General features: G+C 50.3%; 1 long non-coding RNA gene and 1 other non-coding gene across 2 annotated transcripts; both read right to left on the reverse strand.

The window, feature by feature from the left end:
* Positions 1-19,648: 19,648 nt before the first annotated feature.
* Positions 19,649-19,720, reverse strand: Trnaa-agc. Its single transcript has one exon. It is a non-coding gene; the product is annotated as a tRNA-Ala (tRNA).
* Positions 19,721-23,489: 3,769 nt separating this feature from the next.
* On the reverse strand, positions 23,490-26,766 carry LOC116886141. The gene is made up of 2 exons (XR_004386091.1): positions 26,470-26,766; positions 23,490-24,096 (listed from the first exon to the last, which is right to left on the reverse strand). It is a non-coding gene; the product is annotated as an uncharacterized LOC116886141 (long non-coding RNA).
* Between the last annotated feature and the right edge of the window lie 45,323 nt (positions 26,767-72,089).

Consider the following 72,089-nt stretch of genomic DNA (forward strand, 5'->3'; position numbering starts at 1 on the left):
ATTGCCTGGAAGTTTTTTTTTTCTTTTTCCTTTTTCCTTTTAAAAGTCAATCTTCAATCTGGGCTCATTTCATGAGGATTGGTGACTTTTTCAAGAAAAAAAACAAAGCCCTCTTATTCCAGTTCGTTGGAAAGAAGTTTCGGGACTGAGTCCAGATGAAGGCAATTTTATACCATCCGTACATCTTGTACGGGGCTGGAAAAAGAGCCTAAGCCAAGCAGTTATGAAAACAGTCTCATAAGATAAAGCTTAGAGCAGGCCTTCGTGGCAGCCATGATGGATGACAGCGTCCGCTTGTCTAAACAGCAGTTGGAGGGTCATGCAGAAGGCAGACTTAATAGGTAGCTATTATCTTGAGCCACAAAGAACTTGGAATTCCACGGTGGCTCTCTGACCTCATCACCAACGCTTAGATCTGGTGGTGGTTTCAGATTCCAAAATGTGTTCTTTCCATAGCTCTTCTGTGACTTGTCCAAAGGGAATACTTCTAGAACCTTCCATGCACAGGCAGCTTGGCTGTGGTGTGGGAGAGTCGTGGAAAGGGTACAGGGGTTCACGTTGCATCTAGGGGCACAGCTGTGCACACAGCAAGTACAGAGGCTCTTGGGAAGTGGTTGTTTTTTGCCTTTTTAAATTTTAATTAGTGTGTGTGTGTGTACGTGTGTGTTAATGATTCCATGGGTACAGATATGCATGCTCTTGAATGCTAAAGAAGGCTAGAGGAGGAAGATGGGTGTCCTCTATCTCTCCTACATCCTTAAGATGGTTTGTTGATGAACCCGGAACTAGGCTGCAGCCAGCAACCCTCCTGCCCCTGTCTCTGGTAGTCAGCCATACTTGGGTTTTTACACGGGTTCTGGGGACCCTAACCAAGGTCCTAATGCTTGCAGAGCAAGCCCAAGTGTGCACCGAATCTGTGACTGGGGATGGTCACCCTCTCCCCTTGTTCTCACGTGGCCTTTTCTGTTTGCGCCCACACGTAGCATCTCGCCCTCTGCTTCTAAGGACACTGGTTTTCCCTGAGCCCAGATCATTCTTATTGGTGCTGCAGAGCCTGGAACATTCCAGCACACCTGTGAGGCCAGCCTGGTCTCCTGTGCAGCCAGAGTCCAGGGACGTGTTTGTCTCTTCTCTGGTCCAGGCTGGACTCCGACCACCCCAGATCCATCCTGCAGTTGGTCGGAGAATTGTCACTTATGGCTGTTTAGAGGTAGGCTCTGTGCTCTGTGTAGAACGGGCGCTTGGCAGAGGCAAGAGCTGATGATGTGCCCCTGTGGCAGAGCCCAGAGTAAGGCCCCGGCTTCCGTCCAAAGCTCTGGGATGGGGGGGGGGACACAGAAGGCAAAGGCTTGACCCACATTTGGGGACATGCAATCTACATGTGAGAGGAAGATATGTGTTAGGGACTGAATAGAGCCCCTGTCCCCATAGTCATGGTTGAAGCCTGCTTCAGTGTGTCTAAGAAGGCGATGGTAGGACAATGGTGTTGTATGGATGGGTTCTCTTTCCCTCCTCCCCCCTCTGTCTTCCTCCCTCCCTCTCTTTCTCTCTGTGTCTCTCTGTGTCTCTGTCTCTATGTCTCTGTCTCTCTCTGTCTCTCTGTCTCTCTCTCTCTCTGTCTCTCTCTCTGTGTCTCTCTCTCTCTCTCGCTCTGTCTCTGTCTCTGTCTCTCTCTCTCTCTCTCTGATTCTCTTCCTGGCCTTTCAAGACAGGATTTCTTTGTGTAGTCCCAGCTGTCCTGGAACTCATTCTGCAGACCAAGTTGGCCTCAAACTCATAGAGATCCACTTGCCTCTGTCTCCCCAGTGCTAGGATTAAAGCGGTACGCCACCACCTCCTGGGTTATGGATGGGGTCTTAACCCAGCAGCACCAGTGTCTTTAGAAGCAGAGGAAGAGACACTAGGTGTGGACTCATACAGAGAAAAGTCCATGTGAGAACGAGGGAAAGGTGGCCCTCCACCTGCCAGACCTTCTTCCCTGGACACCAAGCCCTGTGAGTGCTTTGATCTTAAATCTCCAGCCCCTAAAACATGGTGATAATAAAGACAGCCTGCCAGGTGTGGTGGTGCACAGCTCAGCTCAGCAGGCTGAGGCAGGAGGATTGCCTCCAGTTTGAGGTTGCCATAGTCTAAATGGTGAGTTCCAGTCTGGGCTAATAACCTGGGATGGCTAGTATTCACTGTCTGCTTGACAGAATCTAGGCTCACCAAGGAGCCAGGTATTCTGGGCACACCAGAAGGAAGTTAGATTCATTGTGTTAATTGAGACCTGCCCACTGTGGGTGGCACCATTCCCTGACAGGCTCTTGGACTGTCTAAATGAAGAAAAGATGCTGGGCAGGAACACACATGCCTCCTTCTCTGATCCCTGAGATGCAGTGTGACCGGCTCCTTCAGAATCCTGCCTCCTCCTCGACGTCCCTGCCAAGGATAAAGAACTGCGAGCCCTTCCCCCTTGTCACAGCAACAGGGAAAGACACTAAGACAGCCCCTGACTCAGCCTGTGGTGATGCATGACTATAATCCAGCACTTGGGAGCTGGAGGCACAGGACCCTCAGAAGCTTGAGGTCTCTTCTTCATTCCATAGCAGGTTTGAGTCCCTGAGAGGGGCCAGGAGATAGGGAGACGTGGGTTAGTACTGTCGTCTTGTCTGTTTGCTCATGGTGGTCCTTGGGTCTGAGCGCGGATGGCGAGGAACATGTTGGGGCTGCTCTGAGGCAAGCAGCAGGCAACTTCGAGTGTGTGTTTGGCTTGAGGGAAGAAGGACCAGGTGGGTCATTATCCTGGAAGTGCCCCTGATTAGCACCTTGTCACCCCAACACCCACCTACCTGCAGGAGATGAGGTCAAGCCTCCTTTTAACTCTCTGAGGAGACCGTAAGGATAATAGCGTATTTGCTTTAGGGATGGTAAAACTTGGGCTTGTGGAGGTCGCCCACCTCCTTCAGGATCTCCAAGCTGCCCCGGAATCAAGATGGCTGTTTCCCCAAGTGCTGTGTTACATACGTCAGGGGGAGTCTGGGGGGAAATTTACTATAATAAACTGAATGAGACCATATACTTCACAGAGCTTCCTTCCGTAAACAGAGAGTGTCTGGGGTGCAGGCCTGCATCCAGGTGAGCATGTACAATTCTCCGCTCGTGTCCACAGCCATGTGCCCCATGATGGAGATCCTGGCTTTGACTATCTGGACACATATCTGTAGCTCAGGTTCAGAGTGACCGCCATTTTTCTAGATCACTTGCATGTCATTTCTCTTTGTTTTTATAATTTCAGCTTCTTTTCTTCCTTCTCCCTCTCCTTCCCTTTTCTGTTCATTGGAGACAGGTTTTCTTTATATAGCTCGGGCTAGACCAAAACTTAGAGTCCTCCCGACTCAGCCTTCACAATGCCACGTGAGAGCCCCCATGCTCAACTCTGGACCATCCCAGAGTCTGAGAAGGGGACTGGGGAGCTGACTCAGCCGTTCAGAGCTATTTGCTGCTCTCCCAGAGGGCTCAAGTTTAGTTCCCAGCACCCACACTGGGCAGCTCATGCCTGTGTAACTGCTGGCAGCTGTCTTTCTGTAGAAAGTTCAGGATGGATGAGCCTGGTGGGAATGGCAGGGTTTCGATAAAGAGGCGTGGGTGCCCAGCATTATGGCTGTCCTCTAAGGCAGACACAGGGCAGGGACTCCCCTCCTGCCCCCACACTGAGAATGCTGGGACCCTGGCCTTTGCTCCATGGCCTGCCTCACCCTGGGCCGAGACCTACCTGACTGGCTCTCCTCTCCGCCCCGCTCTCAGCGCTCTAGATTCTGTTGGCTCCGAGCACGGGTGTTCCCAGCGGCTCTTGTGCACCCAGATAGGCTGTCATTTTTCGGTACTGCTGAGTGGGTGAACCTAATTCTAGGGTGCTGCGGGAGGGGCTGCGTGCAGGAAATCACCCACACAGCCTCTGCAGTCATAGCCAAGGTCTCTTTGCCGTAGTGAGCTCCCAGAGTACCCTGCGAGGTCTTCCGGTCTGTCAGGATGAGGGAGGAGCCAATAACACCATGATCTAGGGAGACAGAAAATCCCAGGAGCAAGGCTTAGTTGGCAGGCCAAGGGCACAGCAAGGGAAGCTATGAAGGACGATCTGAGGACAAGGAGGCACACTGATGAAGGAATTGCCCCTTCGGGTAGCCCATACTTCCAGAAGAACGTCCTACACACACGTGTGTTCACACACACGCACAGCGGCGAGAGTTCCGGGAGAGATCAAGAAGACATCCTATCATGGTTAGCCATGACAAGAAGACATTAAATCGATCCAATCTGAAGGTAATAGCTAAGCTTGGGACCCAAAGTCTTAAAAGGAAAATATCAATTTATCGAGTTCATCAGCAGATGCTTATTTGTATTAGTAAGAAGGTTTACACTATGCTCTAATGATGTGAGCATTAGATAATCCTGACCTAACAATCGGATGCCGGGACACCATTAGGAAGAGTCAGGTCTGCAGAGAAGCGCGCTCATACATACTTCCTCCCTCATGCGCTCAGTCACAACGCGATGCCCCCCTCTATGTGAGTGCGCTGGGGAAGGGGCTCAGTGGTTAAACACGTCAGTCTGAGGGTAAGTACCAGAGTTCGGATCCCCAGAACCCATGTAAAAGTCCTATGGCTGAGACTCCAGCCTCAGAAGGAAGAGACAGGATTCCACAGAAGAGGCTGGCTAGTGAGACAAACACAACAGCAAGTCCTGGCTTTGATTGAGAGACCTGTCTCGATGAGGAAGAGCAGTAGGGGATCAACATCAACATTTGGCCTACGCACAGCACACACACATATACACACCACCCACACACACATACACACATGCCTACACACACATACACACATGCCTACACACACACACATACACACATGCATACACACAAACACACACACAACACATACACACACACAAACACCCATGCACAGACATACATGCAAACATACACACATTGCACACACATGTATGCACATACATACTCTACATACACACAAATATACACAAACAACATATATACACACATATATGCAAACATACACATGTATACAAATATGCACATCTACATGCATACACACATACAAACACACACACAAACACCCATGCACATACATACATGCAAACATACATACTCTACATACATGCAAATATACATAAACACACATATATACACACAAATATACATGTAAACATATATACAAATACACACTGCACACATACATACTCACAGAGACACATAAATACAAACACACAAACACACATGCACATGCATACATGCAAACACACTGCACACACATATACACATACAAACATACATACTACACATACACACAAACATACACACATACACAAATACACATACACACAAACACACAAAAACACACATATACACATAAAAACATGTAAAAATACAAGCACATACACACTGTGCGCGCGCGCGCGCGCACACACACACACACACACACACACACACACACACACACACGGAGAAATGAAGAAAAGCTGTACTGTGCTGTGTAGCAAATGATGTCCCAGAAGAAATCTGCACATGTTTAATACAGACGCAGTGGGGTTTGTTTGTTTTTAGAGTTCCTAGCCGTGGCTGTTTGAATCGCGGATGGAATCCTTGGACTTGGAAGGATGGCTGCAGTCGCCAATGTGGAAACCATTTATCAGGCTGATCTGTTAAACTGAAGGTATGCCCAGGGGAGCTGCGTGAGGAGGAGGCAGGGGTGGCTCTGTTGTTTTGAAATAAGCCTTTAATCCCATTTGACCAAAACAAAGCAAAACACAAAAATCAAAACCAACCAAACAAACAAAAAAACCCATAAAAACCACTTACATTTTACCTTGATAAAAGTAGCAGTGAAGATTTTCCTGTTTCCCGTTCAGCTCCAAGCTCTTGCTCAGACTTTACGAAGTCAGGCTTAACCCAGACTGTGCCCCATGAAGATGTCCTGTCCCCTCATCTCTCTGTGGAAAACCAGTCTTCACACAAGTACATAACTCACATCATGACTGACGATGAACTGTTGGGGGGATGGATGCACACTCATACATGTGGAGGTTAGAGGTCAACGTTCAGGAGTTTGTTCTTGCCTTTCACCTTCTTTGGAGGTGGGGTCTCCTCTGTCTCCATTGCCTTCCCGCATCACCCCAGGCTAGCTGGCCTTCAAGCTTCCAGGTGAGTCTCCTGTCTCTGTCTCTCATCTCACCATAAGAGCACTGGGATTACAGACGTGCAGCCCTGCATCAGGGGATCACAGACGTGCAGCCCTGCATCAGGGGATCACAGACGTGCAGCCCTGCATCAGGGGATCACAGACGTGCAGCCTTGCATCAGGGGATCACAGATGTGCAGCCCTGCACCAGGCATTTTACATGGGCAGCAAGGATCAGAACTCAAAGGGTAAGGCTTATGTGCCCAGCACTTCTGCCCATTAAACTATGTCCCTGGTCCTTGTTGTCTTGTTTCTTTCCTCCTTTTAGATTTATTTGTTTTACCTGTCTGAGTATTTTGGCCGACCAGCATGTATGTGCACCCAGGGAGGTCAGAACACCACCTCAGGTTGCTTGATACACATTGTATATAAGGATCGTGGAGGGTTCCCTCCCTCCTCACACTGGTAGTAGAAATGGTGGCTTAGCCAGAGCCGAAGCAAACTTGATTCTTACTGGCTGGTCCCTTTCCAGACTGATACTTTATACTATGGACAAACTTATTTTTAGTTTTATTTATTTGCTTTTTATTTATGTGTATGTGCGAGAGCCTGGACGTGGCCAGCTCTCTCTTCTTCCTGGAACTCCAATTACAGGCAGCTGTGAGCCACCATGCAGGTCTGGGACTGAACCTAGGTCCTCTACAAAAACACAAGTGCGCCACATCCTGAGCCATCTCTCAGCGCCCGCGAACAATCTTCAAATCACATCTCCGTTAGCTGTCCAGTCCCATGTTCTTCAGAAAGGATTTCAAGGTACACATAGTAAACTGATCCGAACAGCGGCTTCATGCATAACAACGGGGCCATTCTTCGGCGAGCAGATGAGCAAACTGTGCTCCGTCCCAACACCGGGATGCCGGCCAGCAAGAGAAAGAAGTGGACTACGGGGGCCGCAGAAATGGCTGCACTGCTCTAATACCGTCTTACAAGCAGGAAGGACGGAGTCTGAGCCTTTTTTTAAAGCTGGGTGTGGTGATCTGCATGCTTGTGACCTTAGGACCGAGGACACAGAGACAGGCAAATCCCCGAGGCTCACCGGCCAGCCAGACTAATCTACTCGATAAGTTCCAGGCTGCTGAAACACCCTGGTTTCAAACAGAGATGTTTGGGACCTGAGGAATGGTACTCAAGTTTGACCCACTGTTGCCCATACTCTGGGCAGTTCTCCGCCCGTCCCTACCTGCTCTTGGGGGGGTGGGGGTGAGTTGGCACAGAATCAACCACACAGGACTCTGGGAGCAGGTGAGAAACGCTGCACAAGCCCCTTTAATACCTTCCACCTGCCCCCATTGGCCCCAAGAAAGCATCTCTTCTAAACAGCGGTTCCTGATTGGATGGCATTGTGTGCACCAGCAATCCTTGGTCTCTCAGGCAGTCCTCAATTAGGTCCTCTTGCAGGAGATGCTTTTGTGGCTGCGCTGCCCCCAGAGTTTACACAGAGGCAGCCCCATAGTTCCTGCTACAATCTACATATACATACTTGCATTTGCATACACATAAACACCCTAGTCTCTGCATACACATACATGCATTTGCATACACATGAATACATACATACAGGAAAGATGAGAGATAGATAGTGTCTTAGTCAGGGTTTCTATTCCTGCACAAACATCATGACCAAGAAGCAAGTCGGGGAGGAAAGGGTTTATTCAGCTTACACTTCCACATTGCTGTTCATCACCAAAGGAAGTCAGGGCTGGAACTCAAACAGGTCAGAAAGCAGGAGCTGATGCAGAGGCCATGGGGGGATGTTTCTTACTGCCTTGCTTCCCCTGGCTTGCTCAGCTTGCTCTCTTATAGAACCCAGGACCACCAGCCCAGGGACGGCACCACCCACCATGGGCTGGGTCCTCCCTCCTTGATCACTGATTGAGAAAATGCCTTACAGCTGGGTCTCAGGGAGGCATTTCCTCAAGGGAGGCTCCTTTCTCTGTGATAACTCCAGCTTGTGTCGAGTTGACACACAAACCCAGCCAGTATACATAGATAGATAGATAGATAGATAGATAGATAGATAGATAGATAGATAGATAGATAGACAGACAGACAGACAGACAGACAGATAGATAGACAGAGGTATCCAAGATTGCTATGGGGTGTGGCACTATTAGGGGGTGTGGCCTTGTTGGAGGAAGTGTGTCACTGGGGGCAAGCTTTGAGGTTCCAGAAGCCGTAGTCAGGTCAGGCTCACTCGTTCCTCCTGCTGCCCTCAGATGCAGTTGTAGAACTCTCAGCTCTTTCTCCAGCACCATGTCTGCCTGTCTGCCGCCACCGCGATAATGGACTGAACCTCTGAACTGTAAGCCAACCCTAAATAAATGTCTTCCTTGTAAGTGCTGCTGTGGTAATGGGGTTCCGTCACGGCAATAGGAACCCTAAGACACCGCGATCCAAGGATTGGGAGGAAGGGAGGCATAAACAAGTGAACGGGGAAGGTGTGATTCTGTATGACGCTGCAGCGGTGCCTACGCATCGGTCACCACGGCAAACCTGTAGAAAGGACACCAGGAAGGAATTTTCCTGTGAACAGTGGGGTTTAGCTAATTCTGACACTGATCCTGCCTCACCCGCTGTGACAAGCTATAAGTTCAGTGAGAGGCCTTGTCTCAGAAAAATAGGGTGGGAAGGGATAGAAGACATTCAACAACAGCATCTGGCTTTCACTGTGTGCACTCACACAGGCATGCGCACACACATACACACACACACTCATCTCATGCATACACGTATACATGTACACACACACACTCAGGCATACACATACACATGTACACACACTCAGGATGCACACACATGCAGATACATGCCTGCACAAACCCACGTGCACATGCACACACAGAGGCATGTGCACACACACATGTACACACACATGTATGCACACGCCCACCTGCATACTCACACACAGACATGCACACACAGGTATGCATGCATACTCACGCACACATGCACGCACACTCACACTCATGCATGCACACATACATGCATGCACACACCCACTTGCCCATGTGCACACACATGAATGCACTCACCCACTTGTACATGAATACACACAGGCATGCAAACGCAGGCATGCATGCACACACACATGCACACAAACATGTACACACACAGAGTTGGTTGGGGCTGAACCAGATGTACAGTTTTCTTTGCTCCTATAACCCTTAATGATTGAAAAGGAGGCTCCTTTCAATCTCAGCACATGAGGGTTTGGTTTGGTTTTTTGATAGATGACAGGTGTTGGGTAGGACCCTTTCTCTACACTCCAGACATTGTCAAAGGCAGCCAAGAGCCTGTTAGGATTTCGGGAACTGAGGAGAAAGCTACATGTGAGTGCCGAGCTGTCTGGCACACAGCTAGTTAACGCCACCACTGATCTCCTACAGAGAAGTAAGTAATGAGCCCTCCCCTGCCACGCACATAAATGATTGCTCTGGGCTGGGTCAAATTCTAGGGCATCCTTCACGGTGTGTCAGGGGAGGAGGCCATGTGACTCTCCTCCAACAGATAATCCGATTGCTTCATCCTCAAGCAACCTCCCCAGCTCCCGAGAAGACACCTGTTATTGGGGTTTCAGGGGGCGGTGTGTAGCCAGGTGGACAGCCCTGTTTTCCACCATGCTGTCTGATCCAGGAGCAGAGAAACCTGGGCAGGCATGAGGTCAGCACTTGAAAGGACCAGGAAACTCAGGCCCTCTGCTTCTCAACACCCTCTGCTCTCCAATTCCAAACTCCAAGAGCCTTTTCACGTTCAGCCCTAAACAGTTCCCCTTGGCCTGCCTGCTGAGTCTTGGGAGTGGACAGAGAAGGCCAGAGGGACTGGCCATAGCTTTGTTAGCAAATTCCTGGCATTCAGACCCTGCTCTCTGCCCTTGGTGGCCTGCACTGACATTCCAAGGCAGTGGGTTGGGGGTGTATTTATTTTGACTGGTTAAGGGCACTCACTGGGGGGGATTTTGGCCTGGTGCCATTTTGAACTATTTCTGACGTTGAGCGGCAGATAGGACACTGGGTTCTCCCGGGGCCAAGGAACCATGCTGTTTGAGGGTTAATTCTCCATCGAGGACCTTGCTGTCCTATGTCACGTCATCAGCAGCAGCACCAACAGCGCTATTTCGAGGGGCTGCGGCCTCATGCGTGCTGGCCAAGTGCTGGGTCACCCAGGCACCTGCCCACCTCACCATGCTGCTGCCTTCTACGGAGGTTGACAAAGTGCAGTGCTGAGGCCCTGTCCTCATCAGTAGCCCCAGAGTCAATGAGTCTGGGCTTTCTTCATCCCTCGAGAACAAAGAACTTGTTTATGGGCATCTCCAGTGCTGAGGTCTGACCTGCCAGGGATGATGGATGAGTCTTTGCCCGGCCCAGCCACAGCAGCTCCCGCAGCACTCACGGGATGCACGGGATGCACGGGGCAGCAGCAGGGACACACGGTAGGGTGTTATCACTGGAATTCTATCTCAGGCAGGCAGGCTGGGGGAGGCACCCCCCCCAGATACCAGCAGGCACCATCTTGTGAAGACCAAATCCACAATCCATGTTAGTCTGCTGTCTTTAATGAGAAATAGAAAACCCATTTAAATCTAAAGCCACAGTGGCTGTGAACACCCTTTTGTTCTCAGAGGGCTAACAGATTTCAAAAGCGCTCTCCTCTCTGGTCACAAACCGGGACAACAAATCAGAACAGGCTACTTACTTGGGGAGGGAGAGGCATAGCTGGGGGAGGGAGGAGAAGCAAGGGGGAGGCAGAGAAGGCAGGGACAAACCAGCCTGTAGCTTTGTGCGATCACTTAAAACACGGATTAAAAGAGAGAAATATTCTCTACAGATGAGGGGTGTGTGTGTGTGTGTGTGTGTGTGTGTGTGATCTTGGGAAAGAATGTATTTCCTAGGTGGGTTGTATGGACAGGATACATTATATAACTATACATGTGTCAAAAGCAGAAGTATTTTCGAAATAATAATGAAAAAACAATGGTTTTTAAAGGGCAAACAATGTTAAGGAAAGGCTGGACTCACACAGCCTGGGCCCTCCACATTTGATCCTTCACCACAGGCATTGGGGAGGTTTGTAGACCCAGGCATCGATGACCGGACCTAGGGGGTCCCCAGCCTGTCCTTAAATAGCCCACATTTCCTTCCATAATGGAATTCAGGCGGATCTTCCTGAAGACCAGGGTTTGATTTCACTAGGTGGCTCACAACCACCTGTAACTCTAGTTCCGGGAGATCTGACTCCCTCTTCTGGCCTCCCTAGGCACCGGACATACACGGTGCACAGCCTACATTCAGGCAAAATGCCTTTATACATAAAATAGAAGAAGTCTTGAGGACCGTGTGTCGCCTGTGAGATTACTCAAGTCGCACTTCTTTCACGACCCCTCCTTTGCCTTCAGCCAGACCTTCTCTGGTTCCTGGAAGTCCTTGAGGAACCCAGGAGGCTCAGGGCCTGTTCTTCCAGCCTGGGAGGAACAATCAGTTTCAGTCGTCTCTTTGGGAATGCAGTTTGTCAGGGAGGGGTGGGGTGGGGGCGGAGGCTGGAGCACTGGGCTGGCTACAAGTTTTGGAAGAGTCCGCCCCCCTGGGCAGGCAGCTCTTCTCACCAGCCACTCCTGCCTGTGTCCCTGCAGCCTCTTCATGGTTTCTCCTCATGGCTGGTGCCTTACCCCAATCCTTGATGCCCAGGCCTTCTAGCTTCTTGCAAACTGACCTTGTTTTCGTACAATGAACTGCATTAATATTGCAAGAGAACTTTGGGATTCAAAATTGGTAAAGAGCTTAAAGACCCAAGATCAGTCTTCAGAACCTACGTAAAAACACGGGCACCGTGGGACACACTCGTCAATCCTTCATTGGGAAGCAGAGACAAGAGGGCTCCTCACATGCACTGGCCTGGTGTCAGTCTAGACTACCTAACAAATTTCAGGCCAGTAAGAGAACCTATCAAAAAAACCAAAAAAACAAAAATCAAACCAAAACAAACAACAACAACAAAACTCTCTAGATGGCTCCTAAGAAATGAGCAGCCAGGGGGCTGGGGATTTAGCTCAGCGGTAGAGCGCTTACCTAGGAAGCGCAAGGCTCTGGGTTCGGTCCCCAGCTCCGAAAAAAAAGAACCAAAAAAAAAAAAGAAATGAGCAGCCAGATGTCACGTCTGCTGGCTTCTACAGGGAAGCACATACTTGCTTGTGTCGCCACCCCCATTTCACCCAGAAAACCCTAGAACTCATGATGTTGACCAGTCTAGCCTGGAACTTACAGAAATCTGCCTGCTTCTGCCTCCCAAGTTCTGGGATTAAAGATGTGTGCCACCACCATGCCTAGTTTTTGACAAGGTGTGCTGGCTAGTTCAATGTCAACTTCACACAAGCTAGAGTCATTTGAAGAAAGGGAACCTCAATTGAGAAAATGTTCCTGTCAGGTTCACCTGCCGTGCGTTTTCTTGATTGATGACTAGTGTGGGAGGGCCCTGCTCACGGTGGGCGATGTCATCCCCTATGCCGGTGGGCCTGGGCTGTATGAGAAAGCAGGCTGAGCAAGCCATGGTGAGCAAGCCAATAAGCAGCTTCCTCCATGGTCTCTACTTCAGTTCCTGACTCCAGGTTCCTGCCTTGAGGTCCTGCCCTGACTTTCCTCAGGGATGGAGTTGGACCTAAGAGTTGTAGGCTGAAATAAAGCCTCTCCTCCCCAAGCTGTTTTAGTCATGGCATTTTTTTTTCACAGCAATAAAGATCCTGACAAAGACACAGGAAAGTATACACGGGTGGCCATCATGTTCAGTGTGCTTGGTGTGGTACAGAGAAATAGAGACTTGGTTCTTGTCCCTGGTTCCTGGCACCTACATAGCTCCTAAAATTCTTGAAATCTCCAGACTTGTTAACAGTAGCTGTTAAATTTCTATTTACTTACTTACTGTGTGTGTTTACAATGTATGTTTCCAGGCATGTATATGTGTGCGTACACAAGTGTATGCATGCATGTACTGTGTGTAGAGGCCAGAGATTAAGTTCAAATACCTTTCTCCAGTGTTTGTCACTTTATTTTTGAAGACAGGACTTTTCACTGAACGTACAGTTCACTGATTCAGCTAGACCCTCTGGCCACCGAGCACCAGGGATTTTCCTGGCTCTACTCCAGCCCTGGGGTTACAGACACCCTCAGAGCCCAGCTGTCATGTTCACTGGGGATCTGACCTTGGGTCCTCATGTTTGCCCCTCAGGCCATTAGCCAGGTCCATAAGAGTGTCTTTGCAGACCAATGAGATGTGAGCCCCTAGGAGCTTCAGAGAGCTTGGCATAACTGAAGACTGAAATTTCCACAATGCTCACCCCACCTCTGCAAAGGGGAAAAGGTTGGCAACTAAGCCAGTCGCCAGTGGCCAACAACCTAATCAATCACACTTACGTAATGACACTACCCTGCAAGCGTCCAGGGTGTTGAGCACATGATGTTCTGGGAGAGCAGGGCACCCAGAGAAGGCACCAATGTGCCCTGGCCTTGCTGGACTGTGCTCTGGGCATCTCGCAATGTCCTCGAGACTTGATAATAAATGCGTGACAGGGAGCGAAGCTCTCTTGCTCTCTCCTCAGCTCTAGAAGCCTTTCTAATAAATTATGAGCCCAAGGTGGGGGTGTAGGGAACCCCAGACTTATAGCCACAATATGAAGAATGGGTAGTATGGAAAGAGAGGTTAAGAGCATTTGTTCTTGCCAAGGACCCAGGTTCAGTTCCCAGCGCCCACATAGCAGTTCCCAACCATCTGGAACTCCAGTTCCAGGGGATCTGACATCACCTCTGGCCCCTGCCAGCACTGCTTTCCCATGGCACATGACTGCAGACAATACATAAAATAACAAGTAGGGGTGGCCAGGGGCTTGGTGCTGGCATCTGAGGTGGTAGGAATCTTTGGGGACCCTGTGGAGTCTTCAGCAACCCTGAATAGTTAGTGACAGAGCTGAACTAAACCTTTGGACCCACAATCAGTGCTTGGAGAGCAGCAGAAATGACTGATGTGGGAAGCCAAAGTAATACATCCACACATCTGTGAGAATTGTGTCCATGTGACTTCATCTAGCGAGACCCTCTGAGCATGCCCTGACCAGAGCCCTGGGCTTCAAATTCTTGCCCAGATCCTCTATGTGAGACCCAGATACAGCGGCCAACATCTCCAAGTTCTCACTGTTGTTGGGGGAGGATTAATGCTTGAAGAGTTTACCACAAATCGTGTGGGGGTGGGAAGATGGACAGCAGACTCAGGTCTCTGCTAGTTCTCCAAGAACTACAGTTTAGATCTCATGTCCCCCCCAAAGGCCTACCTGTGAAAGGCTCAGTCCCCAGACTACATTGCCATTGGGATATGGAGCCTGAAAATGGTGGGGCCCAGTGTGAGGAAGTTGGGTCAATGGATGAGAGTCCTTTGAATATTGGGACACACACACACACACACACACACACACACACACACTCTCTCTCTCTCTCTCTCTCTCTCTCTCTCTCTCTCTCTCTCTCTCTATCTTCCTACTTTTGATTCCTGGCCAGTGCGAAGTGACCTGTGTCACCATGGAGTCCCTCCAAGATGCTTTTCTAAGAAATGTCCCAACCATGAGTCAAAACTCACACCACGAGTCAGGCTAAACCTTTGCCTCTGTCCCCTTGACAATATCCTGTTAATAGCAGTGGTCAACCAACACATAAAGGCCAAGTGGACTGGAGGGAGGTGTGACCTTTCCTGGACGTGAGGGTGTTCTGATGATGCTTCCTACTGATCTTGGCCCTGTGCCTCTGTGGTACACACTTCTGTCACATCCTCCCTGGCCCTATATCTCCTAGATCTGGAAAATGGGGGCCTCCCAGAGAAGCTTCCACAAATTATTTCTACGGGGCAACTTTACAAAGATCCACATACCTTGTGTGGTTGGCAGAAAACCAGGAAGAGGGTCCAATGTCACAAGAGGCTCATTTAAGTGACTCTGAGGACCAAGGACCACCAGAAACCCCAAATTTTTTTCTTTTCTCTTCTTTTCTTTATTTTGAAACCTGAAAGAGCTAAAGGATCCTCCGATGTCCTCGTGAGAGCCACAGGAGTAGGATTTGGTGGGCAGGATCTCCAGGTAACCAAAATCCAGATTGCGGGAAAGAACTGGAAGTTAAGCCAGTCATCCAGGTGACTCTTGTCCCCTCATACTTTCTGCTTAGCGAAGGGATGTGTCCAACTGAAAGGCAACGTGGGGCTCTGCAAAAATCAGAGCTCTGGGTGGCACTTCCGAAAATCTGTATTCTGAAGAGCTGGCTCAGCTGCCATTGAAGAGCAGGGGCGGACCTGAAATCAGCAGGCCCGCCAGGTGGCTCAAAATGTACACCACTGCCGCCATAGCTGCCGCTGCCGCTGCCACCGCCACTGCAGCCACCGCAACCGCAGCCTGTTATTGTCACCATCGTTTGACTGTTGAGCTGGTAACAGCAAAACACCGCGAATCGCATAGTTTATAAACCACGGCAATATGTGTCTCACAGTCCTGCAGACTGGCGAGTCCACAGTCAAGGTAAACGGCCGTTCTTCATGTGACCAGTGAGCATCGCTTTCTGCCTCACGGATGGCGCCTTCCTCGCCTTCATCTAGTACTGTGGGTCTCAACCTGTGCGTTTTGACCACTTTAGGGGCCAAATGAACCTTTCGCATGATCGCCTAAGACCACTGGAAAGCACAGATGTTTGCATCATGATTCCTAACAGTAGCAAAATTACAGTTATAAAGTAGTAACGAAAATAACTTTACGGTTGGGGGTGGCCACAACATGAGGAAGTGTATCAAAGGGTCGCAGCGTTAGGAAGGTTGAGAGCCCATGATATAATGGGAGGCAAAGGTGTCCTCAGGACTCCTTAGGAAAGGGCACAAGTCCCAGTCACAAAGGCTCCAACCCCACGACCTCATTCCATCCCGGTCCTACTGTCTCAGGAGTTAGAATTTCGACACGGGCCACATCGGTGGGGACATTAACACTCGCGTGTTGCAGTGGTAGAGCAGATGTATAAAGTGTATGGTCCTAGCTGTTTGTGCTGGTGCACACTTGAAATTCAAGCAAATGACAATTCTACAGTTCCAACCACTTACCAGCATTGGGCCCGCTCACACTGGGGTACTACACATCACAACCTTCCATCCTCCCAGTTCAAACAGGGCTCCCAGGAAACTGACTCCCCCTCCTCCCACCCCACCTCCACACCCAAAGCTGGGGGCGAAATCTCTCCTCCTGTAAACTCTGTCTCTTCTCTCAGGTCTCTGATTCCCTGGACAAGGCCACCTCATAACGTCTGGTGCTCTCTCCTTCGTGACCTGTCTGTCCTCCAGCAGCCCTCTCAGAACCTCTGACACTCAGACTCTCTCCTGTTTCTCCATTGTCTACTCCCACCTCTCCGGTGGGTGGGCTCCGACTTTCTACCTCCCGACTCCTGAGACCTCCCATGGCACATCTGGTCCTTTCTAGGTCAGCCACCTGACGCCTCCCCAGCCCCTGCTCTCAGTCCCAGCCTCTGCTCTTCTGAGATCCGGGCACACAGCTTCCTTTTGCCTGGTGATGGGGCTCCCCACTGGACTGTCCTTCAGGACCTAGGAACAGCTCTACAGTGGACACACTCCAGGGTCTCCCTCACCCACTCACACGCCCACCTTCCTCCTGCCTTCTCCTGAGCCATCACTGTCAATCTAGACTCTTACTACATGTGGCAAGCTTTTCCTGGCTCTCAGACTCAGACCATCCATCCATCCATTCTGATGATCCTGCCACGCGGAGAGCTGCACTGCCCCCTGATCCTCCCTGCTACGGTACCCAAATCCCAGATCTCAACGCTCCCCCACCCTGGGTAGCTCTTTGTGCCTCTGCCAGCATGCAAGATTTTCTCTAATACCCAGGCCTTCACGGCCCCTGCCCAGTCCTCGGAGGTCCAAGTCCAAGTCTGTACCGTACCCCAGTTTGCAAGACCATGTGGTGCTACCTCTCTGTGCCTGTGTGGTACCTTTCAGCCATTACCTGGGACTTGGCGAATCACAGCCATTTAAATCACGGTCAAATTGACTTGCATTGAAGAAACAAAATGAAGCATCGAAGGAACCTACCAAACACTTTAGAGGGAGACATAATTTGCATCCGTAAAACTCACATGTTAAAAACAAAACGGTAAAACATGTAGTTCGTATGTGCGTGAGTCTGTGCATGCCACGTTCTGCATGTGGAGGTCAGAGGAAAACTTTGTGGGTCGGTTTCTCCTTCTACCATGCAGGTCCCAGAGTTGAATTTAGATTTGCAGGTTTGGTGGCCGCCCACTTCCTGACCCAACAAACCATCTTCCCAGCTCATAATCCACACTTTAAAGAATGTGGGCAAGCATGTGTGTGTGTGTGTCTGTGTGTTTCTGTGTGTGTCTCTGTGTGTTATGTGTGTGTGTGTGAGTCTGTGTCTGTGTGAGTGTGTATATGTCTGTCTGTGTGTATCTGTGTATTTCTGTGTGTGTCTCTGTGTATGTCTGTGTTTCTCTCTCTCTCTCTCTCTCTCTCTCTCTTTCTCTGTGTGTGTGTGTGTGTGTGAGAGAGAGAGAGAGAGAGAGAGTGAGAGAGAGAAGAGGAGAGAGAGAGAGAGAGAGAGAGAGAGAGTCTGTCTGAGTCTGTATGTGCCTGTCTCTCTGTGTGTGTCAGTGTCTCTCTGTGTGCATGTGTGTGTGAGTCTGTGTGTGTGTGTGAGTCTGTATGTGCCTGTCTCTGTGTGTGTAAGTGTGTGTGAGTCTATATGTGTATCTGTGTCTCTGTGTGTTTCTGTGTGTGTCTGTGTGTGTGAGTCTGCATTGTGTGTCTCTGTGTGTGTGTGAGTCTGCATTGTGTGTCTCTCTGTGTGTGTGAGTCTGCATGTGTCTGTCTCTCTGTGTGTATGTGTGTGTGTGAGTCTGTATGTGTGTCTGTGTCCCTATGTGTGTTATGTATGTCTTTGTGTATGTCTGTGTGTCTCTGTGTGTGAGTCTGTATCTCTGTGTGTGTATGAATCTGTATGTGTCTGTCTCTCTGTGTGTATGTGTATCTCTGCTGTCTGTGTGTGTGTGTCTGTGTATTTCTGTGTGTGTGTCTGTTTATCTCTGTTGTATCTCTGTGTGTGTGTGTGTGTGTGTGTGTGTGTGTGTGTGTATCCGTGTGTAAGCCAGAGGTCAGTGTTGATAATTTTACTTACTTCCCTCCACCTTAGTTTTTGAGACTGAGAGCTCTCCGTGACCCTAGAGCCCAGCAGCAGGCCACCCTGGCTGGCCACTGTGCTCCAGGGATGTGTCTCTGCATCCAGTGCAAACAAGGATTACAGACGCGCCCCCCCCATGCCTAGTTTTATGTGGGTGCTGGCAACTTGTGTGCAGAAACTTTACCACTGAGCTGTGTCCTCAGTCCTGAAGTCACACTTCCAAACCACGCAGTCCTGTGACAGCCATTGTGTCACAGAGCTGTGAGGTCATTATTACTGGTGATTACAGAGCATTCTCATCAGCCCCAGAAGACCGCAGTGAGCATTCGAAAGCACTCCTCACTCCCTTGAATCCCTCCAGCCCAGGACAGGGCTCGCCGGGACTCGCTTGCTTGGAGGTGTCCATCAGGGCCCAGTCTTGCAAAGTCTAGTCTCAGGCGTTGTCTTTCTTCTACTTGGTGAAGCGTTTGCTTTCCAGACTCCTCCGTGCCGTGGCAGAACTCCATTCCTGTCTATATTTCATCTACCCATTCATCACGCGATGGGCACTGGGCCGTTTCCATGGGAACGGATATTACAAGGCTTGCTATTAAGGATCAATCACGGGTTCTGTGTGAGCGTGTTTCCAGTTCTCCTGGATACACACACAGACAGCCAAGAGTGGAACTGCTGCCCAGCCAGATAACAGCTGTGTTTAGCTTTGTGAGGGGCTGCCAGACCCCTTCCACGGCCACCCCATGCTCTCCCTTCCCACTAGCAGTGGTCAAGGGACATTTCTCCACACCCTCCCCCAGAACTCATTGTCTGCCTTTAATTTTAATTAATTAATTAAAAAAAAATTTCCTCCCCTCCCCTCCTCTCCTCTTCTCCCCTCTCCTCCCCTCCCCTCTCCTCCCCTCCCCTCTCTCCCCTCCCCTCTCCTCCCTCCCCCCCCCCTCCCCTCCCCCCCCCCCCCCTCCCCTCCCCTCCTTTCTCCTCTCCTCCCCTCCCCTCTCCTCTCCTCCCCTCTCCTCTCCTCCCCTCCCCTCTCCTCTTTTTCTCTCTCCTCCCTCCCTCCCCTCCCCTCTCCCCTTCCCTCTTCCTGTATCCCAAGGTCTTCATGTATCCCAGTCTGGCCTCCACCCATCAAGGGTTGATCTTGAACTTTTGTTCTTCCTGCCTCCAGAATGCTAGGACAATGGGTGTGTAGCACCGCACCCTGTATCTGCGGTGCTGAGGATTGAACCCAGGCCTCTTGCATGCTAGGCAAGCACTCTACCGATTGAGCCACATCCCTGGCCCCTCAAATATAGGAACTGAACGCATAATCACATTGCTCCTGATTTTGCCTGTGGACAGTCTCTGAGACGCTTAGGACAGAAACGGGCTAGGGTGGTGCTGGGTGGCAGCGCTGAGCAGTACACATTTATTAAATGAATGGAGGCCTGGGGGAAGATGAACTGCTTCTCCTTGTTCAGATTTAGTGTATGGGTTTGTATGTATGCATGCATACATGTATGTATGTATGTATGTATATATGTATGCATGCATGCATGTTTGTGACAGAGTCCCATGTAGCCCAGGCTAGTCTTAAACTCCCAACCCGCCTGCCTCCAGCTCCAGACTCCTAGGGTTATATAGGCACGCACCACCATGCCCAGCTTGAGAACAAACTTCCTGGTCTTTGCAAAGCTCAAACAGTAGCCAAGGTGACACAGCTTAGGTCTCAAGACCCCGGTGAGCTAGAGAGATAAATTGTTGTTCAACAGCACTTACTGGGCACCTTTGTGCCCAGGGCTGCAGCAGGCCACAGTACGTGATACTGACGGGTGTCCTGGGTATGAAAGAGAAAGAGGTGTTTGTGTCCTTGAAGACTGGCAGGCCAGCCACTGCTCTGGAAGTCAGGCTTGACTCAGGCCTCCCCTTCCTTTGGCCTGGCAAACCCTCCAGGTAACAGTGTGTGATGACTGTGGTCCCCACCCAAAGGCAGAGCAATAGCTCAGATCCTGGGACTCCTCGTAGGGTCACCTCTGAGGCTTTGATGGATAAAGTGTGAGTGGGAACTATGCAGATGTCTCTGGGCAGAGTCTCTAGGGTCCACTGCACTTCATACTGCCCCCTTTCCCTACGCTGTGAGACTGTAGGGAATGTCTCTGAGATGCTGCCAACCAGACCTTCTGGATCATGTTGAACAAGATGTGTAGGAGTGGCGACCTGATTTAGCCTGTCCTGTGGGAGTTCAGCTGAGGGGAGTATCTGGGTAAGCACTGTAGGAGGTGGGGCCGACCCAGGTCCAGCAGGATGGGCGAGGTGGGACAGGCAGAGGGTGAGAGTGTGGAAGGGAAGGCCAGAAAGATGGACGGACTAACCGACCCACTGGCTGAGAGCTGAGGGAATGCTGTTCCCTAGAAATGGCGGTTGAGATGCCACCGGTAAAGACCACATCCCATTCTGTTTCTTCAGGGCTAAAACAAAAAAAATGGTATTGAGAGAGAACATCACCCCAGGAGGCTCGTTCAACCTGAGCACCTTTTCCTCTGAGTTCTTGTGTGACCCTAAAGGATCATGCCTGAGTTTTCACATGACCCAACACCAAAGCGTTTCCACTCCATTCAAACCATGCGCTCACCCAACCGTTGAGCACAGACAGAGAGAACCAACAGCTGCCGTTTTGAGCAGCCCCTCCACTAGGACCAGGGCTGGAAGTGACTCATGGTCTTATCCAAGAGCCACCTGTGACATCTGGTGACAGCATCATTGCACTGTGTTTTGTGCCCGAAAGCCGGGTGCTCCTGGAGGAAGTCATCCTGTCCTCGGTGCAGGGGCCACACTGCTGACTGTCACCAATGGCAGGCAGGAGTGAGCAAGCCTGGGTTTTAGGAAGATAAGCTCGGTCCCATTCTTGTTCAGGTTAAGCCATCGTTGCTTTACTTGGGGGCTGACGATAAACCAGAGGAATGCACATCCCAGCCAGGGTCCCCTGCGGCTGTCGACCACACGTGATTGATCTGGGGTGGCTGGCCTGTACAGGGGAGGCTGAACAATGGCTGCACTTACCACAGGTGACTAAGTCACATTCTTCTGGGCCAAGGAGGCCAGGTGCAGATGTTTTCCTGCAGAGCGAGCAGAGCTGAGTTTTATGGGCTGTGAACTCCTATCAGTGAGTGATAAGGAGCCCTGGGCCATCGGCCTTCTGGTGATTGGAGAAATAGTTTATGAGTCCAGGATGTGAAACAAATGAGAGTGAGTCATTCTCCAGGGCCAGGCTCCTCACAAGAACACTCATCTATTCTCTCTCTCTCTCTCTCTCTCTCTCTCTCTCTCTCTCTCTCTCTCTCCCATATCTGTCTTTGTCTCTGTGTCTCTCTGTCTCCCTCTCTCTCTTTCTGTCTCTGTTTCTCTCTCTCTTTCCCCTGTTTCTCTCCTTCCATCCGTGTTTCCTGTCTCTCTCCCTATGTCTGTCTTTGTCTCTCTTTCTGTCTCCCTTTCTATTTCTGTCTCTCTCTCTTTCTATCTCTGTTCCTCTCTCTCCTCTCTGTCTCTGTCTCCCTCCTTCCATCTGTCTCTGTCTCTGTCCCAGAGAGAGAGAGAGAGAGAGACAGAGAGAGACAGAGACAGAGACAGAGAAAGACAGAGAGAGATGGAGACAGAGAGAGAAAGAGAGACAGAGTCAGAGACAGAGACAGAGATCAGGGCCTCCAAGGAAGACGTGGAATTATCAGGAATAAAGGAATAGATCATCCCATCCCTAGTGACACAGACAGTGACATCTGCCCATGAAGAAGGGTGGTAGCAGCGACTGTCAAAAGAAAAGATGCAAGATGTGTTGGGGGACAGGGGCACCGTCCGCTGCTGTCAGCAGCCGGTGTCTTCATCACCCAGATTTCCACGTGTGAGAACCTTGGGTGCTGGGGCACCTATCTGAGACAACTCCTTGCACCCTACCCATTACCTCTGCTGCAGCTGCAGTCACCTGGGCACTCCCAGGACAAACTCCCATGTTGCAGTGACCTGGTGATTGAGGTGGCTCTGCAGGCAGTCCGCAAAGCATGTGATGGGCTACAAGTGCTCCAGTGGTTTTGGAGTGCCCAAGTCCAGGGTGTTTCCTAAAGCGTATTTTACAGCTGTTCATCTTTTGTCCCCCGCGAGCCAAGTTCTTCCAGAATGATCCCCACCATCCTGGGGATGATGAGGGGCACAGGAACAGATGGGCCTTTCTGCCCTCAGAGGGTCAGCACTTACAGGGCCTCTGTGGACTTTTTCTTTTTGAGACGTTTTTAATGGCTAAAAGCTGCAGGTCTAAAGACCACCGGTAGGAAAACAGTCTTTAGGGGTTTTACCTAATCGAGGGCCCGAGGCAATGATCAGAGTTTTATGGGCAAAAATGAGCCATAGGTTTATGGTCAAAGTCAGAGGGCTCCTGGCTCTGTCCCCTTCTATCCTGGTTGGGGGTCCTAGGGTCTCTCGGAGCCTTAGTTGGATGCTGAGGATACTGTGGGCGTTTCCTGACCGGAAGTCTCCTCTTTGATTGGACTGTGCTACCTTTTTAGCTTTGCCTTCCCTGGGTGCCACCAGAAACCAGGCAACTCCACTAGACTCCTACAGTGCACAGTGGGTGATGTTGTGCTACCGATGGTTGGCACAAAGGGAACGGAGTTGATACTGAGAACTGATTTTTTTTTTTTCCTGACAGCTCATTGTAAGACTGGAGAGAGACAGAGAGAGAAAGACAGAGACAGAGAGAGAGAAAAGAAGAAGAAGAAGAAGAAGGAGGAGGAGGAGGAGGAGGAGGAGGAGGAGGAAGAAGAGAAGGAGGAGGAGGAGGAGGGGAGGAAGGGAAGGAGGGGGGAAGAGAGAGAGAGACAGACAGACAGACAGAGACAGACAGAGACAGAGACAAAGGCAGAGGAAGAGGCGGGAAAGAGAGACTTCTCCAAATTCCTCCCAAGCATTTCACCCACAAACCGGTTTAGGCCAGTGAGACAGGATGTTCTGCAGAGCATAGATCATGTGGTCGCCCCGTGTGAACAAACAGATGGTGTGTCCTTAACAAGCTAGCTGCGGGGTTGTAGTTCTCTTGCTCCAGGGTGTCAGTGACCCCAGAAATTTAATTAAAAACATAAAGAAAAATAGTGACAGAGGCCAAAGTTTCCTCCTGTTTAGACTCAACATTGTGGGGTCATTGTGTACGGGGGTGGTGTGGGGAGGGTGGAGGGGTCCTCCTCCTGTTTTAGGGTCTGTGACCTGCCCAAGGGATACAGGGTCGGTCAGGGGGCATCTGCAGGTCAGCCCCATGGTGTGTGAGCTTCGAACAGCCACTGTGGCCAGAGACCAGCTCTCTGGCTCCCTGCTTCAAGGGGAGACTGAAAGGCTGCTCTGAGCCCACAGACTGTAGGGGACCCAGCTGGTCCACACAGGAGATGGCCAGGATCCCTTTGTGCTCAGCGGAAGCATCCAGGTAGGAGAAGAGGCCAGTGCTTGTCAGGAGATCCCAGTCCCCCACGAGATGTTTTCATCCAGCAGAGTTCAGCTCACCCTCTGGTCTCCACACTATCTGCTCTCAGGCCTTGAGGTTGGGACCTCAAAGGCTAAAAGCTGGAGTTGAGCCGGTGAGCATCCTCTCAGCTCCCCAGAGGACAGGCTGGACTACAGCTGACCCAGGGACAGGCCAGGCTGAGGCAGGGAGGAGAGAGAGGCTATGTGAGAAGGGACAAGGAGAAGGGTCATGGAGTCTCCAAATGCTTGACACCTGAGGAAAAACAAATCTAGTCCTTTGGCAGGTACCGACTGGCTTGGAGAGCCCTGTGTGACTGACACACGGGGCCACCGGAGTGTCATAAGGAGGAGTTCATTGGATGAGACACAATCAGTCTTCTCCATGTGACACTTCATCTTGTCAACTGAAGTTGCTCCTAAGGGGCCATTTTGAAAGGTCTTACTACGTAGCCCAGGCTACTCCTACCCCAGCCTTCCAAGTGCTGAAATTATTATAGACATGCACCACTGGGCCCAACAAGTTCAGGCCTTGGAGAGATATCAAAAATCCAGTAGTCCTACCTGCCCAGGGAAGCTAGTGACAGGAGACCTCCAGGAAGAAATAAGATCATTGTGAGATAGGCCAGAGCCATACGCTTCAGCCACGCAAAAGGACTTGCTCTGTTGGTATCTGTGAGTCGGCAAGTCTGTCAATGGTAGACTGGGTATTCTGTCTGGAATTTCTTACTGGTGGCCACCGATCCATAAACAGCTCAGCCCCCTTCACAGAATTTCAGGAACCCTTTAAAGAGTTTCCCATCGCAAAGTGATCACCATTGCTTTAAACACTGATTTAGGATTTTTTTTTTAAGTATATGAGTATGTGTGTGAGTATTTTGCCTGCACATAAGCATACCACCTATGTGCAGGGTTTTTAGAGCCCAGAAGAGGACTGGAGTTATAGATGCTTGTCAGCTGCTGAGTAGTGCTGGGAACTGAACCCAGGTTCTCAGGAAGACTGGCAAGTGCTCTTAACTGCTGGGCCATCTCTCCAGCCCCTGTTTTCAATGGCGTTCAGAATAGTTACTCAACTGGGGTCGGAGAGATGTGCAGCAGTCAAAAGGACTTAACCGCTCTCAGAGTGAACCAGGGTTTTGGTTCCCACTCTTCACAGACACCTGGAACTCCAGCACAGGGGGATCTGAAGCCCATGCATGTGTGCACACACAGACTCATATACACCCAATCATGTGTGCACACACACAGACTCATATACACCCAATCATGTGTGCACACACACAGACACATATACACCCAATCATGTGTGCACACACAGACTCATATACACCCAATCATGTGTGCACACACAGACTCATATACACCCAATCATGTGTGCACACACACAGACTCATATATACCCAATCATGTGTGCACACACACAGACTCATATATACCCAATCATGTGTGCACACACACAGACTCATATATACCCAATCATGTGTGCACACACACAGACTCTTATACACCCAATCATGTGTGCACACACACAGACACATATACACCCAATCATGTGTGCACACACAGACTCATATACACCCAATCATGTGTGCACACACAGACTCATATACACCCAATCATGTGTGCACACACACAGACTCATATATACCCAATCATGTGTGCACACACACAGACTCATATATACCCAATCATGTGTGCACACACACAGACTCTTATACACCCAATCATGTGTGCACACACACAGACACATATACACCCAATCATGTGTGCACACACAGACTCATATACACCCAATCATGTGTGCACACACAGACACATATACATACAATTTTCTCAAGATTTATTTTTATTTGGCATGTATAGTGCTTCGCCTGCACATATCCCTGTACCATGTAGAGGTCAGAAGAGGGGATCGGATGGATCCCCTGAAGTAGGAGTTACAGTGTGCTATGTGGGTGCTAGGAATTGAACCCAGGGAAGAGAAGAGAAAAGAGAAGAGAAAGAGAGGCCAGTGCTTTTAACTGCTGGACTATCTCTCCAGCCCTATAAAATTGTGTTTTTTTTTTCTTTTCTTTTTTTCGGAGCTGGGGACCGAACCCAGGGCCTTGCGCTTGCTAGGCAAATGCTTTACCACTGAGCTAAATCCCCAACCCCTAAAATTGTTTTAAAAATTTGAATATATACATTATTGAATACTTATACCATAATGAATATGACATATGAATGTGTGTGCATAGAATATGAGTACATTATGATATTACAGATATAGTGATATAAAGGATTGTCTTTGGAGTCAGCCTTCAAAGCAAGAGTTAGAGTCATCTATGACCCCCCACCCCCTTAACTAGGGTTCCTTCCTCTGTCACCACCTCCTCAGCTTGAGGCATCTGTGATCACAATCAAATTTTGTATTCGTCATTGGTTATTCTATAAAGATAACTTTGTAATTTCTCCCCAAGTGCTCTTTTGTGTGGGTACACACACACACACACACACACACACACACACACACACACACACACACGGCGTGCGTGTGCTCGAGGGTGAGCTCACCTGTGCATGTAAAGGCCAGAGGTGTCTTCTTCGGTCTCTTTGAGAGAGGGTGTCTCTGTGAACATGGAGTTCCAATTTCCAACACAAAGAATGGCCAGCCAGTCTCCAGGACCCACCAGCCTCTGCCTCCCCATCGCCATGGTTACACCCCCCCCCACCAGGTTGCACATGGATTCTGGAGCTCAGGACTCAGGCCCTCACACAGGCACAGCAGCACTCTAGTCTGAGCCCTCTCCCACCCTCCAACTGTTCCTTTAAGTCCACCTGTAAGTCACACACAAAGAAATGCACAGATCTGAAAGCCCGCAGCCTGACGTGATTTGAAATGCTGGCAAGCAAGGAGCCACTCCCCAGTCCAGGAAATCTGCTTCCATCATCCAGAAAGTCCCTCAATCCTCCACCCATCCCCAGGATTCCTTAAGTAAGCCTCCACTCTTTTGTTTTCTTTATTCTAGAATTCCATAGAAATGAAGTTACACAATGTTTCCGATTTTCCTCCTCCCCCCTCTCCTCCTCCTCTTCCTCTTTTTCCTCTCCACCCCTATTTCTTCTGTTTTGTGTAGGGCATGGAACCCAGCACCTAATACATGATCAGCATGTACTCTGCTACAGAGCCACCCCCCACCCCCAATGCTCCCTCTCTGCGGAGCTACACAGTCCCATATCTCCTTCACAGACCCCGCCTCCCAGCAGGATCCTGTCTCCTTGCTGCTGCGGTGTGTGGTGCTCTCTGGGGCTGGGGAAGGATTTTGCCGGATGAACACATAATGTTGGATGGTCTTCATTTGCTCCTGGGCACGCGGATGGCTCAAAGGTGGTTAGAATACCATGATACTGAATAGTCTTTTGTGGGTATCATTTCTTCATCATTTCTTCTCCCTCCTCCCCTCCCCCTCCCGCTTCTTCCCTTCCTCTCTTGTTTTGTTTTGAGACAATGTTTCTCTGTGTAGCCCTGACTGTTCTGGCCCTACAGAAGGAGACAAGAGTCTCACGCTGAAGACTAGGCTGGCCTCCAACTCACAGATCTGCCTGCCTCTGCCTTGGGAGTGCTGGGACTAAGGGCGAATGTGACCTTCTGAGGACTCTCCTTGATCCGCTTCGTCTGTGATACAAAGTAACTCCGGCTGTTTTCCCGTCTTTTATTTGGGGGACCGGGAGGGACCCCTGTGTGCCCTGGTACCATTTGCAAGTCAGAGTTCTCTCCTTCCATCTTGTGGGGTTGCAGGGATGTAACTCAGTGTCAGGCTGCGTGGCCAGCACCTGGGCCAGTCTAGCTCATCCTGCTGGCCGGAACCTGGGCTTTACAAGCAGCGCTGTTACCATTTGCACTCTTTCCTCTGGACTCAGGTGCTAAGAATCCTACTGTGTCTCGTTTGTCTCCCCACCCCCCCTCCCTGGGCCTTGAACCAAGGGTCTCTTGCACACTGGTCAAACACTTTATTACAGAACTACCTCCCACTCCTCCCCTTAATACTTTTTTGAGGCAATGTCTTGCTAAGTTGCCCAGGCTGGTTTTGAACTCACTCTAGCCCAGGCAGGCATTGGGTTTGTTCTCTTTCTGTTTCAGCCTCCTGAATGCTGAGACCGTAGGTGTGAGCCACCATGGCTGACAACAATTTTGTCTTCGTATCTTTTTTTTTTTTTCCTTTTCTTTTTTTCGGAGCTGGGGACCGACCCCAGCGCCTTGCGCTTGCTAGGCAAGCGCTCTACCACTGAGCTAAATCCCCAACCCCCGTATCTTTTTATTATATGCTCTTTACCAAGAAAATTTCTTCTGGTCTACTTGTTTCTCTTCATCGAAATGACCAGGATGTTAAACATTTGTATTTATATTCATTCGTTCATTCATTCATTCATTCATTCATTCATTCATTCATTGCATTTGAATGTGTGTGCTTGTATTGTACACGAATACTCCACAGTGCCTGTATAGAGATCAGAGGAAAACTCACTAGACTGGTTTTTGCCTTGTGCCATGTGGTCCCCAGGGATATGACTCTGGTTGTCAGGCTCCGGTGACAAGAGCTCTTTACCAACGAGACAGGAAGTTTTAACAATGCTTCTGTCCTTCATGTCTATGTTTATTTTAATTTAAAAATTATTTTTATTTTAAATTTGTTTATTTTGTTTTGTGTGTATTGCTGGGTGTTTTGCCTGTATGTGTGTCTGCGTACCAAATACATGCCACAAAGGTCAGGAGAGAGCACTGGATCCCCTGGAACTAGAGTTATGGGTGCTTGTAGATTCCCGTTCGGGTGTTGGGAATCGAACCTGGGTCCTCTGGTGCTCAGTGCTCTTAATCACTGAGTCAACCCTCCAGCCCCGTTTGTCAATTTCCATCTGTAAGCCTATGAAGTATTTACTTACAAAGTGCTGGACATTTTAAAGCACTTTTAAAATTCTTGCATCTTCTCATGTATTAAAAAGTTTATTGCTTAAGAGATAACCTTCAGGGGGTTAGGACTAGGTAGGAAGGGAGAAAAGGAGGAAAGGAGGAAGGGAGGGAAGGAGAAGGGGAGGGGGAGGGGAGAGAGAGAGAATAGTGAGAATTTTTCTGGTATTACATTCTTCACCTCTTTTTCGATGGTCCCACACCTCAGCCCTCAACTTTAAGGACTTAATCCATTTCTAGTGGCCCAGTTATACATATTATGATGCATACTGCTGCCATCAGAGTGAGGGAACATTGCAGAGTCAGAATGCGAAGGTCACCCACCTCTGCATATCATGGAGCAGCTGCGGGCTGCTGGGAGTTCCATGTGGTGGTTTGAAGATGCTTGGCAGAGGGAGTGGCACCATTAGGAGGTGTGGCCTTGTTGGAGAAGGTGTGTCACTATGGGGGTGGGCAATGAGACCCTCCTCCTAGCAACCTTCAGATGAAGATGTAGAACTCTTAGCTCCTCCTGCACCATGCCTGCCTGGATGCTGCCATGCTCCCACCTTGATGATAATGGACTGAACCTCTGAACCTGTAAGCCAGCCCCAATTAAATGTTGTCCTTTAGAAGAGTTGCCTTGGTCATGGTGTCTGTTCACAGCAGTAAAACCCTAAGACAGATGTCTTAGGTCCTGTCTCAGATGTGCATCTCAAGAAAATGTTCTTTTCCTGGTTAGGTATGGGGAGCTGTGGTCGTTTGAACAGGTATGGCCTCCATAGACTCGTGTGTTTGAATGCTTGGCCAGGCATTGGAGCTGTACTCTGTGACCACAATGTACCGACTTTGTTTCATTCAAACTCTCCACCATTGGGATCTGGTATGGAATGTCCAAAGGAAAGACAGCTGGAGGAAGTGGGAGACACAGCCACAGACAGGAAAGAGGTGAGGTGCCCAGAGCTGTATCAGGGACAGCTTCTCCTTGCTGTGGTGACGTCTTGGGAAAGGCATTGTCTCTCTGTGGTTCAATTGTAAGTGTAGGGTGGTGGTGCCTTGAGGGAGGGAGAGGGGTTGCCGTTGGCACGTTGTGGTTTGAATGTGATCCTGATCTGTCAAGATGAGAGCAAGCAGCCTGGCGTTTCTGCTTCTGCAGCCTGGAGCCGCCACGAACTGTGGAACTCCTTCTGTGCCACCCTTGGCTGACTGTACCTCTCACATTATGAACCACAACTGACCCTTCCTCCCTGAAGTGACTTCTTTTAAGTATTTTATCACAGTGGAGAAAAGAAGCTGATACACCAGAGTGAATACATCATTCTCTATAAAGCACTCATGGCAACTACTGTCTACCTAGACACCTTGCAAACAAACAGCAGGCTTCAAGCTGGTGAGCACCGGATCATAAGCTCAGGCTGTGAGCCTCTGTCTGGTCTGTCTACCTGGTAGGATGCCTACCCTAAAATGTTGCATCTTCTTTTTTCTTTTTTCCTATTCTGTTTTACTTCGGTTTCAGAGACATTCACTCTGTGTAGCCCAGGCTAGACTCAAATGCTCCATCCTCCTGCCTCAGGCTTCAAGGTCAAGGATTACAGGCATGTGCCACCATCACCCCTGGCCTGAAGGCCACACCTCCTACAAAAGGCCACAGTTACAATACGACAGAGCAGGAGGGGCCTGCCAGGACTGATTCTGTGGGCCTGAGCTCTGGTGTTCTAATTGAAGATTGTGTTCAACTGAGCAACAAGGCCCCTACTAGGGGTTGGGCTTGATCTCTTGATCCCAGAAGTGTCTGAGCTTCTGTTTGGTCAGTTGGCAGCCAAAGTATTTGACATTCGCAAGTGCAGCCAAGATCAAAGCAGCTGAAGCAACATGCGTCTCTTCGAGAGTAGAGCTAAAAATGTGGGAAAGGAGTCTCGTTCTATCCGAAGGGCTGGAACTCCTTCCCCTTCCTCCACCCCAAGGACAAATCAAAAGCCACTTGAGGTCTCAGAGCAGCTGGCCCTGCCGAGGAACCAGTGACCAGGGATGTAGACACAGAGTGCCAAGTATCACCCCTATGGAAGGTATAGGGTGGGGCCCCTTAGATCAGTGTCTCTTATCTGTGTGTTTGACCATTTCCATGATTAAAATATTTAGCAAGGCTGGGTGTCCTATAGTCCCAGATATTCATGAGCCAAGGCAGGAGGATTACTAGTATTAGCCTGCCTGCTACAGAGTGAGCTCCAGGCCAGTCTGAGTAACTTAGTGAGGCCTTATTTCAAAGTAAAAAGTCAACCATACAGCTGGGCAGGCTTGGTGGTGGATACAGATCTTTAATTCAAGCACTCAGGAGGCAGAGGCAAGCAGATCTCTGTGAGTTCCAGGCCAGCCTGGTCTACAAAGTTCCAGGTTAGCCAGGGCTGTTACAGAGAAACCCTGTCTCAAAAAAATCAACAACAACAATAAAGTTAACAGTACACTGGGGATGGATGCAGCTACACTGGAGATGGATATGGTTCCACTGGAGATGGATACAGTTACACTGGGGATGGATATGGTTACACTGGGGGTGGATACAGTTACACTGGGGATGGACACAGTTACAGTGGGGATGGATACAGTTACACTGGGGATGGATGCAGTTACAATGGGGATAGACACAGTTACAGTGGGGATGGATGCAGCTACAGTGGGATGGATGCAGTTACAGTGGGGATGGATACAGTTACACTGGGGATGGATACAGTTACACTGGGGATGGATCCGGTTACACTGGAGATGGATGAATGCAGCTACACTGAAGATGTAGCTCAGGGCTTTTCCAGCATGTGGGAGGGTCTTAGCTCAATTTACAACTAAAACCTAAATTTTACAAAAAATGTAAAGCATTTTTTCAAACAATTAAAAGACCTTTGCCTAGAACAAAGAATGATACAGTTGTGAGTAGAAAGAAGACACAGTGGTTGAGAGCGCTTATTCCTGTAGACAACCTAGGTTCAATTCCCAGCACCCACATGGTGGCTCACAACTGTCTGTAGCCCCAGTTCTAGGAGATCTGATGCTGTCCTCTGGTCTGCAGGCACCAGGTTTCAGACACACATGTAGTACACAGACATGTATGCGGGCCAAACATCGGTACATGTAATTTGTTAATTAAGAAAGAATGGCACCGAATTATACTATATTTATATAATGACAGCATTTCCTAGATAATTCTGGTCCATAGTCTCCGACGGTGTCTCTTGTATTCTTTGTTTTCTTTCCTTGCTGTGGTCTTGAGAGTGGGCACGGAAAAAATGGTGGCTGGAGCAGCAAGCACACTTCGCATGCGGTGGCCCGTGTCAAGGTCCTGCAAGCCTTCTGGGGAGTAGGAAACTCACACTGTGTTCTTTCACAAGCAAGGAAGCTTGAAGCACAAAGGATTTCAAACCCCAGCCCATCTTGCCCCATCATCTGTGCTCTCAGCTGCATAGGGTGATTCGAAATGTATCTTTGGCTCTGGTGTTTGGCCGAAACCTGCTGTTTGTCTGACCTTAGAGCAAGAGCTGACGCCTGCCTCGCCTCGCTGGCTCTCTTGACCCTGTGTGTGGCTCTAAAGGTCCCGAACACCAAGAGTCAGCTCGGCAGCCTGTTTCTACTGGCCTGCCCCACTTCAGAAATACAGCTGAATACTCCAGATGCCTTCTGGAGGGAATCTTCTTCTGTCCACACTTAGGTTAAAAATTCCGTCAGCAGTAGAAGAAACACGTAACTGTTATTTCAAGGGACCAAAAGCAAAATGACTTACTAGGTGAGAGATGTTCGTTTTAGGGGCCAGGACAATTATTAAGGACATTCAAACGGTCTGTAAGGCTTGGCAAGTAAAACAAAGCTAAAATGAATCTTTTTTTTTTTCTTTTTTTCGGAGCTGGGGACCTAACCCAGGGCCTTTGCGCTTGCTAGGCAAGCGCTCTACCACTGAGCTAAATCCCGAACCCCTAAAATGAATCTTTAAAGTAAAACAAGTGATCCAGACACAGCAAATAATAGGAGACGTGTGTAAAGATGGAGACAGTGCTAGAGAGAACGAGAAACGTGGAGACGGTTTTCTTGTCTGTCATTAGTTGAAGTGAAAGTGTGTAGACGGTTTTCATCCAGACTATGACATTAAACCTTTATAATGCGAGGAGCTGCCAAGGACTGGGCGTGGATCACGCTACGTATGTGTGAAACTCTACATACTCTACTCTGGTTTAGTTCCAGTAACATAGGCACACATGCACACACACACACACACACACACACACACACACACACACACACACACACACGGTGACCAGTCAACCATGGTGGCATAGGCCTTTAATTCCAGCACTCTGAAGGCAGAGGCAAGCGATTTCTGAGTTCCAGAGCAGGCCTGGACTACATATTGAGTTCTAGGCTACCCAGGGATGCACAGTGTTTACTGCCAAATAAATAAATAAATAAATAAATAAATAAATAAATAAATAAGACTACTATGCTCTAAAATTCCTAAGTCTTGAATATTTAGGGTGGATCTTCATGTGGTATATTTACAGTCAGCAGTTTATCTTATGAGGAATATTTACCAAATCTGATGTTGGCTTTAATATTTAGGTATCCGATATTTAGCCAAAACGTTTGTTTATTGGTGCTATAAAGCAGGCATGAAGTTCACAGTTCTCTTAAAACTGCGTGATACCTTGAAGACAGAAAAATAAAAAGTAATCATTCAAATATAAAATGGAATGAACTCAACTATAAATCACACAGTCGGCAAAGAAAGAACATGGAGTCAGAGACAGCCACAAGGTGAGAATCAGTCGTAGGAAAAGGGGGGGGGGGTTTAGTGTACGGTCAGCCTGTGAGGTGGCTCAGCAGTCAGTGGATAAAGCTCCCGTCTCATCCCAGACCCTGAGCAAAGCTGCAAGGTGAGAACCACCTCCACGTGGAATCTGGGGTACATGCGTGGCCTCTCCCCATCACATGTACACATACAGCAATGAATAAATAAATAAATATGATAACAAACAAACACTAAACCCAAATGATCACACAGCTGGCTGAAAGGCTCTCGGTCACCTTTTCAAGACGGCGAGGCAGGTTCAGATCATCTGCAGGGGTCACATCAGCCACGAAGGACTGTGCACAAGTGGGCACTACCTCTTCGGTCCCTATGGAGGGGACTTCTGCCCAAGACACTGACAACCATGAGCCTGGGTTCTGGATTAACAAAATATGGAGGACCTGAAAATTAGCACTGGCTACTAAACCACACACACAGGCACACACACACATACATGCACATGCATATACATACATGCACATGCGTGTGTACATACACACACAAACACATGCACACATACATGTACATACACACACGCATGCATGCACATGCACACACACATGGGGGAAAGAGACACAGAGAGAGAGACAGAGAGGTGGATATTCAAGTTCTCAGATTTGAATATTTAGGATAAAATTTCAGATGGTGTATTATAGCCCCAACATTTATTCCATGAGACATATTTATCTTACATCAAATATCTGGATGTGACAGCAAATGCCTGCTGCCCCAGATGCCTTGGAGATTGAGGCAGGAGGATCGCCTGAGTTCAAGGCCAGCGTGACAATATTGTAAGACACCCCTCCACACCTGACATGGGTGCAGGAAACAGAATTCAGGTCCTCTGGAAGAGCAGCCAGCATTCTTAACCACTGAGGGTTCCAGACGTTAAGTGTCTAAGAAATGCTGGGGGTAGATTTCATAATCCATTCTTTTAGACGATGGTACCACCAGGATACTGTGTATTTTCTTGTGTGTGACAAAGACTTGAGCCTCAGGTGGTGGATATGAAGGGTAGAATGCTTGCTAGGCATGGCCCTGGGTCACTTCCTAGCATCACCACCACCACCACCAGGAGGAGGAGGAGGAGGAGGAGGGAGGAGGAGGAGGAGGAGGAGGAGGAGGAGGAGGAGGAGGAGGAAGGAAGAACGGAAGAAAAGAGAAAAAAGAAAAGAAAAAGAAAGGTATGGGGAACCTCAACCTCTACAGGGTGCCACCAAGGGTCTGTAAAGCTGGGCTGTTGGCAGATTTGATCTACATTGTTGCAGAGTAACAATGGGCACTGCTACTCAGTGTATGACCTTCATGTCACCCAGCTCCTGGTCCCACCTCTTAGAAAATGGTAATGGGTGGTTACGACCACCTGCTGCTCTCTCAGAGGACCAGAGTTTGGTTTCCAGCACCCACATGGAGTCACAACAACAACAACAACAACAACAACAACAACAACAACAACAACAGCAACAAAGTACCGAACCAGCCTGGCTGGGCTTGCAGCTCAGCACGGAACACTCATCTAGCTTGCCGGGACTCTAATGTCCAGCACAGCACAGAACAAAATCCCTGAAAAATAAAAACAGTGTATGAATACTTACAAAACGATGCACAAAGAGCATTAGGCTACAACTTATAATTCATTAAAAAAAAACAACAACAACAACAAAAAAAAAAAGAACGTCTCTTCCACTCCCAGCAAGATGGCTTCGGCAAGTAAAGCTGCTTCCGGTTAGTGGCCTTGACCTCCGCACACACACTAGAAGGCTCCCTGCTGACGAGCTATTCTCTCCCTAACACAAATTCCCAAGTCTGCCTGGCAGTTGTCTAGAAAAACCTAGCCAACCACAACTGAGTTATCTATAATAATTCCATGGAAATCGGCCTGGGTGTGTTTTAATATGTCTGCCTCGGTGTGGGCAGGGCCGCCACCCTGCGAAAGTCTTCGGACTTAAAGATTTTAAAGGCAATGCCCAAGTAGATAAGGAGGTTCGTTCCATTTCCCTCTCAGATACAAGTCTCTGCAGACTGCAAAAGACGGCAGGAGGCCCACAAAAGGAAATTTCGAATAATCCTGCACTTCGAGACAACCATTATAATAATATTTTGACTGAACACACTTCCCAAAGTGTTTTGTATGCCTCGATGCACATAAATAGATTTTAACAGCGGTATTGTCGCGCCATGAAATCCACCCTTTGGAAGCGCAATGGTTTATTCATAGAGCTCTGCAAGCGGCCCGCAATTAATGTGAGAACAGTTTGGTCTCTCTAAAAAGAAACATTGCGTCCTTTGGCACGTCCTCCCTCCCTCCCCAATCCTTCTCCTGGTGCTAGGCAACCACTGATCTATACTGTCTCTCTCTACACGGGTGCCCACTCCGGACATTTCCCATGAATGGAATTGGATAATATATAGTCTTCTTTATCCAGCCCCTCACCAAACAGTTTTCAAGACCCACACACATTATTGCAGGGAACAGTTTTTCCCTTCTTCTCTCCCTCTTCCTCATCCCCCTTATCTTCCTCCTCCTCCTCCTCCTCATCTTCTTCTTCCCCCCCTCCTCCCTTTCTTCCTCCTCGTTTTCCTCATCTTCTAACTCCTCATCCTCCTCCCTCATCCCCCCATCTTCCTCCCCCATTCTCCCCTCCCTCCCTCCCCCCTCATTTTCCTCCTTTTTTCCTCCCTCCTCCACCCTCCTCATCTTCCTCCCCATCCTCATCTTCTTCCTCCTTATCCTCTTCTCCCTTCCACTTTCTCCTCTTTCTTCCCTCTTCCTTGTTTTAAGCCCTCTCTGACCTCTCTGACCTCCCTGACCTCTGCCTGCAGCAGGAAGGCTGGGGTTACCCCAGCAGGCTGCCTCTCCCAGCTCATGTCTTCCTCAGGTTACACCCTTTATTCCAACATCCAGTTTACTTAACCGTCTATCACTCGATGAATACTAGGTTGCTCCAACTCTCTGCTGTACTGATAGCACCTCTATGGCGTTCCTGTAAATGTCTGTAGGGACCTAAGTCTCCGTGTCCCCTGGGAATGGGGGTATTAATGAATCCTCCCTGCTTGCTCCAAAAGACAGCAGGCAGGAGGCCCGCAAGCCTGAACTGTATCGGGACCTAGCACTTGGAGACAATAGCTATTAACATTTTTGCTAAAACTGTTTTTCCAAAGGCTTCTTCAGGCTTGATGCACACAGGCCTTTAACAGCTTTCCCGCCACATCGTGTTTGCTGCACACTTAAAGCACACGAACTCATTGCATGGCTGTGTAAGAGCTCAGAGCTTAACGTGGGGAGAAACTGCCAGGCTCTTTCCCAAATGGCTGTATATTGTGTCCCAGGCAAGGCGAGAGGGAGCCCACACCATCAACAAATTCACATTTTTTTTTTTAGTTATGCCATCCTAGGGGCACAGAGTTAAGAAGGGTGGAGATGGTTGTGTAGATCACAGTTTCTTCCTCTGAAGATAAGAAAACAGAGACGAGATCATTTGGTATGTAATGTGTATTCCTTTCAATGCGACAGTTTATGCAATCAGTCCACATCAATATATATAAACCCTGAACAATGTTTTTAAAGATAACTCACTGTGTAGCCCAGGCTGGCCTGGGACTCAGGAACTCATAGAGATCTGCCTGCCTCTGCCTCCCAAGCACTGGGTTTAGAGGGGGACGCCGCCGCGCATACCTGCACAATCGCCGTAATCTTAATTGTTTACAGAGCGTTCCATGGAAAGGTCGTCTGGCGGTCCACGTGCTAAACCTCCCGACTGATGCTGCATCTGGCCTGCAACTTTACCGTTAACCTGGCACTGCCCCGCCAGCCTTGGACTCCTGAATGTGTCTTTGTGCTTCTGTCCCTTTACTTCTGCTCTATATTAAAATGCTGCACCCCTTCTTGGCTTTTTGGCTAAGATAAGGTATCAAAACATTAAACTCTGTAAGCTCTTTGATAGATACCACCAGATGTCTTCTCTGAAAGATTCTCCCAACATATTTCTCCTCTGGATCTGTGCCCATAATGGTTTCAAAACATTCTAAATGGGGCTCGGGGAGATGACTCAGTGGGTAAAGTGCTTGCTGCACACAGATGAGGACCGGAGTTCAAACCTCCATTACCTATGTTTAAAAAAAAAAAAAAGCTGGGTGCAGGTATGTACTTTTGTAACTCCACCATCGGACAGCAGAGACAGGGCATCCCACTGACTCCACCATCAGACAGCAGAGACAGGGCATCCCACTGACTCCACCATCGGACAGCAGAGGCAGGGCATCCCACTGACTCCACCATCAGACAGCAGAGGTGGGGCATCCCACTGACTCCCTGGCCAGCCAGGCTAAACAGGTACGTTCGAGACTCAGTAAGAGAGACCCTGTCTCAAAACCACAAAAAAGATGTGGAGAGAGGACATCAATGTCAACCTCAGGCCTCTGAATGCATATGCAAAGGGGTGTGTGTGTGTGTGTGTGTGTGTGTGTGTGTGGTGTGTACACATATACTTGTACACACATATGTGTACACACATTCATGTATACACACATAGATTTGTACCCACATGGAAAGAAATGACTATCTCATTTTAACTCAAATATCTTTGATTACTAATGTAATGAGATGTCTTTTGCTGCTTCTCAGATATTTCTAAAAGGTTATCTTGCTGGGAGTGCTGCTCAGGGGTGGGATGTTTGACAAGCACATTGTGAAGGCCTGGCTTCCATCCCAGCATCTCCCCCAAAACTGAATAATCATGATCTATACTTATTTTTAAATAAATACTTATTTATTTTTGGGGGAGATTGTAAAGATGTGTGTGTGCTCACGTGTGTGTGTGTGCATGTGTGTGTCATCTGTGTGTGCATGTGTGTGCAGGTGTTCATGTGTGCATGTTTGTGTGTGTGTGTGCATGTGTGTGTCATCTGTGTGTGCAGGTGTGCATGTGCACATGTTTGTGCGTGTGTGTGCATGTGTGTGTCTGTCCGTGTGTGTGTTTGTGTGTGTGTACATGTGTGTGTGCATGTGTGTGTCTGTCTGTGTGTTGTACATGTACGTATGTATGTTTGTATCTGTGTGTGTGCACATGTGCGTGTGTTTGTGTTTTATCTGTGTGTGTCTGTGTGTATTTGTATCTGTCTGTGTGTGTGTGTGTGTGTGTGTACTTACAGAGACTAGAGTAGTACAGATGTCTTGATCTTTCGTTCTCTGCCTTAATTCCTCAAGACAGAGTCTCTCACTGAACCCAGAGCTCACTGGTTGGTTGGTTGGTTGTTGGTTGGGTGGTTGGTTGGTTGGTTGGGGGTTTCTTTGTTTGCTGGTCAGCAAGCTCCAGCAATCAGTCTCCCTGTGTCCAACTTGCAAATGTCAGGGTTACTGTCCTGTGCAGCCATGCTCAGCAGTTCCTATGTGGGTGCTAGAATCTGAACTCAGATTTTCATGCTTGTACAGACAACATTCCCACCCAGTGAGCCATCTCTCCAGGCCCCTTATTTTATTTTCAATAAAATTTTCATTTATTTGTGTGTGCATGTGTGCATGTGTGTGTGTGTGTGTGTGTGTGTGTGTGTGTGTGTATATGTATGTGGAGCACATGCACACAGTACATCACATAGAGGTCAGAGGACAGACAAATTTTGATCTCTTTCCTCTAAAATTTTGGAACTCCTCAGGCCTGTGTGTGAGCATTTGTGTGTGTGCATGAGTCTATATGTCATTGGGACTTCTTATCTCTCCCTACATAGGCCCAGGCTGTCCTGGAACTGGGGGTCATCAGCCCTGGTTGAGTTGTCCTATGCAGCCCAGGCTGGCCCAGAGCTCACCACTGGAAACCACAGTCTGGTTTTACACTGGCAGCATTGTCAGAGTCTGTTCAGGGTTTTCACTTTGTTTGTTCTCATCAACTAGTTTTATATTTTTAAAACACCAGCTCACTGGCGTCCTTTTAACTCATTTTGTCTCCCTCCTATTTGTCCTTCCTATAGCTCATCTCAAACTGTTGGTCTCAAACTTGGCGAAACGAAGGCCATTGAGGTGTCTAGCATACCAGCTCCCAGCATCCCTCAGTCCCACATCTCCAGGGTACCCCTGGTTGGCCCTAACCTCCTTCCTATGCTAAACCTCCAGCCCAGGACTTCCCCCTCCACTGTGGAGCCCTTTTCCCATTCTGGTCCCTTCACCTCTGCATTGGCCCTGAGTCCTCACATGGTTTCCCTATGCCTCACATGGCTTTTCCCCACCCCCCCTCCTCCCATGGCTTTCCCCCCACCCCTCCCCACATGGCTCCCCTCCCCACCTCCCCCACATGGCCTCCCTCCCCACCTCCTCACATGGCCCCCTCCCACCTCCCCAAATTTTCCCCACCCCTCACATGGCCTCCCTCCCCACCCTCCCTCACATAGAGATCCCACCCCCCCTCACATGGCTCTCCCTCCCCACCTTGTCCTTTTTCACATGGCCTCCCTCCCCACCCCCCTCAAACTTCTCCTCCCCACCTCCTCACATGTCTCCTCCCACCTCCTCACATGGCTGGCCTCCCCACCTCTGCCATGGCATCCCTCACATGGCCTCCTCCCCCCAATCCTCCCCTACTTCCTCACATGGCTCCCTCCCCCCTCCTCACATGGCCTAACCCTCCCCACCTCCTCACATGGCCCCTCCCACCCCACCCCTCACATGGCCTCCCCTCCCCACCCTCCCCATGGCCTCATCACCCCCTCCCCACATGGCCCCTCCCCACTTCCCCACCCTCCCCCCCCCCCTCCTCACATGGTCTCCCCTCCCCACCCTCACATGGCCCCTCACCCCCTCCCTTACATGGCTCACCTCACATGGCCTTCCCTCCCCCTCCTCACATGGCCTCCCCTCCCACCCCTCACATGGCTCTCCTCCCCACCTCCTCACATGGCTCTCCCCCCACCCCCCCTCACATCCTCTCCTCACCCTCCTCACATGGCCTTTACCCTCCTCACATGGCCTCCCTCCCTCCCCCTCACATGGCTCTCCCTCCCCCTCCCCATGGCCTCTCTCACCCTGGCTCCCCTCCCACCCCTCACATGGCCTCCCCTCCCCTCCCCATGGCCCCTCCCTCCCACATCCCTCACATGGCCCCTCACCCCCCCCTCACATGGCTCTCCCTCCCCACCTCCCTCACATGGCCCTCCCCCACCCCCCTCCCCACATGGCTCTCCCTCCCCACCTCCCTCACATGGCCTCTCCCACCCTCCTCACATGGCCCCTCCCCTCCCCTTACTCTCACATGGCCTCTCCTCCCCCACATGGCCCCCCCCCTCCCTCACATGGCCTCTCCCCTCCCCCCCTCCCACCTCCTCACATGGCTCCTCCCCCCCCCTCCCCACATGGCTCTCCCCTCTCCCCCACCTCACCTTGGCCTCCCCCTCCCCCCCCCCCACATTGGGCCCTCCTCTCCCCCCCCCTCACATGGCTCCCTCCCCCCCCCCCTCCTCACATGGCTCTCCCCTCCCCACCTCCCTCACATGGCTCTCCCCACCCCCCCCTCACATGGCCTCCCTCCCCACCTCCCCACATGGCTCCCTCCCACCCCCCTCAAATGGCTCTCCCTCCTCCCCCCCTCACATGGCCTCCCCCACCTCATGGCCCTCCCCCTCCCCACCTCCCCACATGGCCCCTCCCACCCCCCCCTCACATGGCTCCCTCCCCACCTCCCCTCACATGGCTCTCCTCCCCCCCTCCTCATGGCTCCCTCCCCACCCCCTCACATGGCTCTCTCCTCACCCCCTCCTCACATGGCTCTCCCCTCCCCACCTCCTCACATGGCCTCTCCCCCACCCACATGGCCTCCCTCCCACCCCCTCATGGCCCCCCCCCCCCTCCTCACATGGCTCTCTCCTCACCCCCTCCCTCACATGGCCTCCCTCCCCACCTCCCCACATGGCTCTCTCCTCCCCCCCCCTCACATGGCTCTCCCTCCCACCTCCCTCACATGGGCCTCCCCCCCACCTCCCCACATGGCTCCTCCCCCTCCCCCCCTCCCCACACATGGCCTCCCCCACCCTCCTCACATGGCTCTCCCTCCCCACCTCCTCACATGGCTCTCCCCTCCCTTACTTCCTCACATGGCTCTCTCCTCACCCCCCTCCTCCATGGCTTTCCCCTCCTCACCTCCTCACATGGCTCTCCCCTCCCCACCTCCTCACATGGCCTCTCTCCCCTCCCCTCCCCTCATGGCCTCCCTCCCATCACATGGCTCTCTCCTCACCCCCCCTCCTCCCCATGGCTCCTCCCCTCCCCCTCCTCCATGGCTCCCCCACCCACATGGCTCCCTCCCCACCCCCCCCACATGGCACCTCCCTCACATGGCTCCCCTCCCCACCCCCCCACACATCCTCCCCACCTCCCTCCCCCCCCACCTCCCTCACATGGCTCTCCCTCCCACCTCCTCACATGGCTTTCCCTCCCCCCACACATGGCCTCCCTCCCCACCTCCCTCACATGGCCTCCCTCCCCCACCTCCCTCACATGGCTCTCCCCACCCCCACATGGCCTCCTCAACCTCCTCACATTAATCCCTTTAAAACACTAGCTCACATGGCTCTCCCTTAAACATGGCTTTTGGCTCCTTTTGTATGCCCCTCATAGAGATCTCCCTTCCCCCCCTCCTATTTGTCCCTTTCCCCACCTCCCTCACATGGATCATCCCCAAAACTGCATGGTCTCAACTTGGATGAAACTCCCTCCCCTAAATTTCCTCATGGCTCCCTCCCCACCTCCTCACATGGCTCTGCCCTCCCCCCTCCTCACATGGCCAAAGCCTCACATGGCCAGCTGCCTCACATGGCCTCCCCCCCTCCCCATGGCTCCTCCCCCTCCCCCCACCTCCCCTCAGCATCCCTCAGTCCCAATCTGTTACAGGGTCCTCCTGGCTCTCCCCTCCCTAACCCTCCTCTACCCTACATGGCTCCCCTCCCCACCTCCCCTGCACATGGCCTCCCCTCCACCTTCCCTCCTTATAAAATGTAGCCCCACCCCCCATGGCTTCCCACCTCCCATTCTGGTCCCTTCCCCACCTTCACATGGCCTCTCCCCACCCCTCACATGGCTCCTGACTCCCCCCATGGCTCTCCCCTCCCCACCCTCCCTCACATGGCTCTCTCCCCACCCCCCATGGCCTCTCCCTCCCCCACCCCTCACATCCCCTGGCCCCCCTCCCACATGGCCTCCCCCCCTCCCATGGCTCCTCCCCCCACCTCCCTCACATGGCTCCCCTCCCTCCCCCCCACCTCCCACATGGCCCTCCCCCTCCCCACCTCACATGGCTCTCCTCACCCCCCTCCCCACCTCCCTCACATGGCTCTCCCCTCCCTCCCTTCCTCACATGGCTCTCCCCTCCCCCCCTCCTCACATGCCTCTCCCCCCCCCCACTCTCCCCTCCCCCCCTGGCTCTCCCCTCCCCACCTCCTCACATGGCTCTCCCCTCCCCCTCCCCCCCCTCCTCCACCCCTCCCACATGGCTCTCCCTCCCCCCCACATGGCCCCCCCCCTCCCCCCCACCTCCCACATGGCTCTCCTCCCCTCCCCCCATGGCTCTCCCTCCCCCCCCCTCACATGGCTCTCTCCCCCCCCTCACATGGCCCTCCTCCCTTCCTCTCCCTTCCCTCCCTCACATGGCTCTCCCCTCCCTTCCTCCCCCCCTCCTCTCACATGGCCCTCCCCACCCCCCTCCTCCCTCCTCCCTCACATGGCTATCCCCACCCCCCACCCCCTCCCACCTCCTCACATCCCCCACCCCCACCACCCCTCACCCCCCCTCCCCCCTCTCCTTACATGGCTCCCTGTGCCCCTTTTTGTCACACACTCTGTTCCCTGAGTCTGCCTGTGAACTGGGTTTTCTCTGTTACTTGTTACTTTAGCTTCAAGTGTTTAAAAATTAGTTTCCAAGCTGGAGAAATGGCTCAATCCGTTATGCCCACTAGCTGCTCCCACAGGAAATCCAGATTCAGTTCCCAGCACCCACATGGCAGCTCACAACCATCTGTAACTCCAATAACCAAGAGCTCTGACACCCTCTTCTGACCTCTGTGGGCATTGCATGCATGTGGTACAACAAAACTTTATTTATTACTTAAAGTAAATAAGTAAATAAAAATGTAAGACTTTTAGGAAACATTTTTCCTCACTACCCTCCTCCACCAAAATACTCTGGTTATATTTTTTATGTATCCCTTCCAAAAGTATTGTAGAGGTAGGGTCATCTGACTATAGGTTCGAGAATGAGGCACTTAGACTGAGTCTAAGGGAGGTTACATTGCCAGGGGCCCCACCTTAATTCTGTTAAATTCTGCGGCCTCTGAGAGCTCTCTTTACACCAGGTTTGCCTCTCTTAGTGTTATCAGGGTTAGCTTGAGAGAACGTTTTGTTTTAAGCGTGCTGGAGGGGAGGTCCTGTCCAGGGCCTCCTCCCCTCAGGCACAGAGGTGAGTCCTGTTTGTTTGGTTTTGGAGCCCCCAGGGTTTAGTTAGTATTCCTTATTTCTATGGCAGTGTAGCACCTGACTGCCCTCTCTCACTCCACTCTGAGGACAACTGTCATGTCCCTAGACTTAAGGAAGAGTATGGCACAGTTTATCCTCCGATTGGGCAGAACTGCTCACAGATCCCGAAAGCCTTTTGTGTGGATCTGGAAGTGGTGGTGGTCCTCAACCTTCCTAATGCTGCATCCTTTTACTACAGTTCCTCATGTTATGGTGACCCCCGACCATTAAAACTTACTCACAGCTATAATTTTGCTATTGTTATAAATCTTTTTTTTTTCTGGTTCTTTTTTTCGGAGCTGGGGACCAAACCCAGGGCCTTGCGCTTCCTAGGCAAGCGCTCTACCACTGAGCTAAATCCCCAACCCCTATTGTTATAAATCTTAATGTAAACATCTGCTGTGCACAACATCCCATAGGCGACCTCTGTGGTTGTCGAGACCCACAGGTTGAGAACTGTTGGGTTAAAGCTGGACAAAGGTAAGAATGGAGAGCATTTTCTGTGTCTCTTCATGTCAATCTTTCTTTGATTTGTTTATTTTTATTTATGTATCTACATATGTGCATGTCCAGGACGGCGGTAGGAGAGATCATATCTTCTAGAGCTGGAGTTACAGGTGGTCGTGAGTCACGCGATATGGGCTCTGGGAACTGCATCCTGGTTTTTTGAAGAAGCATCAAAGACTCTAACCACTAAGCCAGCTTCCCCAGCACCCTCAGATACTTAATATTTTTTTTTTTTTTTTTTTCGAGCTGGGGACCCAACCCAGGGCCTTGCGCTCGCTAGGCAAGCGCTCTACCGCTGAGCTAAATCCCCAACCCCTTAATATTCTTAATATTTCTTTGACAGGCCAAGGAACCATGGGGGGTAGGCATGACAGCCATGTTTCTAAGTGGCCACAAGCATGGGCCTCTGCTTCCTTTGAGACTAGCATCTTTTGTAGCTCTAAGTCTCAGGGTCTCTCGGGCTTGGTGGGGATGGAGGTTCCGAACAGCCTAGAATTGTCCCAGTGACAATTGGTTTCTGTTTGTTTAGCAAAAAACATCCGTTGCAGTACATTTAACCCCAGCTGCCCCTGCAGTACCCGGTGTCCTCAAAGAGCGCCGACAGAGATCTCATAGACCCTCCACGTGGGAGAGGTAGTTTTCCCTCGCTTGTGCCCACCGAGCCTACGAATGTCACCACCTAGGGTCGCGACAAGACTTCCTGCGCAGCCTCTGACGAGTCTAATCACAGTTTAAACTTCTCCGATGGCGCCTTTCTCACCCCCACATCTACGGATAGTACATCACTGCCCCAAGGCCAAGAGGAACCAGAGAAGAATTTGTGAGTTTGCCGGTAAAGAACAAACCATGCAGACAAGCAGCAGCTCAGAGCAAGGCCCGTTGCGGAGGGGGTCAGCCGTGCCGTGTGCAGACGGGAGGGCTGGAGTCCCACGCAGAGAACCGAGACTCAATGTTTACCGCCTCACCTGAGAAGCAGAAACGAGGAAATTGGCTAAAATCCTACCAGGAAGTGTGCATCAGAGCCAAAAATAATAATAATAAAGACCTAGGCTCATATCATTGCTGACTGTAGAGCTGAGTGTTTGGGTCCCTGCCCCCCACAAGAGAGGCGTTCTAGCGTGGCCATCTTGTGCAGCCTCCCATAAAGCTTTGAAGTTGAAAACTTCAAAGAAATCCAATGCCCAGGTCAGAACCTCCATGAAGCCTGCACAGGAAGTAGCGACTCAGAAGGCGACTCAGGAGAAGTTCTGCAACAGGGCTGAGTGTTTGCCCGAGCAAACTTGGCTCGGGCAGACTGCCCATGTTTGGTGTCGCCTCTCCAAAGGGCAACTTTGGCATTTGTGTGGCATGACATCATTCTCTCTTGTATGCTCTGAAATGATGAAATATGAAGAGAGGGAATTCAAGATCCGAGACCTGGCCAGGGAGTCAGTTAGCTACAACACCCTTCCTCCTACAATGACCTCAAGAGGCTCGTTCACCCAGCTCTGCTATGTCAGGACAGCCCCTCGCCTTGGCTACTAGACTTGTTTTGAAGTGACTGGAAATCAGACCCCATGCTGTTTGCTGCGAGGTCAAAACTGCACGTCTTGGGCCAAACGAGGAGAATGATACCCAAGGGACCCAGTGGTGTGTTGAAACCCCCCGCTGAGCTCTGCACCATTCACAGAATCAGACGTAGTTGCACAGGAACGTCTGTCTATGAGATGAGTGGTCATCCAACATGCCTGGAGCCTACCTGCTGCCCGTGAGCCATCACGGTGGCCAAGGCCACCCAAGGAGGCCTCAAAAGGTTCACTTCATGGCCTTGTGCATTCTTGCCTAAGGTCAATGTAAGGTGAACTTGAGAATTTCTTTGGATGCAATGTGGGTCGCTGTCTATATGTAGGTGAGGGCAGACACAAGATAAGGCGAGAGCCTATGATTGGGCAGTGAAAAAGGAAGGCGGGTTGAGAATTTTAGAGACAGTATGGAAAGACAGAGGAGGAAGGAAGATGGAGGAAGAGAAGGACGACCCAGATCCGTGTGGCTTTAAATAGTCACAGGTAGCTATGACTGTCTTATAAAGGATGGATAATTACAGGACAATTTGTCTTATCTAGGTGGGCGGTTTGTATCAGTATCAATTGGCTCTGAGTTCATTGTGTGGACGTTCTGTGGGGTGAGAATTTACTGATATAAATCTGACTGATAAATTACAGAGTTTTGATTTTACCAGGCTACTGGGATTTGTGACAGCTAACCACAGGGGGTGGGTGGCTGGGAATGTGAAGAGAGTCCACGCAGCAAGATAGCCATGAGATGGGCGGTCGATACATGGGGCTAGCCTTGGAGGCGGTGAGACCGCAGGGGCCGGAGAGTTAGTGTGGGATGGTGCTCTTTTTTTTCTTATATTCACACAACATGTAACTCAAAAGTCAGAAAGAAGGGGTGAGGGAGATACTGAATTAAGTAGGTATCTAGTAAGCTCTGTGATGTATCCAACTAAAGATGGGGTGTGGGGGCAGAAACCGGACAGAGGATTACTACCTCCTTCCAGAAACCCCTGATGAAACTGGAAGAAAAAATGCAACACTTGTGAAAAATTCAGAAGACCTGGAATAAATACACTCCGAGTCCCAGATACTCTGGGGGTAGAGACAGGAGGGTCCCTTGAACACAGAAATTCAGGGCTAGCCTGGGCAACATAGAAAGACATTCTGTCTCTGTCTCTATGTCTCTCTCTCTCTCTCTCTCTCTCTCACACACACACACACACACACACACACACACATGAGAGAGAGAGAGAGAGAGAGAGAGAGAGAGAGAGAGAGAGAGAGAGATCGATCTCCGGGATGATACCACCCATATTGGTCTGGTCCCTCCCCCGTCAATCACTAGGAAATACCTCACAGACTCGCCCATGACCCCATCTTTCTCAGCCTAGGCTCCCATCATCCAGATGACTCCATCCTGCGTCGAGCTGACATGAAACTCACGAGCACAGATACGTGCTTGAGCAGACCAGCAACGCACCACAGAAAACTCAGGCCAGCCACCAACATCATCTGAGATTCAGCAGACTGGGCGATGTGTATGTAGCCAGGCTGAATGCCACCGTGGAAGTCCCTGGATGAACTTAAGGGAACTTGGGCCCAGTGGAGAAGGGACCGGACACCATGACAAAGCAGACACTTGAGGGGAAGGGGCCACGAGAACACCCCTAAAGAGGTTTCTATACATCTAGACATGTCCCAGGGATGCCAGATGGACTGGGCTAGATGGGAAAGGAGAGGTGGATTTAGGTCACTGGACCAGGGTTAATAGCAGGGGGACCAAGCAATCCTAAATGCAGGTTGGGTCTCTCAGTTAACAGTTACCATTTTGCAGTTGGGGATTTAGCTCAGTGGTAGAGCCCTTGCCTAGCAAGCACAAGGCCCTGGGTTCGGTCCCCAGCTCCGGAAAAAAAAGAAAAAAGAAAGAAAAAAAAAAAAACAGTTACCATTTTGGGAGGAAAAGTTACAGTCAGGAGAACAAAGAGTGATTTCAAAGAAGAGGGAAGAGACCTGACCCTCCTTCCCTCCCCTCTCCCTCTCTCCCCCCTCCCTCTCTCTCTTTCCTTGCCCCCTCCTCTCTCCCTACCTCCCTCTTACCCTCTCCCCCCTCTCTCTCCCTCCTTTCCCCCTCCCTCTCTCCCTCCCTCCCCTTCCTGTCTCTCTCCCTCACTCCCTTCTCTCCCTCCCTCCCCCTCTCCCTCTCTCCCTCTCTCTCTCCCCCCTCCTTGTCCTCTCCCCCCTTCCGTCTTTCCTTTCCCCCCTTTCCCTCCCCCTTCTCTCTCCCTGTGGGTCAGACTTCCTGGCCATCACATTGGACTGAAAACTCTTGAACTCTGAACCGCAGTGGGTTTCCCCCTCGTCGTCACAGCAGCAGAGTCCTGGACACCCTCACTGTTCACCTCGCCTCATCCTTGTCCACTCTGATGAGCATGTGCACGCACACGTGAACACTGAGACACACACCACGTGTATCAGTCTGAGTATTTTGGAGTCAGTAGAGGCCGGGCAGAGGCCGGCAGCCTGGTGGGTGTTTGTTGAGCACTCAGACTTTGGACAAAACAGAATGTCATAGTCTAACGCAAGGTCAGACCTGAATTTCATCAGTTTTGCTAACACCATCCCCCACCAAAGCCATCACCTGTGACTTCCCTGGCTTCCCCTGGGGTGTGAGCCCCAGCCCAGGGCTGCAGGAGGCAATGACTCACAGGTTCCTTTCCACCTGGCCTTTGAGGAACTGGTGTTATCTGGAAGGGCTTATCTGCTCACTTCCTGCCTGTCAGGCTGGAATGCCTTCTCACAGCTTTTCCAACAACCTGCCCGCCTCTTCTTCAGCATCCTTGCCTGTCACCTTTCTCATTGGATGAATGTGAGAGGGACCCCTAGGGTCACAGGATGTTGTCCCACAGCTGGGGCTGACAGTCTGGCCTCTACAGGTCGGGGCTGGTTTCTACTCAGCTGCATTATCTTAGGCAACTTTGTTCAATTTATTTTGGTAACTGCCCACTCCCTGGAGTTTTCTGAGGAGTAAACAGGCCTGTTATGAGAGTTAAAGGAGTGCCTATGTAAATATATGTAAATGAGACCATGTATGCATATGAGCTGGCATATATGAATGAGTTCACATATGTAAATGTGTCTGTGTATAAATGAGCCCAGGTATGTAAATGAGCCCAGCTATGTAAATGAGCCCAGCTATGTAAATGAGCCCAGCTATGTAAATGAGCCCAGCTATGTAAATTCATCAGTTTAGGAGAAGCACACAGGCTGTGCCTGGCATATTGTAAATAAATAAACAAATGAGGGTCCTTCCCTCTTCTAGTCTCTTCTGGACTTCGTTTCTCTCCTGACCTTCCTCTTCCTCCTCCTCCTCCTTCTGTAGTTTCTACCATCTGTGTCACCATTGTCTCTGTCATCTATTTCTATATGTGGTACATGTTCAGGAGACCTGGGTGGCCTGGGTCGTTCTCTGGTTGTGGAGAGCACAGGAAATGGATGATGAAGGCCAGTGTTTAGAGTCTCCCGGGAACCTTCCCGTCCTTCATCTGATGGAAAAGCCTGGGAGGGCCAAGAGACCTGTGTCTGATGCAGAAGAATGAGCTGAGCAAGTTGTAGGCCATGATTCCATGTGTAATATGCATATATGCATGTGTGCACATGTATATATGTATGTGTGCAGGTGTGAAGTGTGCATGTGTGTACATGTGTGGGTATTCGTGTGCACATGCGAGTGTGAATGTGTGTGCGTGCATGTATGTGTGTATAGCATGTATGTGCATGTGTGTATGCAAGTGTGTATGTGTGCATTGTGTGCCTGGGTGCATGTGTCCATGTCACTGGGGGAAAGGGAAGACCTTCCAGATTGATCCTAGTTATTGGGTACAGGACCACTGCCTTCTTTATCATCAATATCATCACCGTCGTTGCTATTATCTCCACTCACATCATCACTGTCACCACCATCATCATCACCACCATCACCATCATCATCACCATCACCACCACCATCATCACCACCACCATCACCAACCCCTGCTCACTCTGCAGTAGGCTCTCTGTGATACACTTTTCGAAGTCACTTCCCAGGTGCACAAGGGTGATTTGTGGAGATAAAAACTGAGGCGTGGGGCGACCTGAGCTCACGGGAAATTAGGGGCAGAAATGAGGTTGCACAGAGTCAGGGATGGTTTGCAGAACAGGTGGGATGGAATATTTCTAGAAAGAAAATGGCAGGTGACGGACTAGAATGAATGGGACAGCCCGGGAGAGCTGTGTCTGCACCTCTAGGTGTCTCCTAGAGTGTGTGATCAGAAAGTGCACTGGGTGAGAACTCCCGGGGCTGCCTGGGGTCCAGGGCTCAGGAGGCCAAGTGTCAGAGGCTCGGGTGTGAAGAGGGGCTGAGGACCTCTCAGCAGGGACTCCTGCCCTCAGTCAGCCAGGCAGGACGCCCAGGCACAGAACCTTTGGACCATCTGCCTGTGGGATGAGGGAGGAGAGAGGTGGCCTCGGATAGTCCAGGAGACCACGCCACGGAAACAGGACCCACCTCTGACTAGAGGCCAGGGAGGCCAGCCAGGAGCCTCAGGGAACAGTGCTGCTGCTCTGATGTCCATTTCAGAGCTGAAGGAATAAGAGAGAGGGGGACATGGCAAGAGCTCAGCTAACATTTAACACCCGGGGAACAAAACAAACCGTGTCTGTTCCCATCGTCCCTAGACCTGATTTTGCCCATGTTAGTAAAGGAATGGGAGTTGGGGTAAAGCGCCCGTCCCCTGGCCCTGGGTGGCTTTAGGGACCTGGGGCTGCCTGGAAGCTTCACTTCAACCCAGAGATGAGAAGCTAACGTGACCTCCAAACACTGTGACAGGCGTTGCTGACTTAAGCAAAACAGGGCCCAGGGAGAGATTCGAGGATGCGGGAGAGGCCCCGGCCCTTGGCTGTCTACTGTGGTCCTGATTTGGAAGGTATCTGAAGTGCCTGCCCCCAGCCTCCAGGCAGCCCTCCTCCCCAAGGGGGATTTTGGAAGGTCTGGGGCTCCAGTAGACAAAAGCTTCTCTAGGCCCCACCTTGAAAGGAGACCATAGTCATGCCCCCCAACCTCCACCCCCCTCCATTCCTCCATCCCCTACTCTACCCTGCAGGGAGACCATAGCCACGTTCTGCCCCCCACCCCTCACCCTGGAGGGAGACTACGGTTATGGCCCCCACCCCGTACTGTACCTTCCTTTTTCTGGGGTTTCAGTTACCTGTGGTCAACCTCAGTTTAGAAACATTAAATGGAAACTTCCAGAAGTAAGCAGCTCCTATGTTGAACCGCACTCTGCTTGCTCCAGCCTTCCCAGACCTCTGTCTCCTGTGTGTCCCTCCTCCTCAGTCCCTGGGCAGCCATCTTGGTGGGACAGCTCCTACTTCACTCCAGAATGACCCCAAAGCTGCAGGGGACTGACGGCGCCAATTCACTGTGCCGTAAGTCTGCTTAAAACTTAAATATGAGAAGTGAAAAAGAAAGCTGAAAATTCCCTACTGAAGGAGGAAAAGGAAAACCGAACACAACACACCACCAACAAAAGCCCACACGCTGGCAGAAATGGCGCACGGCTCTAGTCTCAGCGGGCAAAAGGCCGAGGCAGGCAGATCTCTCTGAGTGTGAGACCAGCCTTGAGGTCCAAAAAATAGAAAGAAAAACAGAGCACCCACTAACTGCTAAGATAGAACAAACCAAGCAAACCGTGAGAAAGAAAGCTGGGCTGGTTTGGCTGGAGTGTTTACACCACAAAAGCCGTGGTCACAGTGTGAAATAAAGGTTTAGGTAAAATAGGAAAGGCACAAAATATATGTGTGGGGGCCATGCATAGGTCCGGGAGATGGCTCAGTGGGTAAGAGTGCTGGCACTCAGGTTAAAAACCCCTTCAGGGCAACTTGTACCTGTAACTCCAACAGTGGGGAATGGAGAAAGGTAGACTGTGGGACCTTGCTGACCTCGGTGAAATGGCAAACTTCCAGAGAGAGGCCCGAAGCCCTCCCCTAGCCTCTGCAGGTGAGCACGCATGCGCGCGCGTGCACATGAACGCATTGTTGGTAAATAGGATTTGGTGCCATCCACAGTTCCAAGCTTACTGTCAGTGTCTTGGAAGGCAGCCCCCTCCCCTGAGTGAAGGGGATGGCTATAATTGGATTGCTCCTCCGTGTGGAGGTAGCGTCTCATCCAAGGTGACAGAGGGCGACTTAGCAGACTGTCTGTGTCCCCCACGCAGTGGGAGCTGGAGGAGGACACTCCAGGGTTGGAGAGAGCCCTGTTGCACACAGCACCCTTGTGCAGATTCAAGACCCAGGAAAGTCAGGGGCTGCAAACACCTCAAGTCCTTGACCAAACGGAGTCCCCAGGATCCACCAGGCCCACCACCACAGCCAGGATCAGAACCACAAACCAAGGAAGCAGCGGCCCTTCTGTTCCACGCCTGGCTGAGCAGCTAGAAAGACAGCGTCACACAGTGACTGAAACTGCTGGCCCACCGCACTCCCTTGCCCCCTTGCCCCCTTGCCCCCTTGCCCCCTTGCCTCCTTGCCCCCTTGGCCCCTCGCCCCCTCTCCCCCTCGGCCCCTCGACTAGAAGAAACCAAAGCCTGCTCACTTTGAATTTATAAACCTGACAGTCCTAGCATCTGCCCCCAAGAAGATTCCCAGTGGCCCAGTCCTGAAACAGCTGACACAATCACCCAGTTTAACTGATTCACACTTTTTACATTCAAGTTGTTTTAAGCAAGAGTCATCTGAGACCGGAGCTACCTACTCTATCTTTACAGAGACGCCCGGGTCCCTCCCGAAACAGCGCATGCGCCAACTGCACACGAGGATGCCGGGAGGGTCAGGAAAGGGATTCACGGGTCGTGATTCTACACCTGACGCCAGGAAGGCTCTGTAAACAGGAGCCTGACTGACGCAGGCGGCTGCCCCACTGGCCCACTCCCTGGGTGCACGGTGATTACAGGCACGTATTAAGGGCGATGAGGTCATAGCTGCAGGGCCCTTGTGACCGTCTCCTTTGTATAAGTGGAGTGACCTAAGGAGGGAAATGATGTGCTAAGCAGAAGAAAGTCACACTGCTAACGGGAGCTGAGAACTGCCTTTCCTGAGAGGATTCTCACTTCAGTCTGCACCTAGGCTTGGAGTGGGTGCTGAGGGAAGCCTTGCTGAATGGCTGCTGCAGGAGACTGCCACTCTTGAATCCAATTCTGTTCCGATTATTTACATCAGGACTTTTTTTTTTTTTTTTTTTTTTGGACACTGGGGTTCTCCTGAGGGAAGTCAAGAGGGGTGGATTTTGGCAGAACACACAAAGAATCTTCTTCTTTCCAAAAATGGAACGCCCTGACTGAAAGACAGTGTGTCCCCATTCCCATGAGGCCCTCCCAGGACCTCTTCAGGAGAGTTCTCTGCCCAGGGCTGGCACAGATGTGTACAGTCTGAAGATGACCTTCGAGTACCTACTAGGTGCCAGGCCCTTTTTATGTGAGCATGATCACCACTTATTCATGTTACTTGTGTGTGCGTATGTGCACACGTGTGTGGATGCCAGACGTCAGGCGTGAGTGTCGCTCCTCAGAAGCCGTTCACCTTGTTTTTTAGAGATGCCCTCTCACTGAATGTTCATGATCCTCAAGCATGCCAAACTACTTGGTCAGGCCTGACCTACCTCTTCTTCCTCAGCACTAATTACACGTGCCCAGCACGGTACCACACCTGGGTTTTTACACGGTGGTGGGATCCGAACTCAAGTCTTCATGATTAGACAGCAAGCACTCTTACCCACTGAGCCCTTACTGACTCAATGTGCAAATATCTCAAAACCAGAAAAGCAAGTCTGGCTGGGTGGTTAATGGCAAAAGCCTTTACTCCCGGGAATTGGGAGGCAGAGACAGGCAGATATCTGAGTTCGAGGCCAGCATGGTCTACAGAGAAAGTTCCAAGACAGCCAAGATTACACAGAGAAACCGTGCCTTTAAAAAAAACAGAAAACAAAACAAAAAAAAAAAAAAACAAAACAAAACAAAGAGGAAGGGGTTGGGGATTTAGCTCAGTGATAGAGTGCTTGCCTAGCAAGCGCAAGGGCCTGGGTTCGGTCCCCAGCTCCGAAAAAAAGAAAAAAGAAAAAAAAAGAGGAAAGAGAGAGAGAGAGGAGAGATAGACAGAGACAGAGACAGAGAGAGGAGAACCACCCTGTGCTAAAACAGGTTTGAAAGGCTTGTGACTGCCCGTGCAAAGGTCTGCCAGAGGTGGAGAGGGACTAGACTCAGACTCAAGACACCCAAACCATAGCATACGGAGGTCATCTGAGGCTCCAGGATGCCTAGTCCCTTTACTTCCGGTGCTGGACTAGGGGTAAGTGACCAGGAAACCGGAGAGCCTGCATCTCCGGGCTCTGCATCCAGTTAGCTGTGCCCCCAGGTGCTGCTGCTCTGAGAGAGAACTGGACGTTGCACTGTTTCTCCTAGAGGGCAAGTCCCTGCGGTGAAGCCTTTGCCCCGGTCATCTGTGTAGGATGGTGATGACTTCCGGTAGAGACGCTGCCTACGGGGAGCCAAGAAAGGAAGCCCAGGGGTCTGGATTTACCGCGCCCCCTCCCTGACTTACCACCCCTTCCTGGACTTACCGCCCCCTCTTAGTACACTAACACTTCCGAACAGTTATTTTTCTTTTTCTTAAGATTTTTGTTTCTTCATTTGTCTTTGTTTTCTGAGACAGAGTTTTTCTGTGTAGCCCTGGCTGTCCCAGAACTCACTGTATAAACCAGGCTGGCCTCGAACTCAGGGATTCCTGCCTCCAGTGCTGGGATTAAAGGTGTGTGCCACTGTCCAGCTTGTACCATACTCTTTAATCATCATTATAGAGCATACTCCTGCATAGATAAACAATTGGAATTGGCCAGGACAGATGACCTGGTGGTCGCTTTTGTAGAGGACCCAAGTTAAGTTCCCAGTACCCACATCAAACAGCTAACGACTGCCTCTAACTCCAGCTCTGGGGGATCTAACACCCTCTTCTGGCCTCCGTGGGCACACACACACACACACACACACACACATAGATACACACATAGACACACACACACAGACACACATACACACAGACACACACACATATACACACAGACACACACACACACACACTCACACAGATACATACACACAGACACTCACACAGACACATACACACAGACACTCACACAGACACACACACACACAGACACACACACATAGACACACACAGACACACACAGACACACAGACACACACAGACACACACAGACACACAGACACACACACACACACACACACACACACACACACACACAGACACACACAGGCACACACAGACACACACAGACACACACACACAGACACACACACACAGACACACACTCACACACAGACACACTCACACAGACACACACACACAGACACACACACTCACAGACAGACATATACACACTCACACAGACACATACACACAGACACACACACACACAGACACACACACACACACACACACACACACCTTAAAATAAATAAAAATTACGCTAACTGAAGCAGCCTCAGGCAGGTCCCTCAGCAGACTCCAGAAGGAATCAACTCCATCTTCTCAGGCGAGGGCAGCTCTTCCTGTGTCATCACCCCCTTCTAGAGACACAGTGAGAAACTGAGTCTCTTGACCCCATGTAGACCCCATGTAGGCGTGTGCGTGCGTGTGTGTGTGTGTGTGTGTGTGTGTGTGTGTGTGTGTTTGTGTTTAGTTTGGGTGTTTGGTTTGGTTTGTGTGACTTTTTGAGACAGGGTCTCATGGAGTCCAGGCTGGCCTCATTTACTACGTAGCTGAGGACGAGGGCGTGAACATCTGCTTTTCCTGCCTCTACCTCCCAATCGCGCCACACGGTCTTGTTTTTGTGGTGCTGGGCATGGAACCCCAGACATGAGGCATGTTAAACCAGCACTCTACCAACTGAGTCACCCCAGTTCTAGCCCTGGGTCGTGGTGTTCACTAAAGAGGTTGTTTGTTTGTTTGTTTTGTGAGGCAGGGTCTCACAGGATAGACTAAACCAGCCTAGAACTCACATTGACCCACCTGCTCCTGCCTCCCAAATGCTGGGATGAAAGGTGAGCGCCACGAGGCACATCCTTGAGAAGGCTTTTAAGAGGAGGAAAAGAAAATGTGACGGGCAGGAGAGATGGCTCAGCCGTTTAAGGCTAGGCTCGCAACCAAAGCTATAAGAACATGCGAAAGCAGACACCGTAGAGCTAAATGTGTTCTACGCCTAGGGTCAGGTGGGTACACCCCCAGGAGGTTCCCGCAAGAGCAGGATGTGGCGAAGATGCCAGGATGCAGCTGGTTCAAGCTATCTGACCAGGGTCTGAGTCAGAAGACTGAGCGCCATTCATCCCTAGAACGGGACTGTGGAATGAGAAACTTCTAGAACCTTCCCACCACGGTGCCTTGAGTCGCTATAAAGTATTGTGATTAATTACCAAGGGACGGAAGATGATGCGTCTGTAATAAAATAAAATGCTTTCTGTGGTGGGCTAGGAACAGAAGCAGCTGCCTCCAGGGTCAGCCGTGCAGTGGGAAGTTCCTGTCTGGTCGATTTCCTGACACTTCAGCCCACTGAAGCTCCAGATGTGGTCGCTGAGACCCCGATAGTGGATTTTAATCAGGCCATGGCCTGCAGGCTGGAGATTAACGCAGCTCAAGGCTCCCCCGGGGCCAGCCATTTTAACCGATAACAGAACAATTAGCTACAATGGAGTATTTCTCAGGTCTGGTCCAGGCTTCTGTTTCTATGGTAATAGTTCTAAATGATTTTTGTGATTCTGCACTTGGGAAAACTGGTGAATAGAGAGCGTCCACCCACTTTGAGAACTGGGTCGATACAGGGAAAGTGGGAGAAATTGGATCGGAATACGTCCCCCTTGACAAGCCCTGAGATCTTTGCCTTAAACAGAATGTTCTTAGTCACAGATGTCTGCCCGGGAGGTTCCCCTCGTGCTGTGAAATTACAGAAAACTCCCGAGGCCCAAACAGAGCTGTCTGTCTTCCTGCTTCCTCCCAAGATGCCTGAATTGCCGCCAAATTTTCAGAGGATAGGAGGAAACAGTCAGAATTCTGAACCCGGAGAATCCCTATTTGCAGAGTCAACCACAGATCAAAACTATTTGAAGACAAACAACACCCATAGCTAAGTCTCGGGGAACACTTTGGAAGAGGGGGCGGGAAGGTTGGTAAGAGCCAGGGAAACAGGGCGTCTGCTGTGGGTCCAAGTCACTTAGCAGTGTCAGACGCTGCACCCGTAAAGTCTCACCAACATGTCTGCCCAAGCACGCACCGCATAAGGACAACACCAGACACTCCAAGGTGGCCGTAGAAACCCCACGAGGCCTCAACCCCACACAGAGAACTGCAGATGAGGGCTGGAGAGATGGCTCAGTGGTTAAGAGCACTGACTGCTCTTCCAGAGGTCCTGAGTTCAAATCCCAGCTACCACATGGTGGCTCACAACCATTTGTAGTGGGATCTGATGCCCTCTTCTGGTGTGTCTGAAGACAGCTACAGTGCACTTATACATAATAAATAAATATTACAATGATATATTGTACTAGGCAACTAAGAAATGCTGAAGCTAGGAGAATGAGACTTGTCCATAGACAAGCACACCGGGGGAGCAGTGGGGAAGGCCATGAATTTGAAAGCAAACGAGAGATATACGGGAGGATTTTGGGGGGGAGGGAAAAGAGGAATGATGTAATTATATTATGATCTCGACAATGAGGAAAAAATATTTGGAGGACAATAAAACCGTGGCTGTTGGGAACATTTGAACTCTTATCCATCCTTCTCCCTAAAAAGCTTCTAATTGCCCAGGATTAGATGGCGCTGAAGCACCCAGGAATGACAGACACAAACACACACAGACACACACAGATACACACACAGACACACACACAGAGACACACACAGACACACACAGATACACACAGAGACACACAATGATACACACACAGAGACACAGACACTCATGCACATACACACATACAAACACAGACACACACACACAGATACACACAGAGACACACAATGATACACACACAGAGACACAGACACTCATGCACATACACACATACAAACACAGACACACACACACAGATACACACAATGATACACACACAGAGACACAGACACTCATGCACATACACACATACAAACACAGACACAGACACATACACAGACACACACAGATACACACACAGAGACACACAATGATACACACACAGAGACACAGACACACTACACACACAGACACTCATGCACATACACACATACAAACACAGACACAGACACATACACAGACACACACAGATACACACACAGAGACACACAATGATACACACACAGAGACACAGACACACTACACACACAGACACTCATGCACATACACACATACAAACACAGACACACACACACACAGATACACACAGAAACACACAAAGATACACACACACACACAGACACAGACACAGACACATACACAGACACACACAGAACAAACACAGACACACACACACACACACACACACACACACACACACACACACCGTAAAGAAGAAAATAATTCAAGATGTAGATCTGACTGGAGGGGTAGCTCAGTAGAGAGGGATCCCCTAGATCGCACAAGGCCCTGAGTCCTGTGCAGTATGGGGTGGGGAGGTTCCATCCCATGGTTTCCAACAGCCACTAATTCTCAAACATGTTTTGCCACAGGCTACCCCAGGCCAGTCTTGGGAAACGGGAGGGTACTGCACTGTACGCAGCACCATGGTTGCACAAGTCGAGATGAGCCTTGGGAAGCGCCAGGATCCAATGGTTTTAGAACTTGAATTGAAAACCACACTGCCCATCTCTGTTGTAGGGAAAGAGGTTAAGACATGGAGCAGGTGACGGCTGGCCTGGAGTGCAGTAGCCAACCGCAGGTTCCCCTCCACACCGACTGGCCCTGAAGGGCACAGGACCTTTCCTCTACTGCAGTCATCCCGTACCATGAGAGGGAGAGGGGGCTGAGTCAGCTCCATGACTCCCCACCACAGAGCCTCACGAAAGGCCAGACTCCTTGTCCCAAAACAGGACAAAGGCCTGTCTTCCTTCCTCCAGTGTCTCTATTGAGCTGTCACGGTCTTTCCTCTTTGCTCTTTAATGGGGTATGCTCTGGAGACACAGGAGACGAAGCGTGACTTTCTGAGAGTTCTCCCCTGCCGCCCCTACCCCCAGCTCTGTCCTGTGACTGCTTCAGGGTGGGTGCACCCAACCCTGACTCTTTTAGCCTCCCAACTTGGTACAAGTTCCATTGTCCCAGAGACTTGACGTGCAAACCAGAACCAGAGGGAATATTGTTAAGAGGCTGAAGTTTAAAATAATAACAGAACCGTAGCCTCCTAGTGGATCCCTTCAAGGGCCAGGCACTGAGTGTCTGCTCTGGCTGCAGGCAGGAAGCCCGGCCAGAGGTGAGCAGCTGCGTGGGCCTCTGCGGTGTTTTAGAAGTGACAGAGGACTCAGTAGGACACCTCAGCCTTGGCTCCCTGCAGCCCTTCGGTTTTAGCCTCCTAAGGCGGGGGTGGGGGCAGCCCGTGCATCTACCATGAGCCGTGATTGGGAGAAGAATTTGAGGGATACTCTCTCATGGGTCCCCCTCTGCCTCCCCCTCCCCCGTTCCTCTTCCCTCTCTTTGTGTCCTCCTTCCCCCCCCTACCTCTCCTTTCTTCTCTCTTTCACCTGGTTCTAGGAACAGAACCCATGGCTTCATGCATAGTAGGTCAGAATTCTACCACCAAACCCAGACTCAGTTTCTCCACCTTGCCCTTTAGTGTGTGTGTGTGTGTGTGTGTGTGTGTGTGTGTGTGTGTGTGTGTGTGTGCTGTGTGAGCACATGGGTATGTGTGGAGGCAGGGTAAACCTGACCGTCATTCCCCAGGAGCCATCCACCTTGGATCTGGGGCCCGTGGATTACGCTAGCCTGGAATCCCTCTGACTCTGCCTCCCCGTCTTGGGATTACAATCACACATCACCATGCGCTCTAAAGACAGAGCTCAGTTCCTTGAGATTGTGCAGCAAGCACTTCATTGTCTGAGCCATCATCCCCCAGGCCCTGAACCAGTTCCCCGAAGGGACCTCATCCTCCCCACAGCCAAAGCACGGGCCGGAGACCCTGAGGCTTTGTGCAGTAGATGCAAGTTTCCCTCAGTCGCCCTCCCTGGGTCTCTGGATTCTCACTGCGCCTCTCACCCCTGCCCTTTGCTCACTGCTGCTGCGAGAGATTTAGTCCTTAGAGACAGCGCTCAGCTGGGAGCATACACTCTCCAGCTGTGTGTAGTTGGAGCCCTGCAGCAGGATACCACACGGTACTAACTGTCCTCCACTGAAGGACCTTGGGTAATTTGAATATCTCAGTGTTGAAGCGCTTTGGCCCCCGTCACAGTTCTGTAGACAGAGCTTGTCCATTTGCCTAGTCTTTCGATGCAAAGGCTGAAGCCAGGGAGGCTGCTGACCTGGCTAGCTGCGGCCCTGAGCCCCAAACACCACATGCTAGGAGCTGTGCGCCCTCACCCCCAGGCCTGTGGTGTGGGGAGCACTCATCAGGGCGGCTGCCACACCAACAGGGCACTGAGTCACGGGGCAGTGATGGCTTTCCACGATAGCAAGTTGGCAGATGTGAAGATACAGTCTCAGGACTTGGCGCTATGGCGCCCGCCTGCCTCCTTCCTGGCTGCTCGACACCGGTTAATTTGTGCTTGGAACGTGTCAGAGACTCTTCAGGGCCCCGCTTGGCACTCCCTGACCTTTTGTGGATGGACTTGGGAGGTTGGGGTTTTACTTCCAGGTGGGTTAATGCCTGTTGGAAATAAGAGTGTGGAGAGGAAGCTCCCCCAGGCTGGCAGTACTTCGGGCTAAAGAACAAAGACCACTGCCAGCCAGCAGGAGGGACCCTCTGGGGATACATGCAGAGGTAGCCGAGAAGAGGCCTCTCCAGTGAGGGTTGGAGACAGCCACGGCTCATTAGCCGGATGGCCGGGTGCCCAGAGGTGGGTGGAAAAGAGCAGGTGCCTCCTCTGGGGAGCATCATTAAACCCCTGCAGAGTTTGTGCTTGGCTTTCAGGGACGGTTGCCAAATTCTTGCCCTTGAAATAATGCTTCCAGGTCTTCCTGTCTGGGGGGGGGGGCATGAGGGAAGCCGCGTGAAGGCCTAAAAGAGATGGCAAGGGAGAATAAAGCCCAAAAGCCTGAGGAGAACGGAGTTGACGTGGAAACTCCACACAAGGACAGGGGCATCCTATTTGTCTGAAGCAAATGAACAGAGGCACGGCCAAGGTCATGAAGGGCAGCCAGCAACACTCATCCTCTGCAGACCTCTGGACAGCCAGAGATGCACTGCAAGCCAGAGGACTTTACCCAGCTCGGAGAGAACCATGCCAGGCTGACTAGGTTGGTTGAGTTCTGCACCCCAAAAGCCACGCTCACCCGGGTGAGGAGCACAGTTCCCAGTATTCACAGGACGTTCCATCCACCCGCCCCCGTCAGCGGCAGGCTTCAGGGTTGCGTTGTGAAAGCCAGGGGACTCTGACTCACTCACTGGTCTCCTCTCCAGCCCCGATGCAGTTCTGGGAATGTGAGGCACATTTTGAGGGATGGGACATTCCTGAGCCGGGGCTAGTAGCAGGCGTAAGTCAGCCGCCCACTTCCTCTCTAGTCCTGCAGCTTCAGTTCAGGGACAGTGCTGAACAAATGCCCTGAAGTGCACACTCCTTAGGGAAGAAATGCCAGTCCTGTAGGACACCTAGCCCAGTACAACGTCCTGCCACAGAGCAGTCCTGGGACAGGTCCAGCCACTGTCCCCTTGACTTTCCACGGATACGAAAGATGTCTCTCCACCCAGGCATGTGACATTCAAGACATTACTATTTCATAACACGCTCACAGGGTATCTAGGGACACATCCATTCTGGGGGGTGTGGGGGGGCGTTGCTGGTTTTGGAACATTTGAAGTCACAGACAAATGACTGTATAAACCTTTGACCTGTGGGTAAACGTTTGTACATCTGAATCCCAGGAAAACATTATTTATTAACAGGACAGTGAACAGGCAAGCACGGTGGCTTGTGGGGGTCAGCTGGCACTGTCAGAGGACAGTGTTAAGGGCATGAACCTCACCCGGCGGTTCCATCGTGGTGGAGATGAGACGTCACAGAGCACAGTTCCATAGGACCATGGAGAGGAGGGTGATGCTCAGGGAGCTGAATGCTAGGGACAAGGGAGAACCACACTGAAACCAAGGCTGAAGCAGGCCTTGGGCTCAGCAGGGAGAGATGGTGGGGTGGAGGTTTGGGCACACAAGTAGCCAGACCCTGTGACTAGATTCACAGGAGCTCCTGGAGCTGTGATAGGACAACCCCAGGCATTATAGTCCTGCACAGAGAGTGACATTACTGAAGTGCTGCCGCAGGGCCATCGTTGAACTTTGGCCTTGAAAGGACTGGCATTTGGGAGCAGTCAGGTGATCCCATCACTGCTGCCAGCAGGTTAGACCAGAGTGGCAAGGCGACAGTGGGACTCCCGTGCCCAGCTTCCTTGGGAGAGCCCCTCGACTGCAAGGATGCTGAATGCTCACCCAAGCTACCTCATCGCCCTACGTGGCAGGCTGCTATTGCCCCATCTTATATATGTAGAGTCCGAGGCTTGGAGGGAGGAGGCCAGCACAGTGTGCAAGCGGCCAGGCCAGGATTCAAACAGTTCTATCAGACACCAGCCATGCCCACTCAGGTGGAGTACGGTTAACTAGATCACATAAAGACGTCCTGGCCATTTCTACCCAGGAGCCTCAGGACAGGTGACTGACAGTCAGGCAGGTGAGGAAGAAGGTCGTTTAACTGGGTTGGGTGGACCAGATGAAATTGTAAGAATCCTACAGATAGGTGACTATGTATGACCAGAGTGACCAGCCCAGGGGTCATGTGAAAGACAGACAGTTCTGACTTGGTAGAAGGTGAATAAGTTTATAGAGATTGTAGGTATGTTTGTGATGCTTGTGATGCCCCAGACATCCTGTGACATGTCCTTCCTTTATCTTCAGTGGGTCGGTGAGAAAAACAGAAGCTTAAAGGTCACAAGTTCCTTCTTGAGCCAGTGAGATGGTCAGTGGGTGAGAGGGATTGCCATCAAGTGATCACCACAGGGCGGTAGGAGAGGCTTGTCCTCTGACCCCCACATGTGACTCATGGGCACCTCCCCCTCCCCAAATAAATGTAATTAAAAGACTTTTTTTTTTTAAACAAAGAAATCGTAAGCTTTTTGTCTAAAGTCACAGCCCACAGAAGAAAAGACTCAGAGACGTGGGGCTGAAATGCCACCCACTGGGTATCTGGGTAGATCGACGTAAGGGCCATTGTACTAGGAGAATAATTGCACCGTCAAAGGTGAGGAATTAAAATAAAGTTTGACTCAGCCACATAGTGAAGTATGACGCAGCGGTACGGAGACCATGGTGCTGAGGTCTGGATGTCCCTCCAAATGCACTTGACCAGTGTGACAGACCTGAGAGATGGGGTCCTCAGGAAATTATTAAGTCACCTTTACTTGGAAATGTACACCAAACAGAGCTGGCAGCCCCTGCTTTCTCTCCCACCCCTCGTCAGCCAGGCAGACCCCAGCCCACTTACCTGGCTCCTCCATATCAACTTGTTACAACACCATCCACCCTGACTGAGCGTTCCACCACAGCCCTCCTCTCTCCCTACCGACGCACATGTAAATGTGCCTTTAAATACCGTTTGACTCAACCTTCCTCTCTGACCTCCAGCTACATACAGCCTTAGTCAGAGTTCCTCATGTCGTCCCTCTCTGGTCTCGTCACGACCAACACCCCACCCCGCTCCCTGAGTTTCTGCACGTCTTCACTGCCACCATCCGTGCCCCTCCACCCGCTAGAAAATGTCTAGTTTCTCTCAAACACCACAGACAGTGAAGCAACCAAGACCCAGCTAGGCACAAGTACAAACTTGCTTTTTTTTCTTCTTTCAAATTTATTTCCAAATGATTATTCAAGTATCATTCAAATCATTTCCTTGGGATAAATTCCCAAAATTGGGATTCAGGGGTGAGGAGGGTAAGATACCACTGTGACGTATCGCTCCCAGACACCTGAAGGGGGAGAGCTCGTGCCCTGCCCGCTGCACCAACGTGAGTGGATTAAGGATGTTTGGGAAGAATTTAAATTTGTGTTTTGCCTCGATTGCTTCATTTCTCTCCTCACTGAGATAGTTAAGTTGGTTTTGAAACATTGTCCATCAGAGCTCCCTGATCCCAGCTGTCCTGTTTGTTTACTTTGCTGCCATTTTGTAGCGACCCAAGGCATAGACAACCCTTTCACTAAGTGGCAGGCATTTCGCCAATTTCATTGTGTAGAAATTCTCACTGATGGAAAAATGGTAGCTGAGTGATTGGTGTTCTCTGCCTCATGCCTCTTACCCTCTCCACTCCCTCCCCTCCCCTCTCCACCTTCCTCCTGACTTGACTCTCAAAGTGCGTCAAGGCCACAGTGACTTTGTGCGAAAGACTCATCTGATTTCCTATGAGCGCTTCTGAGAGATTTTGGAGTTCAGATCTTGACTCCTCACTGTAAATCACTGTCTTGGAGTAAAAGTGAACATCTTGAGCCAAATACGTGTGATTTCAGCGGATCCCAAACCGGGAGAAGTCTGGGAAAACTTTTTATTTTGAGACGCCTTCTGTTTCTGTCTGTCTCTGTCTCTGTCTCTGTCTGTCTCTGTATCTGTCTCTGTCTGCCTCTCTGTCTCTGTCTGTCTCTGTCTCTGTCTCTGTCTACCTCTCTGTCTCTGCCTCTCTGTCTCTGTCTCTGTCTCTGTCTGCCTCTGCCTCTCTGTCTCTGTCTCTGTCTCTGTCTGCCTCTCCCCCCCCCCCTTGCTTTGGCTGTCCTGGTTTTGTCTCTGTGTAAACCAGGCTGGCCTTAAACTCACTGATATCCACCCAACTCTGCCTCCTGAGGTTAAAGATGGGTGCCAGCACCAACCAGTGTGGAAGTGCTTTTTAATGTCCTCCTCGATCTCTCCTCTCTCTCCAAGGCTATGTCCTCTTGTCCCATCTTTATTACAAGCAAACAAATCCACATGCACCCCCATCCCACTTTCCCTCTTGGCCTCTGCTCAGGACAGACTCCTGGAAGGCGCCTCACCTGCCTCGTCCCCTGTGCGTGCTTTGACTGAGCCGGTAAGGCTCTGAGCACTTTTGCATCCAAGTCTCCCTTGTCTGCTCTTGGACAGGTCAGAAACTCCTTCGTGTGTCCTCTGGGCACAGGGCAGCTCCCCTCTGCAGGGGTCCTCTCCGCTGTTTTTTAATCTATTTCTCTTCCTACTCCTCCAAAGAGTCTGACACCTGTGGAGGTGCGTCAGTGTCCAGGACTTTGTGGAGATTATTTGCCTCAACGGTGATAAGAGCCACCACAGGTGTAGTCTACAAAGGCAAGAGAAACCTCTGCCTTGGAGGACCTAGAAGGCCATATTGAAGAGCAGTGCATTCTGGGAAGAGGTCCTGAGCTCTTCAGAGAGTGTGGTGAGTAATTATTAAGTCACAGGGGATGGCAGCTAAATAGAGAGAGACATGTCTGGCCAGGCCTGTTGCCTCTCCTCACACCTTTCCTAGCCAAAGCCTCCAGCAGGTCTAGAGACCATTCAAACATCCTGTAATCACATTTCCAACGCTTCCTTTGTACCTCAGAGGCCCTAGGAAATGCTCTAAAGTCTTTGTCTCTTGTCGAGACACCCTGCCTGGCCCTTGATGAACACACAATTGAGGGTTTGGGGATGGAGACACAGCATCTAAAGTGACATGTTTATAGCCACCCTCTGAATCTATGACTGACTCCAGGATATTAGCCACCCACAGACAAAGTGTGAGGCTAGCCCATTCTCTTGTATAAAACATCTAACATTAGCATGTATAACCCACCCCCACACCCCAGACACTTAGACTCCCCAGAGCATCTCTACCACATGAAACACAAAGGCCATGTAGAGTGGTTAGGAGATGACAACAGAAAAGAACCCTGTTGTGTTTAGTATAGACATATTTTTAATTTGAAATTTTTAATTTTATTTTATATGTATGAGTGTTTGCCTGCATGCATGTCTGTGCACCAAACATGTGTAATGCCCACAGAGAACAGATGAGGGCATCAGATCTCCTGGGACCAAAGTTAACAGACAGCCGAGAGCATCCACACATGTGCTGGAATTGACCCTGGCTCCTCTGGGCCCTGGATGCAATTTTTTTTTCTTTTCTTTTTTTCGGAGCTGGGGACCGAACCCAGGGCCTTGCACTTGCTAGGCAAGCGCTCTACCACTGAGCCAAATTCCCAACCCCCTGGATGCAATTTTTAAAGAGATGTATTTATTATTTGTGTATGTGTATGAGTGTGTGCCTGCAGGTATGTATGAGCCACCTGTGTGCAGTACCAGAGAAGGCCAGAAGAGGGCAGCAGAGCACCCCCTTTATCCAGCTCCACACTTTTCCCCCTCTGAACAGTTTTGTCCTACAATTGGTCAAATCCATATGGGAGAACTCACAGGGCCCCAGTCTGCCCGTGTCTACAGAGATGATGAGAAAGGAAGCACGCCAAAAGGTTGTTCAGAAGAGAACCCTGGAGAAGAAGGGCTTAGGGTGCTCAAAGTTAGCAGCCTTGCAAGAATTTAAAGTAGAACATGATATAAAAGCCCAAAATTCCTTATAATTGAAAGGAAACTTCCAGAAGGGTGACAGGAACCTAAGAGGGGCGAGGAAGCCAGATGCAGAAGTGCCTAGGTCTAGATTCGAATCCCAGCACTCACAAGAATTCTTCCTGCTCTCCAAGTCACTCTGCCAGTTTCAGTAGATTAGAAGGCCCCTAGTGGAACTGTTCCAAATATCACAAGCTTGCAAAAGCAGAAGGAATAACTACTGTGTGTAACTAACATCACCGTCATCATCATCGTCATTGTTGTCACCATCATTTTATGGCTTTGGCCTCCCTTGCTCAGGAAATGAGAACATTCTATTTTGTTGCCTTGTTACTTCAGGGGTCCTTGTCTCCTACCATGTGAGTTCCAGGGATCAAAGTCAGATCATCAGGCTTGGTAGCAAAGGGCACTCATGCACTGAACCATGGTGTTCCAAGTCCCAGGGGAATGTCTGTATTAGCCCATATGGAAATTGACAAGCCAAGAGACTGCTTAGTAGGCTGAGGTGGTCAGAGTGGATGTGCGCTGATGGCCCAAAGCCCTGCCCTTCGTCTAATGTGATGTGTGTTTAGGAGGGGAAGTTCGAGGCCAAGCTGGACCTGCTGTGTGGAGACTGAAGGACAGAGAAGACAAACACCTGAGCATGTGGAAAGCAGAAGTGTCAAGAACAGTCAGGCTCTACAGTCACAAGAACTCCAGAACAGAGATTGTTATTAAAAAAACAAAAACAAAAACAAAAAAACAAACTTTCACCAGTTCTTTGTGAATTTTACATCATGTACCCCAATCCCACTCTTCCCCCTGCACCCTTCCTCCACCCTTGCAACCTCCTCCCCAACAGTGAAAAATAAAATCTCCTTGTGGAAGCTGTGATGTGTAACAGTGTATCCTGTGATGTGTAACACTGTATCCCACAGTGAGCCTTTGTATCAGCACTGCTTTGCTGGCAATGTTTGTTGCAATGAGTTGTTGGTCTGGTACAAAGCCTCTGACTTCTGCTACACCATCAATACTGGATCCTCACTGGGACTCCTCTTGGATATCCTGTTGGTGTCCTGTGTCATGGAGATCCTGTAGTTTTGGATCTGTAGGACCTGCCCCTTCACACTCTTCTGCAGTTTATCAGTGGGGTAGATGTTGGGGTGGGCCAACTCAAAGCCTTGGACCTAGGCCTGAGAGACATCTGAGCTGGTCAGCCCACCAGTTCTCACAGACCCACACCCACACCCACACCCACACCACAGAGGAAAGCTCTTCTGCCCCACCCAGGCTGGGCAGTCCAAGTCCAATACCAGTCCACATTCAATGCTGAAGCCATTGAAAAGAGCCTGCTCTCCTGCTCTCATGCCCTCTGGGATGGCTCATGACATCGGGGACAGTTCTACTGTGCTGCCCAGGTGAGGTGCAGGGACCACTTTTCCAATTGCTGTTATAGATGAGGGGCAGGGCCAGCTCTCCTGCTCAGGTGATCTCAGGGTCAGCTCTCCTGCCTGCCTTATGGATCAAGGGAGGACAAGGGCTATTGCAGGATATTTCATCACACTATGAACCTTAGGGTTACTGGAAATATTTATAGTTGTGGTGCAGCTCACCCTTAGCACACACCTTTAATCCCTCTGGCGGGAATACAGACATACCCTTAGCACCCCTTTCAATCCCAAACAATGAAGGTAAAGTTAGTTTATAGAAGCACTCATGTTTGAAAGTGAGGTCTGATTGAGTGGCAGACAAAGTGATGAATCAGAGAAAGATTTGACTAATTGGGTGTGCTCAACTCTCATGAGAAGAAAGAGAAACTACTTAAGGGCCAATGCAAAGAGAGAGAGAGGCAGGTTTACTGGGAGTTTTACAGAGACAGGTTGCAGAGTGAGAACAAGCTAGACACAGGTGAAGACAGAGAGTGAGAAGGAGCCAGAAGATTAGAACGGAATGCCAGAGTTAGTTTGAGGCCAAGCAGAGCAATTCAGTCAGAGGCTGAGAGGGAAGCCAGATTGAATCAGTCAGCTTAGAGAGGAGTTTGAACCAGAACAGCTGAGTTAAACCAGCTAACAGAGTTCAGAAAGAATTAGAAAGGGTAAGTGTATTCAGCAGTAAGTCCCAGAGGCTAAAGACATTCTAGGTTTAGATTAGATTGTACAGAGGCTAGAAGCCTCCAGGACTAAGCCAAGGTTAGCAGACAGAGGCAGTAAACCTCAGAGATGACGATTAGATCAGGAGAATAAAAGATACTTTTACACAGAGCTTTTAAGGAACAAGATAGTCTTTTCTTTTTTCCTTCCTTCCTTTCTTTCTTTCTTCCTTTGTTTTTGTTTTTGGTGGCTTTTTTTTATTATTATTATTATTATTAACTTGAGTATTTCTTATATACATTTCGAGTGTTATTCCCTTTCCTGGTTTCCGGGCAAACATCCCCCCCTCCCCTTCCTTATGGGTGTTCCTCCCAACCCTCCCCCATTGCATTCCCCCCCAACAGTCTAGTTCACTGGGGTTCAGTCTTAGCAGGACCAAGGGCTTCCTTCCACTGGTGCTCTTACTAGGCTATTCATTGCTACCTATGAGGTCAGAGTCCAGGGTCAGTCCATGTATAGTCTTTAGGTAGTGGCTTAGTCCCTGGAAGCTCTGGTTGCTTGGCATTGTTGTACATATGGGGTCTCGAGCCCCTTCAAGCTCTTCCAGTTCTTTCTCTGATTCCTTCTTTTTTTTTTTTTTTTTTTTTTGAGATAACTCTGGAACTTGCTTTTTAGATGAGGCTGGCCTCACCTTTAGAGGGTCTCTGCTTCCCAAGTGGTAAGATAAAGGTGTGTTCTACCTGGCAAAAGTAAGATATATTTCCTTTTAAATGAGTTACTGGCTTCCAAATGAGAGTTACCTGCTTTATTTATAAATTTAAGAGCCATAAAAATACCAGTGACACTCCAGCATGGACAGGGGAGGTCTCCCCAGTTCCTCATCCCTGGATGAAGATCTACAGGTAGCTAATGACTGCTGAGTGGGGGGGAGTCAGTCTTCCCCAGGGCTGAGCCCCCAACTGTTAATCCAATACCAAGAGGTCGGCCATAATCACTTCAACATATGAGCAACACGAAATGGGCTCAGAAAGTTATGCTTATATATTTATTTGAATATATAATTAAAGAAAAAGAGGCCATGAGTCTGAAAGGGAATTGAGGAAGAGGGTAGGCATGAGATACATTGGAGGGAAACAATGTAAACATAGTGTTCACATATTTAATTTTGAAAAGTAACATTTTTTAAAAGCACCAATCAGCAAGAAGGATCGTAAAGCAATGAATTAGTCTACATACGAGAAAAGGCCAGGGTTATGATGCCAAAGTTCTCTCCTTGTACTTAGAATTCAGTATTGATTTAAGACCTTTCTGTTCAGTTCAGTTCAGTTCACTAAAAGTTTGGCTGGGTCCTGGTCACTTAAGAAGCCAGGCTCAGTCATCCGCCCTGGACAGACTAGTGAACAACATGGAGGGATGACTAGTGAGAAGCACAGAAAGGTGATCTGTTCAATGTGGCCACACTGGGAGGAGGAGCAAAGGGGACCAGTCCCAGGCCTGCTGTCTCTGTGCCAGTCCATACTGCAAGGTGGTCTGACAAGTTTCTCATCGACTGGTGCCAGAAACCAGCCATTTCCTTCTACCTGGGTGGGATAATTGGGAGTTGCTTGGGGACCGTTATCTTGATAGTCAAAGGGAGGGACATCAGTGTCTATCTTTAGAGTATCTTCATTCCTCAAATCTGTGTGCTGAGCAAACAAGCGTAGTCACTTTTTTTTGCCCCTGGAGGGTTCTTACTGTCCAGCTGCTGTCATTGGCTGTGGTTCTCGGTCACCATCACTGATCATGGCTGGGCCTTATTGAGTCCTGGGTGGTCAGCAAGATGCGGCTCTGTTGGGACAGGCATGGGGATAGTCAGGTGTGAGTGAGCCAGGCAGCATCCTCAGTCACACTCAGCATCCTCGCCCTTGGCACCCCCATCAAGCCATGGACTGCCTAAGCCCTGTGGGCCCTTCCTAAAAGCATCTCAACGGCCAGGACTCAGAACCTTCTGGGACCAAGACAAGGATTTGGAGGAGGAGCAGTAGCGAGGATACATGCCAGCCTGTATCTTCCTGGGTGAAGGGAACAGCAAGTACCAGCTGGTGTCCAGGTCCTAAGAGAAGGTGACCAAGCTCAAGACCAGCTAGAACCTCTTTAGAGAGTGACTTAGTTTCACTTCTGTTGCTGTGATCAAATACTCTGTCAACCGCCACTTAGAGAAGTTAGGTCACAATTTTAGTTGCAGGTTGTCATGGCAGCAGGGATTTGCAGCAGCTAACCATATTCATACTCAAGAGCAGGGCTGGGGGCTGGAGAGACAGCTTGGCGGTTAAGAGCACTTGTTGCTCTTGTAGAGGACCCAGGTTCCATTTGCAGCACCCACATGGTGTCTCACAACCACTCATAACTTCATTTCCAGAGTGGCTGGTGACTTCTTCTGACTTCTGAGGTCACCAGGCATCATGTGGTACACATACATGTAGGCAAAATATACACAAAATAAAATAAATAAATCTAAAAAGAACTTTAAAAAAGGATTGGAGAGGAATGCATGCATGTGTGACTAGAACTTGGCTTGCTTTTTAGGGAATGGCGCCGCCCACAGTAGTCCCTTAGAACATGATCAAGAGGATCCCCCTAGACATCCATGGGCTAACCTGATCTAGACAATCCCTCATTGGAACTCTCTAGGAGATTCTAGATTGTGTTGAGTTGACAATTAAAGCTAATCCTCACAGAGGGTGTGGAACAGTTCAGAAGTAGATGTTCATTTCTTCAGGGAGTGTCTAGTGTGTCTGTGCCATTTCAAGAGGCTGAGTTGTATCTATCGATGAGGTGGAGTGGCCTTGCCTGCCATGAATGTGGAACCAGCCCAGCAATATAGCTTGCTAGATACTAGTACACGTCTGGGAGACCAGCACCCCCAAATTCTCGTGATTTTAAGTCTAGGATGCAATCCACACAAGCAGATGGAGGTGTGGAAGCTAAGAGAGAGAGTGGATCTGATACAGGTGTGAGACAG

This window comes from Rattus rattus, chromosome 1, assembly GCF_011064425.1.
Source record: "Rattus rattus isolate New Zealand chromosome 1, Rrattus_CSIRO_v1, whole genome shotgun sequence".
Classification (NCBI taxonomy): domain Eukaryota; kingdom Metazoa; phylum Chordata; class Mammalia; order Rodentia; family Muridae; genus Rattus; species Rattus rattus.